This window comes from Antechinus flavipes, chromosome 5, assembly GCF_016432865.1.
Source record: "Antechinus flavipes isolate AdamAnt ecotype Samford, QLD, Australia chromosome 5, AdamAnt_v2, whole genome shotgun sequence".
In the NCBI taxonomy this organism is placed as follows: domain Eukaryota; kingdom Metazoa; phylum Chordata; class Mammalia; order Dasyuromorphia; family Dasyuridae; genus Antechinus; species Antechinus flavipes.
Window position 1 is genome coordinate 25,574,237 of NC_067402.1, and position 72,089 is coordinate 25,646,325.

The 72,089-nt window shown below is 39.4% G+C and overlaps 5 protein-coding genes and 1 pseudogene across 5 annotated transcripts; 5 read left to right on the forward strand and 1 right to left on the reverse strand.

Annotated features, from left to right (window-relative positions):
- The first annotated feature begins 3,852 nt into the window (after positions 1–3,852).
- Positions 3,853–5,208, forward strand: LOC127538137 (E3 ubiquitin-protein ligase TRIM11-like). Its single transcript, XM_051961716.1, has one exon. It carries the CDS (start codon positions 3,853–3,855, stop codon positions 5,206–5,208), a length of 1,356 nt encoding a protein of 451 aa, XP_051817676.1.
- A 10,216-nt stretch (positions 5,209–15,424) lies between these two features.
- Positions 15,425–16,834, forward strand: LOC127538509 (E3 ubiquitin-protein ligase TRIM11-like). Its single transcript, XM_051962322.1, has one exon. It carries the CDS (start codon positions 15,425–15,427, stop codon positions 16,832–16,834), a length of 1,410 nt encoding a protein of 469 aa, XP_051818282.1.
- Positions 16,835–23,146: 6,312 nt separating this feature from the next.
- LOC127564811 (tripartite motif-containing protein 64-like) lies at positions 23,147–32,998 on the forward strand (annotated as a pseudogene).
- Positions 32,999–36,506: 3,508 nt separating this feature from the next.
- Positions 36,507–37,910, reverse strand: LOC127538510 (tripartite motif-containing protein 43-like). The gene has a single exon (XM_051962323.1). It carries the CDS (start codon positions 37,908–37,910, stop codon positions 36,507–36,509), a length of 1,404 nt encoding a protein of 467 aa, XP_051818283.1.
- Positions 37,911–43,367: 5,457 nt separating this feature from the next.
- Positions 43,368–44,762, forward strand: LOC127538511 (tripartite motif-containing protein 43-like). Its single transcript, XM_051962324.1, has one exon. It carries the CDS (start codon positions 43,368–43,370, stop codon positions 44,760–44,762), a length of 1,395 nt encoding a protein of 464 aa, XP_051818284.1.
- An 18,957-nt stretch (positions 44,763–63,719) lies between these two features.
- Positions 63,720–65,114, forward strand: LOC127538512 (tripartite motif-containing protein 43-like). Its single transcript, XM_051962325.1, has one exon. The coding sequence runs from the start codon at positions 63,720–63,722 to the stop codon at positions 65,112–65,114; it is 1,395 nt and encodes a 464-aa protein (XP_051818285.1).
- Positions 65,115–72,089: the final 6,975 nt, after the last annotated feature.

Genomic DNA, 72,089 nt, shown 5'->3' on the forward strand with positions numbered 1-72,089 from the left:
TGTTTCTTTGGAGTTCTATATTTAGAGTTCAGATTTTTCATTCAGGTCTGGTATTTTCATCATAAATAAATGACATTCACCTATATTATTGAATGCCCTCTTCTTCCCTAAAAGGCAACACTGAATTCAGTTGGATGGTTTATTCTTTGCTATAATCCAAGTTTCTTTGCCTTTCTGAATATCAGACTCTAGGCCCTTAAATCCTTTAAGGTGGAAGCTGCTAGGTACTGGGTAATCCTGTTTGTGATTCTGATGTTTGAATTGTTTCTTTCTGAGTGCTTACAATATTTTCCCATTGGTCCATGATATTTCTTGAAGTTTTCATTTGGGGATCTTTTTCAAGAGGTGATTGGTGAATTCTTTCAAAGGCTATTTTATATTCTGATTTTAGAACAAAAGGGCAATTTTCCTTTATGATTTCTTGAAAGATAATATCTAGTGGCAGCCCTCTTTGTAGTGTCTAGAAACTGGAAACTGAGTGGATGTCCATCAATTGGAGAATGGCTTAATAAATTGTGGTATATGAAAATTATGGAATATTATTGTTCTGTAAGAAATGACCAGCAGGATGATTTCACAAAGGCCTGGAGAGACTTACATGAACTGATGCTGAATGAAATGAGCAGGACCAGGAGATCATTATATACTTCAACAACAATACTATGTGATGATCAATTCTGATGGACATGGCCCTCTTTGGCGAGGAGATGAACCAAATCAGTTCCAATAGAGAGCAGTGATGAATTGAACCAGCTCCACCCAGCAAATGACTATGGGAGATGACTGAACCAATACATAGAATTCCCAATCCCTCTATTTTTGTCTGCCTGCATTTTTTATTTCCTTCACAGGTTAATTGTACACTATTTCAAAGCCCAATTATTTTTGTACAGCAAAAGAACTGTATGGACATGTATATGTATATTGTATTTAACTTATACTTTAAGAGGTTTAACATGTATTGGTCAACCTGCCATCTGGGGGAGGGAGTGAGGGGAAGGAAGGGAAAAATCAGAATAAAGGGTTTTGCAATTGTCAATGCTGAAAAATTGCCCATGCATATATCTTATAAATAAAAAGCTATAATAAAAAAAATTAACCATGCATATGCTCTGTCAATAAAAATTTATGAAAAAAGAAATGGATGAATATTTCCAAAAATATAAATTTCCAAAACATATAAATTATCCAGATTAATAAAATGGGTAATAAAATCCTTAAACAATCCCATTTAAAAAAATAAATTAAATAAGACATAAATGAGCTCCCTAAGGAAAAAAACAAACTGTGAATTTAAAAGTGAATGCTACAAAAATAATTAAAGAAAAATTAATTCCAATGCTGTGTAAACTATTTAGAAAAACAGATGAAGAAGGAATCCTAGCATATTTTCTTTATGGCATAAATGTGTTGCAGATGCCTTAACCAGGAAGAACCAAGACAGAGAAAGAAAATTGTAAGATAATTTTGCTAGCGAATAGTGACCATTAAAGAACCATTAAAAAGGTTCTTTGGAAGGACAAGGAAGGACACTGGTAAGGTCCATCCTTAGTATTTTGGAGAGGGCTGGGATATTTATTCCAAAAAGAAAAACAAGGAGAGTTGATTTTTCTGGACTCGAATTTCTAATTTCTTACATGAATAATATAGAAAATGAAGAAATCAATAAATTGAACATGCAACAAAAAACCTAGAAAAAAGAACAAATTAAAGACCCCCCAGGTACATGCAAAATTAAGAATTCTGAATAAGAAATTAATAAAATTGGAAGTCGAAAAAAGCTGCAACCAAAGAAAAACCCAAAAGTTGTTTTATGAATAAAAGCAAGTAAAATAGATACATGTAGGCTAGTTTGGTTAGGAAAATGAAAGGAAAAAGAAACCAAATTACCAATATAAAAATGAATAGGGTAAACATCACCAATGAAGACTAAGTTAAAGCAATCATTAAGAGTTCTTATGTCCAACTATATGGAAATAAGCCTGACAATGTCAGAGAAATGGATGAATATTTCCCAAAATATAAATTGTCCAGATTAATGAAATGGGTAATAAAATCATTTTATAAATCCACTTTGGGAAAAAAAATAAATTGAATAAGACATAAATAAGCTTTCTAAGGAAAAAACAAACTGAATTTAAAAATAATTAAATAAAATCTAATTCCAATGCTACTTAAACTATTTAGAAAAATAGATGAAGAAGGAGTCTCAGCAAATTCTCCTTGTGACACAAGTGTACCTAAACCAGAAAAAACTAAAAAAGAGAAAGAAAATTATAGGATAATTTTGTTAGTGAATACTGATGCAAAAATTTTTAAATAAAATATTAGCAGAGATTCCACTAAGTTAGTACTAAGATAATACAGTAGAATCCAGTGAGAATTATACTAAGAATGGAGGAATGGCTCAATATCAGAAAAACGACTAGCATAATTGACAACATCAATAACAAAACTTACGGAAATCACATTTCAATAGAGAAAATAGCTTTTGACAAAATACGGCATCCATTCCTGATTTTAAAAACACCAACAGAGCTTAGGAATAGATGGAGTTTTTTCTTAAAATGGTAAGTAGCATGTACTTGAAACCACCAGTAAGCATTATATGTAATGGTGATGAGCATTGTCAACTACATCAGTGGTGAAGCTTGGATGCCCATTAGCACCATTATTATTCTATATTGTACTAGAAATGTTACCTTTAGCAATAAGAGAAGAAAAAGAAATGGAGGAATAAGAATAGGCAGTGAGGAAACAAAGCCATCAATCTCTTATCAGGCGATATGATGCTACACTTGGAGAATCCTACTTCAGACAACTAACAACTTTAGTCAAGTCATAGGACATAAAATAAATACCCATAAATCACTGGCATTTCTACATATTGCCAACAAAGCCCAGCAGTAAAAGATAGAAAGAAAAATCCCAATTGAAAATTGGAGAAAAACACTTTTCACACAATTAAAAGTAGATCTAAAGAGTTGGAAGAAAATGAACTCTTTAGATCTAAAGAATTGGAAGAAAATGAAGTGCTCATGAGTAGGCCGAACTAATAGAATTAAAATCACAATTCCACTTAATTTGGTCTACTTGTTTAGTACTATACTAAACAAATTGCCCAAAACTCACCTTATAGTTATTAAAGGTCATAAAATTCTTCCAAAAGAACAAAAAAATCAAGAATTTCAATGGAATTCATGGAAAAAATGCACAGGAAGGTAGCATAGCCGTCGCAGATCTAAAACAATGTTATAAAGTGGCAGTCATCAAAAAGATTTGGAACTTCCTAAGAAATTGACTAGTTTATCAGTATGATGGGGATATTCTTAAGGGGATGTTCTTCATGTGGTAGTTGAGCTGGATGACTAGAGGTGCTTCAAAATATCAAATTCTGTTCCTCTCAATAAGGGCAGTGAAAGGGGAAAAGGAAGAAGAGTCTCCTTAACTGCTGGGGATTGACTGAGTGTAGAAGGGGAAAGGAAAGAAGCCATTTTCTGTCTGGAGAGAGTCTCTGAAAAATGAAATTTGAAAATCCATTGAGAAAAATCTCCACAATTGTTTGACATTCCTTCTGAAAGATAGGTCTCTGGTGAAACCTGTCCATTCAAAGGAAGCAACCAGAGGTGTGAACTCAGGGCCTTCAAGGCTGCCCCCATTAAGAAGAGTTAACAGGTTGCTCTGCAGGATGGCAGGCCAGGGGAATTCACACCTTTGCTCAGAGGGCCTCAGAAGGGGAGGGGCCACTACCTCTTATAAAAGGAGAACATCCTTGTGCTCAGAAGCACCACTTTCATTGGAAGGGAAGTCTCTTCCTCTGGCTGCTGCAGACTAGAAGCAATTGGAGAGAAAATGGCTTCCACTGGGGAACTTCTGAAGGAACTGCAGAATGAGATCACCTGCAGCATCTGCAGGGGCTACTTCTGTGAACCTGTCACCATTGAGTGTGGGCACAATTTTTGTCAAGCTTGTCTCTCCTCCAGCTGGAGAGTTGAAGCTTTAGCTTTCTCCTGTCCTGAATGCCGGCGAGTTTCCCACCACAGAGAGATCCCAATAGTGAACAGGCGCCTAGCAGAGTTGACTGAGGTGGGCAAAGAGCTCAGTTCCAAGCTTATGCAGAGCACTGAAGGACAGAGCCAGTGTGTCACTCACAAGAAACCCTTCAAGCTATTCTGTGAAGAGGATCAGACAGCACTGTGTGTGACATGTTGTGAAACCCCAGAGCATGGGGCTCACAAGATCTCCCCCGTACAAGAGGCTGCTCACAAATATAAGAGGGAGCTCCAGCACATTCGGAGTCTCCTGGGGAACCATTTGGAGGAAGACGAACAACTTCTTGCTCAAGAGGAGAAACCTGCTGTTGACTGGAGCAGTTTGTTTTCAAGTGAATGCTACAAAATACTCAATTTACGTTTGAAGGAGAAGAACCTAGAGTTACCTGAAAGGATAAGCCAAGAGCACAAGGCCAACCAGGACAGACTATCCCAGCACATGCAAACCCTTCAGGACCTCATGCTAGAGCTGCAGGCTCTAGCTCACCAACCCAATGTGGATCTGCTACAGGATTCCAAGCAACTACTGAGAAGGGCCGAGGCTGTTTTGTCTCAAAGGGCCAGGGCTGTCACCCCAGAACTGAGAGAATATCCCATCCCTGGTCTGATCGAGATACTCAACAGATTCAGAGTGGATCTCACCCTGGATCCCACATCAGCTGATTCCTGTGTTTCCATTTCTGGGGATCTTAAGAGTGCCAAGGCTGAAGAGGACTGGCAGGTGGAGACCAAGCCTCCTGAGCACTTTCCTCTTCATTATGTCTTTGCTGAACAGGCCTTCAGCTCAGGCAGCCAGTACTGGGAGGTGGATGTGACTCAACTTCCTCAGTGGGTCCTGGGGATTTATACTCCCTACTTGAAAAGTAGGAGAAGGAGGGGGAAGAAAGGGACCTGTACCTCTCTGTTCTTGCTTCAGTGTGTCAAGAAGGAAGAAGATTACTATTTGAGAACCTATCCTGGGCCATTGAACCATCGAATGAAAAGCTCTTTACCACGGGTTGGGGTGTACCTGAAATATTCCCCTGGCACTCTGGGCTTTTACAATGTTCTCCAGCATTCTCTTATTTATAAATTCTATTCTATCCCCTTCACAGCCCCTGTCAAGCCCATCTTTTCCCCTGGCCCCCACTTCCAGGAACAAAGCCTGGTCCCATGACTGTCTGTTCAGTGGACTCTCATCTTTGTGCTTGCTGCCATTCATCTCAATGAACATTCTACAAGGACGAGTTCTCAACCCATCACCATGCTCCCTGACCATTCCCTGAAAGAGAATAAGCATCACCTACTCCATGATGAAGAAGGGACATCCTGCTCACTAACTGGACAATAGTCTTCCCCCCAGCAAGCTGAAGGAGATCATTCCACAGTGTTCTGTACTCCATGGATCTTCCTGTTTATGAGTTTTCACAATCAATCAATTCTGTTTCAGCAGTTAATAAAAACCTTACGTGAAGGGTATAGTTTTCATACCTTTATGTTTTATTCTGTTCCTAGGATTTAACAAAAGCCTTTGGGCACCATAGATTTTAATTTTTCAAGTCCTATTCCTCTTGGATTACAATAAACAATTTTATTTCTTTTAACAATAACGGTGAAATAAATGCTAATGTTTACTGTGCTCCTGTGTATTTTTTGTTTTTGTTCATTCGTTCCCTTTGTGCCCAACTGTTTCCCCATTGGAAGTCTTCTTGGCAAAGATAGTGTAATGTTTTCCTGCTGACCATTTCCTTTTCCAACTGTTTTTAGAGATGAGGTAACTGAGGCAGAGCAAAGCGACTGGCTCAAAGTCATACAGCTTATAAGTATCTGAGACCAGATATGATCACAGGTAGTTGACCCTTGAAAAAACTTGTATTCCAATTTCTCCTCTTCCCCCCTCAATCCCTCTTCTAGATGGCATTTATAATATAACATAATATGTATCATATAAAAATATCTCGCTACACATGAAAAAATCAGATGAAAAGGTAAAAAATAAATGAATAAATAAAAAGAAAGTAAAATTCAAGCAAACCACAACAAATACAGTAAAATGCTATGATGAAATCCACCCTCACTTCCCACAGTCCTCTCTGTGGGTTATAGATCACTCCCCTCAAAACAAGATCTTCAGAACAGGCCTGAATAATTTCATTGTTGAAAAGAGCCATGTCCAACAGAATTGGATCATCTCATAATCTTTTGGTTGCCATGTACAATGATCTCCTGGTTCTGCTCACTTCATTTGGCATCCGTTCATGTAAGTCTCTCCAGGCTTCTCTGAAATCTTCCTGCTGATTGTTTCTTATACAACAATAATATGCCATGACAATGATATACCTACCATCCCTTATTCAGCCATTTTCCAACTGATGGGCAGTCACTCAGTTTCCAGTTTCTTTTTTTATTATAGCTTTTTATTTACAAGATATATGCATGGGTAATTTTTCAGCATTGACAATTGCAAAAATAAATGAGAAAGAAGTAAAAGAGGTAAATAGAATACTAGAAAAGTTAGATATGAGAGATCTTTGGAGAAAACTAATTGGAGACAGAAAGGAGTACACTTTCTTCTTAGCAGTTCGTGGAACCCATATAGAAATTGAACACATATTAGGACATAAAAACCTCAAATTCAAATTCAGAAAGGCAGAAGTAGTAAATGTATCCTTTTCCGGTCATGATGCAATGAAAATTACATTCAATAAAAAACCAGGGGAAAATGGACCAAAAATAATTGGAAACTAAATAATCACTTCATTTAGCATCAGTTCATGTAAGTCTCTCCAGGCCTCTCTGAAATCTTCCTGCTGATTGTTTCTTACACAACAATAATGTGCCATGATATTGATATACCATCATTTATTCAGCCATTTTCCAACTGATGGGCAGTCACTTTCCAGTTTCTTGCCATTACTAAAAGGGGTGCCACAAACATTTTTTCACCTGTAGGTCCCTTTCCCTCTTTTAAGATCTCTTTGGGATATAAACCCTGTAGAAACATTGCTAGATCAAAGGGTATGCACAGTTTGGTAACTTTTTGAGCATAGTTCCAAATTGCTCTTCAGAATGACTAGATCTGTTCACAATTCCACCAATTATATATTAGTGTCCCAGTTTTCCCACATCCCCTCCAACATTCTTGATTGTCTTTTCCTTTCGTCTTAGCCAATGTGAAAGATGTGTAGTGGTACCTCAGAATTGTCTTAATTTGCCTTTCTCTGATCAATAGTGACTTAGAGCACCTTTTCATAACTAGAAATGTTGTTAATATCTTCATCTGAAAATTGTCTGCTCATGTCCTTTGACCATTTATCAATTGGAAAATGGCTTGAATTCTTATAAATTTAAGTCAATTTTCTATATACTTTAGAAATGAGGCCTGTATCAGAAGCCTTAAATGTAAATGTGTTTTCCCAACTTATTTATTCTCTTCTAATCTTGTCTGCATTTCTTTTGTTTTTGCAAAAAAGCTTTTCAACTTAATATAATCAAAATTATCTATTTGGTGTTCAATTATGAGTTGCGGTTCTTTTTTAGTTGCAAATTCTTTCCTTCTGAGAGGTAAAGTACACTATGTTCTCATTTGCTTATGATATCATTCTTTGTGTCTAGATCAAGAATCCATTTTGCCTCATCTTGGTATATGATGTTAGGTGTATGTCAATTCCTACTTTCTGCTATTATGAGTTCAAATGTTGGAGTTCTTGTTCTTCTCAAAACACAGCCGGTTTAGCTTAGAGCCCTCCGGATGTCTCCAAATCCAAAGGTTCTGTCCTTCAGCCTCTGCCTCTGCTTTCTTCAGCCTCCGACCAACACAGAGATGGAATGAATCTCTTGTCTCCTTCACTTGGGGCTCGGCTAGCTTTCTGGTGAGTCTTTCAGACCAGCTTGGTCTCAGTGGGGGGCGTGCAGGAGCCCAGCCACCAGCTACTGTGGTGTGAGATGAAGATGAATCTGGTTGTCCACTGAACTCTCCACTTGTAGCTTTATCCTCTAAAAACTCTTCGTCTGCCACCAGCCAGCCAAGTGGAATAAATGTATTCTGTCTTGCCTTGCTGCAGAGGGAGGAATTGTGGGATACGAGAGAGAGGGATTATGGGTTTTCTCCCATAGTGCTCTCTGGCCCAAAGAGCTTCAAGGGAGGTGTGAACTCATTGAACTCCAATGAGTAAAGGTGTAAACACAAGCCTTGTATTAATTAGTTCTACTTAGTACCTTGTTTCAGGTTCTGCCCAAAATCTTCTTGTAAGATTAGATCAACTCTAATTAGTTAGCAGTTTGTAAGGATTCCAACATTCTGCCATACCAGTTTCCAATTTTCCCAGCAGTTTTTGTCTAATAGTGAACTTTCATCCCCAAAGCTAGTGTGTTTATGTCTGTCAAATACTAGTGATTTCTAATAATCATCAACTATTTTGTCCTGTGAACCCAACTTAGTAAAATGCTGCACTATTCTATTCCTTAGCCAGTACCAAATGGTTTTGATGACTGCTGCTTTATAATATACTTTTAGGTCTGGCAACCTAAGTTTAGTTCTTAGCTAGGCCACCTTTATTTGCATTTTTCTCATTAATCCTCTTGAAATTCTTGCTGTTTTGTTCTTCCAGATGAAGTTTGTTACTATTTTTTCTAGATTTGTAAAACAAATTTTGGGGAGTTTGATTGCTATGGCATGAAATAAGTAGGTTAATTTATATATTATTGTTATTTTTTATTATATTTCCTTGGCCTTCCCAAGAGGACTTGATATCTTTTCCAGTTGCTTAGATCTGACTTTATTTGTGTGGAAAGTGTTTTGCAATTGTGTTTACATAGTTCCTGACTTTCCCTTGGCAGACTGATTCCTAAATATTTTATGTCATTGATGGTTATTTTCAATGGAATTTCTCTGTGTATCTATTGATGCTGGACTTCATTGGTAACATATACAAATGCTGATGGTTTGTGTCGATTCATTTTGTATCTTGCAACTTTGTTAATATTGTGAATTGTTTCTAGCAGGTATTTAGTTGATTCTCTAGGGTTCTCTAAGTATACAATCATATCATCCGCAAAGAATGCTAATTTGGTTTCATCATTACCTACTCTCACTTCTTTGATGTCTTTTTCTTTTCTTATTTTCAAAGTTAACATTTCTAATACAATGTTGAATAGTAATGGTGATAATGGGCAGCTTTTTTTCACCCTTGATCTTAATGGGAATGTTTCTAGTTTGTCCCCATTACACACTATGCTTGTTGATGTTTTTAAATAGATGCTATTGATCATTTTTTTTATAATAACTTTATATTGACAGAATCCATGCCAGAGTAATTTTTTTACAACATTATCCCTTGCACTCGCTTCTGTTCCAATTTTCCCCTCCCTCCCTCCACCCCCTCCCCTAGATGGCAAGCAGTCCTATATATGTTAGATATGTTGCAGTATATCCTAGACACAATATATGTTTGCAGAACCGAACAGTTCTCTTGTTGCACAGGGAGAATTGGATTCAGAAGGTAAAAATAACCTGGGAAGGAAAACAAAAATGCAAATAGTTCACATTCGTTTCCCAGTGTTCTTTCTTTGGGTGGAGCTGCTTCTGTCCATCATTTATCAATTGAAACTCAGTTAGGTCTCTTTGTCAAAGAAATCCACTTCCATCAGAATACATCTTCATACAATATCGTTGTCGAAGTGTATAATGACCTCCTGGTTCTGCTCATTTCACTTAGCATCAGTTCATGTAAGTCTCTCTAAGCCTCTCTGTATTCATCCTGCTGGTCATTTCGTACAGAACAATAATATTCCATCACATTCATATACCACAATTTACCCAGCCATTCTCCAATTGATGGGCATCCATTCAATTTCCTGTTTCTAGCCACTACAAACAGGGCTGCCACAAACATTTTGGCACATACAGGTCCCTTTCCCTTCTTTAGTATCTCTTTGGGGTATAAGTCCAGTAGTAGCACTGCTGGTTCAAATGGTATGCACAGTTTGATAACTTTTGGGGCATAATTCCAGATTGCTCTGCAGAATGGTTGGATTCGTTCACAACTCCACCAATAATGATGCTATTGATCATTTTAAGGAAAAGTTGGAGCCAAGATGGCAGAGAGCAGACATGGCTTTCTTTGACCTCCTCTGATCATCTCTCAAACTAAAAGCAGATTAAGACTCTGAACTCATTTTGGAGTGACAGAAGCCATAAACATTTAAAATATAATACATTTCCAGAAGAAGATAATTTGGAAGAACTGTAGAACAGGTTTATTTCAATTGACCTCTATTTTCTTCAAACAGCCCTCCTCCATTACAGCCCCACCTTTGTTATATCTTTCCCCTATTACTTCTGGTTTTTTTCTATCAATTTTCCCTTCCCTTTTCCCTTTCCCCTCCCACTTCCCTGTAAAGCAAGAGAAGTTTCTCTGTGAAACCAAATATATCTGATATTGTCTCTTTGAGCCAAATATGATGGAGGTAAGATTCACACAATATTTACCCCCCTTCCTTCTTTCCCTCAATTATAATAGTTTTTCTTTGTCCCTTCATGAGATGTAACTTCCTTTATTTTACCTTCATTTTCCCCTTTTTCCAGTATAATCCCCTTTCTACCTCTAGTTTTATTTTTTCATACTACCATAATAAAATTAAATTATATCTGTACTCTCTAAGCATACCCCTTACTGAGACAGTTCTCAAGAGTTCTTTCCTTTTTAACTTTTTATGTTTCTTTGGAGTTCAGATTTTTCATTCAGGTCTGGTCTTTTCATCATAAATCCTGTTTGTGACTCTAATATTTGAATTGTTTCTTTCTGAGTGCCTACAATATTTTCCCATTTGTCTGATAGTTCTGAAATTTAGCCATGATATTTCTTGAAGTTTTCATTTGGGGATCTTTTTCAAGAGGTGATTGGTGAATTCTTTCAAAGGCTATTTTATATTCTGATTTTAGAACATCAGGGCAATTTTCCTTTATGATTTCTTGAAAGATAATATCTAGTGGCAGCCCTCTTTGTAGTGTCTAGAAACTGGAAACTGAGTGGATGTCCCTCAATTGGAGAATGGCTCAATAAATTGTGGTATATGAAAATTATGGAATATTATTGTTCTGTAAGAAATTACCAGCAGGATGATTTCAGAAAGGCCTGGAGAGACTTACATGAACTGATGCTGAATGAAATGAGCAGGACCAGGAGATCATTATATACTTCAACAATAATGCTATGTGATGGTCAATTCTGATGGACATGGCCCTCTTTGATGAGGAGATGAACCAAATCAGTTCCCATAGAGAGCAGTAATGAATTGAACCAGCTCCACCCAGCAAATGAACTCTGGGAGATGACTATGAACCACTACGTACAATTCCCAATCGCTCTATTTTTGTCTGCCTGCATTTTTTATTTCCTTCATAGGTTAATTGTACACTATTTCAAAGTCTGATTCTTTTTGTACAGCAAAAGAACTGTATGGACATTTATAGATATATTGTATTTAACTTATACTTTAACATGTTTAACATGTATTGGTCAACCTGCCATCTGGGGGAGGGAGTACGGAGAAGGAAGGGAAAAATTGGAACAAAGGGTTTTGCAATTGTCAATGCTGAACAATTGCACATGCATATATCTTATAAATAAAAAGCTATAATAAAAAAATTACCCATGCATATGTTCTGTCAATAAAAATTTATGAAAAAAAGAAATGGATGAATATTTCCAAAAATACAAATTTCCAAAACATATAAATTGTCCAGATTAATAAAATGGGTAATAAAATCCTTAAACAATCCCATTTAAAAAAAATAAATTGAATAAGACATAAATGAGCTCCCTAAGGAAAAAAAAAACAAACAGTGGATTTAAAAGTGAATTATACACAAATAATTAAAGAAAAATTAATTCCAATGCTATGTAAACTATTTAGAAAAACAGATGAAGAAGGAATCCTAGCAAATTTTCTTTATGGCATAAATGTTTTACAGGTGCCTTAACCAGGAAGAACCAAGACAGAAAGAAAATTATAAGATAATTTTCATAGTGAATAGTGACCATTAAAGAACCATTAAAAAGGTTCTTTGGAAGGACAAGGAAGGACATTGGTAAGGTCCATCCTTAGTACTTTGGAGAGAGGTGGGATATTTATAGGTCCTATTGAGGAAAGATATTGGATTTCAAAAAGAAAAACAAGGAGAGTTGATTCTTCTGGACTCCGAATCATCAAATGGCAACCACTAGGTCAACCTGAAATCACCTTAGACCTGAACCTGACATTCAGTACTGGATGCTGCTTCTGCCACCTAAGCTCATTCATCTTCTCTCTTCAGTCCAGACCCCGTTGAGTAGGGCCCACACTACGCCCTTTGTCAGCTTGAAGCAGTTCCAGAAGATGAGACCTTTGTCCCTTTGCCACAGATGAGTCTGGATCTGGACTGCTTGAGGTGGCCCCTTGTAGAAAACTTGAGGTAATAGCTCTATACCAACACCTAATAGTCTGGTACCAACACCTAATCAGACATACTTCCCTTCTCGTTCCCTCTATTATATCTTTGTATTGTTACTCTTTCTACTTTAGCCTATGTTTTATATGTATACATATTTTTAGAAAATTTCTCGAGGTGCTTAAGGAATAAATATAAGAAGACTCAGCTTTATTATACAGAAAGGGACGTTAGGAACGTTTCTCCTTCTCTGAGAATTGCCATGTATGCCATGTCAGCTAGTGGGGTCAGCCCAGGAGGTAAAAAGGGGCTTGGCCTCTGAGGCAGGAGATTGTGTCTTACAGGTGTTTCTTGAGATGACCAGGGACCTGTCCTCTTGATAGAGCTCTTCTTAGGACACAGCACTAATTCCAGGTGTCTCCCTTCTGCACATCCACCCACACAGTGCTGAATGGATTAGGCACAGGGTAAACCCAGGGGAAAGCAAATATAAATAATCAGCTTTGAATCCAGAGTGAGAGGCAGAGAAAGAGAGACTAAGAGACATACCAATAAAGAAAGGCTGTGTTGCAATTCAAGATTGCCTCATCTTCATGTGAATTTGGGAATATCCTGAAGACTGGTATGTATGGCCTGGCAGTCTAGAATAGTGTACATGGACGATCCAGCAGAGGAGACAACGTATCAAAAAATTTGGGATACAGAAAAAAGAGTTCATAAGGGAAATTTTTATTTCTAATTTCTTACATGAATAATATAGAAAATGAAGAGATCAATGACTTGAACATGCAACAAAAAACCTAGAAAAAAGAACAAATTAAGGACCCCCAGGCACATGCAAAACTAGGAATTCTGAATAAGAAATTAATAAAATTGAGAGTCAAAGAAATCTGCAACTAAAGAAAAACAAAAAAGCTGTTTTATGAATAAAAGCAAGCAAAAGAGATATATGTAGGCTAGTTTGGTTAGGAAAATGAAAGGAAAAAGAAACCAAATTACCAATATAAAAAGGAATTGGGTAAACATCACCAATGAAGACTAAGTTAAAGCAATCATTAAGAGTTCTTCTGTCCAACTATATGGAAATAAGCCTGACAATGTGAGAGAAATGGATGAATATTTCCTGAAATATAAATTGTCCCGATTAATGAAATGGGTAATAAAATCCTTTAAAAATTCCACTTTGGAAAAAAAATGGAATAAGACATAAATAAGCTCCCTAACAAAAAAAAACTGAATTTAAAAATAATTAAAGAAAATCTAATTCCAATGCTACATAAACTATTTAGAAAAATAGATGAAGAAGGAGTCCTAGCAAATTCTCCTTGTGACACAAATGTGGTGCAGGTACCTAAACCAGAAAGAACTAAAAAAGAGAAAGAAAGTTATAGAATAATTTTGCTAGTGAATACTGATGCAAAAAAATTTAAATAAAATATTAGCAGAGATTCCACTAAGTTATCATTAAGATAATACAGTAGAATCCAGTGAGATTTATACTAAGAATGGAGGGATGGCTCAATATCAGAAAGATGAATAGCATAATTGACAATATCAATAAAAAAACTTACAGAAATCACATTTCAATAGAGAAAAATATCTTTTGACAAAATACAGCATCGATTCCTGATTTTAAAAACACCAATCAAGCTTAGCAATAGATGGAGTTTTTTCTTAAGATGGTAAATTGCATCTACCTGAAACCACCAGTAAGCATTATATGTAATGGTGATGAGCATTGTCAACTACATCAGTGGTGAAGCTCGGATGTCCATTAGCACCATTATTATTCTATATTGTACTAGAAATGTTACCTTTAGCAATAAGAGAAGAAAAAGTAATGGAGGAATAAGAGTAGGCAATGAGGAAACAAAGCCATCACTCTTATCGGGCGATATGATCCTACACTTGGAGAATCCTACTTCAGACAACTAACAACTTTAGTCAAGTCATAGGACATAAAATAAATACCCATAAATCACTGGCATTTCTACATATTGCCAACAAAGCCCAGCAGTAAAAGATAGAAAGAAAAATCCCAATTGAAAATTGGAGAAAAACACTTTTCACACAATTAAAAGTAGATCTAAAGAGTTGGAAGAAAATGAACTCTTTAGATCTAAAGAATTGGAAGAAAATGAAGTGCTCATGAGTAGGCCGAACTAATAGAATTAAAATCACAATTCCACTTAATTTAGTCTACTTGTTTAGTACTATACTAAACAAATTGCCCAAAACTCACCTTATAGTTATTAAAGGTCATAAAATTCTTCCAAAAGAACAAAAAAATCAAGAATTTCAATGGAATTCATGGAAAAAATGCACAGGAAGGTAGCATAGCCGTCGCAGATCTAAAACAATGTTATAAAGTGGCAGTCATCAAAAAGATTTGGAACTTCCTAAGAAATTGACTAGTTGATCAGTATGATGGGGATATTCTTAAGGGGATGTTCTTCATGTGGTAGTTGAGCTGGATGACTAGAGGTGCTTCAAAATATCAAATTCTGTTCCTCTCAATAAGGGCAGTGAAAGGGGAAAAGGAAGAAGAGTCTCCTTAACTGCTGGGGATGGACTGAGTGTAGAAGGGGAAAGGAAAGAAGCCATTTTCTGTCTGGAGAGAGTCTCTGAAAAATGAAATTTGAAAATCCATTGAGAAAAATCTCCACAATTGTTTGACATTCCTTCTGAAAGATAGGTCTCTGGTGAAACCTGTCCATTCAAAGGAAGCAACCAGAGGTGTGAACTCAGGGCCTTCAAGGCTGCCCCCATTAAGAAGAGTTAACAGGTTGCTCTGCAGGATGGCAGGCCAGGGGAATTCACACCTTTGCTCAGAGGGCCTCAGAAGGGGAGGGGCCACTACCTCTTATAAAAGGAGAACATCCTTGTGCTCAGAAGCACCACTTTCATTGGAAGGGAAGTCTCTTCCTCTGGCTGCTGCAGACTAGAAGCAATTGGAGAGAAAATGGCTTCCACTGGGGAACTTCTGAAGGAACTGCAGAATGAGATCACCTGCAGCATCTGCAGGGGCTACTTCTGTGAACCTGTCACCATTGAGTGTGGGCACAATTTTTGTCAAGCTTGTCTCTCCTCCAGCTGGAGAGTTGAAGCTTTAGCTTTCTCCTGTCCTGAATGCCGGCGAGTTTCCCACCACAGAGAGATCCCAATAGTGAACAGGCGCCTAGCAGAGTTGACTGAGGTGGGCAAAGAGCTCAGTTCCAAGCTTATGCAGAGCACTGAAGGACAGAGCCAGTGTGTCACTCACAAGAAACCCTTCAAGCTATTCTGTGAAGAGGATCAGACAGCACTGTGTGTGACATGTTGTGAAACCCCAGAGCATGGGGCTCACAAGATCTCCCCCATACAAGAGGCTGCTCACAAATATAAGAGGGAGCTCCAGCACATTCGGAGTCTCCTGGGGAACCATTTGGAGGAAGACGAACAACTTCTTGCTCAAGAGGAGAAACCTGCTGTTGACTGGAGCAGTTTGTTTTCAAGTGAATGCTACAAAATACTCAATTTACGTTTGAAGGAGAAGAACCTAGAGTTACCTGAAAGGATAAGCCAAGAGCACAAGGCCAACCAGGACAGACTATCCCAGCACATGCAAACCCTTCAGGACCTCATGCTAGAGCTGCAGGCTCTAGCTCACCAACCCAATGTGGATCTGCTACAGGATTCCAAGCAACTACTGAGAAGGGCCGAGGCTGTTTTGTCTCAAAGGGCCAGGGCTGTCACCCCAGAACTGAGAGAATATCCCATCCCTGGTCTGATCGAGATACTCAACAGATTCAGAGTGGATCTCACCCTGGATCCCACATCAGCTGATTCCTGTGTTTCCATTTCTGGGGATCTTAAGAGTGCCAAGGCTGAAGAGGACTGGCAGGTGGAGACCAAGCCTCCTGAGCACTTTCCTCTTCATTATGTCTTTGCTGAACAGGCCTTCAGCTCAGGCAGCCAGTACTGGGAGGTGGATGTGACTCAACTTCCTCAGTGGGTCCTGGGGATCTATACTCCCTACTTGAAAAGTAGGAGAAGGAGGGGGAAGAAAGGGACCTGTACCTCTCTGTTCTTGCTTCAGTGTGTCAAGAAGGAAGAAGATTACTATTTGAGAACCTATCCTGGGCCATTGAACCATCGAATGAAAAGCTCTTTACCACGGGTTGGGATGTACCTGAAATATTCCCCTGGCACTCTGGGCTTTTACAATGTTCTCCAGCGTTCTCTTATTTATAAATTCTATTCTATCCCCTTCACAGCCCCTGTCAAGCCCATCTTTTCCCCTGGCCCCCCACTTCCAGGAACAAAGCCTGGTCCCATGACTGTCTGTTCAGTGGACTCTCATCTTTGTGCTTGCTGCCATTCATCTCAATGAACATTCTACAAGGACGAGTTCTCAACCCATCACCATGCTCCCTGACCATTCCCTGAAAGAGAATAAGCATCACCTACTCCATGATGAAGAAGGGACATCCTGCTCACTAACTGGACAATAGTCTTCCCCCCAGCAAGCTGAAGGAGATCATTCCACAGTGTTCTGTACTCCATGGATCTTCCTGTTTATGAGTTTTCACAATCAATCAATTCTGTTTCAGCAGTTAATAAAAACCTTACGTGAAGGGTATAGTTTTCATACCTTTATGTTTTATTCTGTTCCTAGGATTTAACAAAAGCCTTTGGGCACCATAGATTTTAATTTTTCAAGTCCTATTCCCCTTGGATTACAATAAACAATGAGAGAAGAGAGGTACTAGACTGATTACCAAAGTGAAGGCCTATGGATCAATTGTTCTGACTTCATTGTTGTATACTTGTGAAACCTGAACAGTATAACAGCCCCATGGCAGGAAAATGACTCACTTCCATTTGAATTGCCTTAGGAAGATCCTGAAGATCATCTGGCAGGATAAGACATTAGATCTTGAGGTTCTTTTCACAAATTCTGTTTTTCAACAAGTTGGTATCTTTTTCATGTCTATTTTTTAGGGAATTATATGCTTTTTTCCATTTCTTCAAATCTATTTTATATGGAGTTATATGCTTTTCCCATTTCATCAAATCTATTTTAAAGGCATTTTCTTTAGAAAATTAGTTTTTCCTTTTCCATACCCTCTTGCAAAGATCTCATTTCCTTTCCCCATTTTTCTTCTAACTCTCTTTTTGAAAATTGTTTTTAAAATCTTAGAAGAAAGCCTTGTGAAATGGGGACCAATTCATATCTCCCTTTGGGGCTTTATCTGGAGTCAATTTAGCTTTAGGAAACTCAGGATTTGAGGTCTGTTCTATCTTTCCATAAAAGCTGTCTATGGTGAGAGTTCTTTATGTGATTTTAAAAATTATTATTATTTTTTTAAGGTTGAGGTCTGCTGTTAATGCAAAGGAATGACAGCTGATTTAGTTTGCCCTGGGGGCCGTTCTGCTGATTGGCTTTCAGTGCTGGTAATTGTGCCAGGTCACAGCAGGGCTTACAATTTACAACTTGCCTTTTGTAGCAAATCTGCCAAACCACCTGCTTGCAATGCAGACAGAGTAGTCTAAGAAGATTTTCTGGTGCAGGACACAAGAAACTCTGGCTCCCCACCCCAGCTATATGCTGCATTCTCCTTGTGCTCAGGTCTGGGCTCACAAATTGTCCCCCCTGTCCATTTGAAACAGACCTATTCTGAAGTTATTCCAGGGTATCTTCTTCTGGAAACTCCAGATATTTGTGGGTTTGTCACTTCAAAAACAAGTTTTGAGTTTCAATCTACGTTTAAAAGAAGGTCAGAGAAGGTCACAGAAACTCACATCTGTTCTCTGCCATCTTGGCTCTGTCCATGTTGCTAAAATTCTTTATCATACAAAACTGTCATGATTTTAAACTGTACTTTAGAGAGCCCCACTCTGTTGGGCTGGCCATATTGTTCAAATGCCAAATACACACTTGCCAAAAAGATGGTTTTATGGAGAACTCTTACAAGACAAGCATACACAATGTGGCCAGAAAAAGTGATACAAGAACACCTTCAAAATCTCTCTTAAGGATTTTAGAATTGATTGTATGGCATGGGAGGTACTAGCACAGGAGTGCCTAGCATTATGTTCCCTCATCAGGGAAGGTACTGTGCTCTATGAGCAAAACAGAATTGAATTAGCTCAGAAGAACTTGAGATGTACAAAGTTAGAGAGTTCACTCCAAATGTTCATAGGGGTTATTTGTGTCTGACCTATGGCAGAGAATTTTGAACTTGTATTGATTGGTCTGATCAGCTATAGTTAACTCTAACAGTGATGTCACTTTGGTTCTCTCCTAAGGACAAAGAACAACAACCAATTAGGTATTGTGACTGTCTCAAAGCATGAGCCCTCTGATCTCAGAGGTGAGATGAATGAGACAGGAGACTAATAGAGTGTGAAAAGAGCTCCAATTTATTATGCCATACAGCCTTGTTCATATACATTTTTGCAAGCATGATCAGCGTGTGAACAGTAGGTGATCCCCAGTCATCATTCAGAGAAGCAGCTCGTGGGTTTTGCATATGTATGGTATCTGCCAATGGGAGAAGAGCCAATCAAGCAATTCAGCAACTCACTCACAGGTGAGAGGCCCTGTTCAGGCATCCCTGCTTATATAGCCACTGGCTGTGACCGTCCAGCTTATCTGTTTCCATGATCACAAATCATTTGTCCTTGCTCAATAAGGGCATTTTTGCAACATGGCAGAAAATTTACTGTGCACCAAAGGTTGAGGTGGCCTTGGTACTCCCTCTCTTTAGAATCCCATAACCTAAAATTTCCCCTTTTGATGTTTTAGTTAAAAAGTACTTTTTTGAGCTACAACCTCTGAAAGGATAGTGGAGAAAGATCGATAAAAGCATCCTAATATTTCAGGGCAACAACAAAGCTATAGCAACATAACAACACACAGGGCAATCCATGATTCTGATTTTAACCATCATGAAGAGGTATGATCAAACCAATATATGATGTTATCAGCAGTTTTATATGGATTCAAATCTTCATGAGAAGCTTTTTCAATATCAGATGCTAATTTATATAAACTTTCTATATCACCTTCAATTGTGTTACTGAGAAATAAATCATTCACATGCCTCTTGATACTGTCCTAGTCATAATCTTGACCTGTATGATTATATAGCAAAGTGATTATACAAACCTTTGTATATCTGTAGTCACATTGTAATTGAGCCTGGACTTTCAATAACTCCACTTCTGCTCCTATTTCCAATGATACTTTCCTTAAATCTTTTATCATCTGGTACAATGCTTATTGGGAAAAACCCACCGAGATATTCCTAGATATATCTATATGTGTGTGTGTGTGTGTGTGTGTGTGTGTGTGTGTGTGTGTATAGCTTGTACTGTACTGTGTCCATTAGATATGGACATTGCAAGAGAGACTGATGAAACTATAAGTGAAGCCAACATAGTGATAACTAATATATCTCTTTTTTTTCTAATGGGATTAAGGTCTGTTTCCTTTTTTTCTATTATGGTATTGAACATATGATCAGTCTTAGTATGATACCATTTCGGTCAAAGGATATGAACCAACAATTTTCAGATGATGAAATTGAAACTATTACCACTCATATGAAAGAGTGTTCCAAATCACTATTGATCAGAGAAATGCAAATTAAGACAACTCTGAGATACCACTACACACCTGTCAGATTGGCTAAGATGACAGGAAAAAATAATGATGAATGTTGGAGGGGATGTGGGAAAACTGGGACACTGATGCATTGTTGGTGGAGTTGTGAACGAATCCAACCATTCTAGAGAGCAATTTGGAATTATGCCCAAAAAGTTATCAAACTGTGCAGTGCTACTACTGGGCTTATACCCCAAAGAGATACTAAACAAGGGAAAGGGACCTGTATGTGCCAAAATGTTTGTGGCAGCCCTGTTTGTAGTAGCTAGAAGCTGGAAATTGAATGGATGCCCATCAATTGGAGAATGGCTGGGTAAATTGTGGTATATGAATGTTATGGAATATTATTGCTCTGTAAGGAATGACCAGCAGGATGAATACAGAGAGGCTTGGAGAGACTTACATGAACTGATGCTAAGTGAAATGAGCAGAACCAGGAGATCATTATACACTTCGACAACGATATTGTATGAGGATGTATTCTGATGGAAGTGGATATATCAGTTGATAAATGATGGACAGAAGCAGCTACACCCAAAGAAAGAACACTGGGAAACAAATGTGAACTATTTGCATTTTTGCTTTTCTTCCCGGGTTATTTTTACCTTCTGAATCCAATTCTCCCTGTGCAACAAGAGAACTGTTCAGTTCTGCAAATATATATTGTATCTAGTATATACTGCAACATATTTAACATATATAGGACTGCTTGCCATCTAGGGGAGGGGGAGGAGGGAGGGAGGGGAAAAATCAGAACAGAAGCGAGTGCAAGGAATAATGTTGTAAAAAAATTACCCTGGCATGGATTCTGTCAATATAAAGTTATTATAAAATAAAATAAAATAAAATATAAAAAAGTATGCTACCATTTCTCACTTTTGACAGGAAGCATTGATACATGAGCTCTAGTGATCACAAATACAGTCTGATTTTCAATTTCAGGATCTAAGCAATCACTAACTGTACAATTCCAGCAAGTAACATTGTAAAAATCTAATGTTTCTTTGTTAACAGTTACAAAGTATACAGCACAAATGTTATGTTTGGGTGCATCTGTGAAGATAGCTGGTCCTTTAAGTGGAAACTTATAAGCCTTTTCTTAAAAAAATCCATGGCCAATTATGTAATAGCCAGGTTATCTTTAATGAAGACCCGCGTGTAAAATTTGGAGCTTTGGCCAATAAAATTTGCCACTCTGGGATGGTTTCATGAGATACATTAATTTGTGCATTGGTTGTGCTAAAAGATTCACCCACTCTTTTGTACCACCTCCTTAATGAAGGACTGCTGTGGGTGCCTCTTGTGTAGCAAAAACTGATATTTCCAAGGGTTTTTGAATAACTCTTTAAACCACATTGGATAATGCTAGTTCAACCTCTCTCAAAGCCTCTTGAGCTTCATTTTGTAAGCTGGTGTGGTGAGTTTAAAGCAATGATTCCCCTTAAAATGTTATATAATGGTTGTATTAGATAGATAGTTAAGCCTAACACTGTACTTATCCATTGGATATCTCTTTTTGTAATCTTGTCATAGAGGGTGTACAAAGCTGCATCATGGGTGATGCTGATGGTGTGACTGCCCCTCCCTCTTCTCCTTCTCCCTCCACCCATGAAAGCTTAATCAGGGGTGGGGGAGGAGGTCAGTGGATTGGCTCCTGCTGTGAATCACCACATTCCTTAATTTCATCAGCATTGCATTTAACTCCTTTCTTGTCTAATTCTTCATATTTTCAACTTGTTTTCAGGAACCTTCCCCTCCTTTTCTTTCCTCTTTTCCCTTATTCTAATACTTATATAATTCCATTATCATTGTAATATTCAATTAATTGCTCTCTTACTAATTTCCACTTGTCTGGCTCTATTTATTCTTGCCTAAAGAATTAAGGAGATATGTATTTTAATGTTTTGAAGAGTTCAATGATCTGCTTGCATGTTGCAATATATTGTTTTTGTCAGTCTAACTGTTTTTTATACACTTTCCTTGAGGTGGAGAAGGCTCCTTTCTAAATATTTATCCCATTTCATTTGAAACACTAGTTTATCCCTTAACAAAGTCTCCTTCTTATCTATTTTTGTACTCAATGTAATGTCTGGGTCACGGAGACATTTCCACTGAACTCAGGATCATGTCAATCTGGATGGCTGAGTGTAAATCCTTAGCTCCACATTTGGCACCAAAATGTAGTGTTCTGGTTGGTTTTCCGGAGGTCTTTGGACCAGCCTTTGTTTCAGAAGAGTAATCACCATGAGAACAGCCAGAGATAAAGCCTAAAAACATTTATTGCCTCCTCCACAGTCTTGTCTCCTTGTCTGGGACCAGGGCTAGGTTTCTGGAGGTCCTCCAGAATGCGTCTTGGTTTCTGTGGGGGAGGCAGGAGGAGTACCACCGAAGTCTCTGTCTTGAAGTCTCGTTGAGTCAGGGAGTTTGTACTCCAGCCTCTAGTCCTCTGCCTTCCTCAACCTGTTCTAGTCAGCTCTAGGTCAGACTCTGGTTCTTAAATTCTCTATTACAATTAAATCATTCCAGTATGCTGAGTATAAAGCAATCATTATATCACTAGGGAACCATTATTTGTTGTAAGGTGAAATCAATCATACTGAACTAGAGAACAATTACCACCTATGCTAAATTAGATAACTACTGTATTATCACTTGCACTGAGTTAGCACCTTGTAAGAATGTGATTTCAAGTACAGAGTTCTGACCCATTACAGGGTCAGGGAGGAGGAAGGGGGTGAACCTGCTTATAGAGCCTTCTGCCTATAAATCCAAGATAATCTGTGCACGAATCAGGTTTAAAAGTCCAGTGAGGTAAATTTTCATGTTTTCAAAGTATTCCTCCTTAGAGACAAAGGTGCATCTTCACTTTGACTAAACCCATTGATCCAAAGGAGCCAGCCAGAGATGTGAACTCGGGGCCCTCAAGGCTGCCTCTTATAAAAGCAGATCATTCTTCTGCTCAGTAGCACTTCCTTCTTTATAAGGGAAGTCTCCTATTCTGGTTGCTGCAGACTGGAAGCAATTGGAGAGAGAATGGCTGCCATTGGGGATCTTCTGAAGGACCTGCAGTGTGAGGTCAGCTGTACCATCTGCAGGGGCTACTTCAGTGCGCCTGTCACCATCATGTGTGGCCACAGTTTTTGTCGAGCTTCTCTCTCCTCCAGCTGGAGAGTTGGAGCCCCAGCTTTCTCCTGCCCTGAATGCAGATGAGTTTCCCAAGAGAGGGAGATCCCATTAGTGAACAGGCACCTAGCAGAGTTGACTGAGCTGGGCAAAGAGTTCAATTCTAAGCTTAAGCACTGAAAGACAGAGCCAGTGTGTCATTCACAAGGAACCCTTCAAGCTATTCTATGAGGAGGACCAGACTACACTGTGTGTGATATGTTGTGAAACTCCAGAGCATGGAGCTCACAACATCTCCCCCATACAAGAGGCTGCTCACAAATACAGGAGGGAGCTCTAGCACATTCAGTGTCATGTGGAAAAGCATTTGAAGGAAGATGAGTAACTTCTTGTTCAAGAGGAGAGACCTGCTATGGACTGGTACTGGATGATCACAGAACAATATTGCCAAACTCACTTCGTCTTGATGGAGGAAGAATCTCGATTTCTTGAAAGCCTGAAGCAAGAGGAAAAGGCCAGCCAGGACAGACTATCCCAGCATATGCTAAGCCTACAGGATCTCATGCAAGAGCTGCAGGAAGTGGGCCAGCAAGCCAATCTGAATCTGTTGCAGATTACCAAACAGCTACTGGGGAGGAGCAAGGCTGTGCTGGACCAAAGGGCCAAGCCTGTCACCCCAGAACTGAGAGAATATCCCATCCCTGGTCTGATCGAGATGCTCAACAGATTCAGAGTGGACCTCACTTGGATCCTAGATCAGCCACTTCTTTTGTGACTATTTCTGAGAATCTCAAGAGTGCCAAGACTGGAGCAGGCTGGCAGTTGGAGAGGAAGCGTCCTAAAGATAATGTTTATCATTATGTCTTTGCTGAGCAGGCCTTCATCTCAGGCAGCCAATAATGGGAGGTCGATGTGACTCAACTTCCTCAGTGGATCCTGGGGATCTACACCCCCTACTTGAGGAGGAAAAGGGTCAAGAATGTGGACTCCTGTGCCTCTGTGTTCCTACTTCCGTGTGTCAAGAAGCAAGAATATTACTATTTGCAAACATATCCTGTGCCATTGGACCATCGAATGAAAGGTCCTCTACCTTGGATTGCGATGTACTTGGAATATTCTTCTGGCACTCTAGGTTTTTACAATGTTATCCAGAGTTCTCTTATTTATAAATTTCATTCTATTCCCTTCACAGCCCATGTCAAGCCCATCTTTTCCCCTGACCCCTCACTTCCAGGAACAAAGCCTGGTCCCATGACTGTTGGGGGCTGGGATAGGGATTAGGACTTAGTAACCGCCAAAAGAGCACAGATTTGCTAAACTCAGGATCACCTTTTAAGGATGAAGCTATATCAGACATCCTGATTGGTGCTGTAAAAACCAAAAAGGCTATAAATACAATGTACTTCCTGGAGCACGCTCTCTTTGACCTGATGTAGCTGTGTAAGAATAAACTCCGTTTGACCTCTGGTAACTCGGCTCAGTGTCTAGTTCTTCCTCGGAAGCCGGTGACGACCGAAGACCCAGAAGATGGGTAAGTAGAGGGCAGAGACTCCGCTCGTGAAAGGAGTCACATTACAAGTGGCGCCTGAACAGGGACAGAGGGTCCAGGGACTTTCACGAGCGCAGAGAGACTGCCTCGGCAGAAATTCTGCCTTCACTGAGCTGCCTCTGCTGGGAGCAGGGATGATGGGGGGAAGTAGTAGTATTTCCCAAGTGTTGCCAGAAGAAAAAGCGGTGTTAACAAAACGCCTCTATAAATTATGTGCACAGAAAGGTTGCAAACTTCCCATAAAGACATGTCGGGAATTTATAGAGAAGGTTTGGGACGTCTGCTCATGGGTCCAACAATCAGGCATAAAAATAGGAAGATGGCATCTAGTGGGTCAGCAAATGGCCGCATATGACTATACACACCCAGAGATCATTGAGATCCCTCCTGTCCAGTCCCCGTCAGAGATCATTGAGATCCCTTCCGTTAAGTCTATCTACCCCCCGCTTCCCAAAGAAGGGACTCCCCCCATAGAAAGCAATCTCGCATACCCCGTCTTCCCCGCCCCCGAACCTAAACTCCCTGTAAAAAATGAAAAAGAAACTCAGAATGCCCTTAGCGCCTCAGACGTTGGTGAATTAGAAAGCGAGGCTGCAGGGTATATTCCACCTCCTTATAACTTGCCCTTTCTTACTGCCCCGATAATTAATTACCCAAAGCGGTGAGACCCTTGAAGAATAAAAATTCTGAGACGGATATTTTCTGGCATGCTGGAGGATATCCTCTGAGTATCTGTTATGTGTTATATGTTTGTTTAATGTTGTAACTGTATAGTCTGTGTGATGTGTGTTCTATGTTCTGTGTGATTTGTCTGTTTTATTGGTTGGAAAAATTTTTAAATGGAGCTCCATGTTTGTCTGTGTGTGTCTGTGTTAAAAGTTAGCAAACTTGTAAGAGATAAGGATTCAGCCTCTGTGTTGCAGGCTTAGAAAATATCAAGAAGTTTGAAAAATCTTTCTCTCTCTCTCTGTCTCTGGCTGACTGCAGCAGCGTGTGAGAAAAAGGGAGAAAAGGGAAAGGAAGAAAAAAAAGAAATGAAAAAATAGATTGAAAGGGATTTGGAATTTCGGAAAGTTAAAATATGTATATAGAAGACCAGTGTGCTAACATTTAAAGGAAAGAAGTTTGAATGGAATATCTACGCATTCTCTGTGAAGGCAGAGAAAAGTACTGAATGCTTGGAAATTTACAGAAACCCTTTGGATTCTGAAATGGGAAAAGGTGAAACTAACTTCTCTCTGGGGGTGGAGGTCCTGGAAACAGCCCCTAGTCTGTTTTTGCTGATTTAAAAGCTTTGTTAAGTGTTAAGAACAATGATTAAGGAAAATTTGCTTGTGATTTAAACTTTTTTTTAGGAAAAGCCTACTAGAGTAAAGAGCAATAAAATTCAAGCTTAGCCTGGCCTGCGCAATAAAAAGCTCTGGAGATAAGATGCTAATAGCTGTTAGAACGAATGTGGTAAAAATAAATAAATAAATAAATAAAAAATTAAAAAATTAAAAAAAAAATAAAAAATAAAAAAAGGAAAAGATCTGCTCGATGGTGGGACGCCCGATTCTCGCGAGAACGTAAATAAACTTTGCTTTGCTTCTAGAGATCTATCCAGTTGTTTTATTAATGGTTTCTGACCCACACAGTTTTGGGGGCTCGTTCCAGGATTACACTACTTGCGGTGAGTAGGTGAACCTTTGGGGTGCTGGCGGGGTGGCGCCCTGCCCTAATTTAGGCAGCCCGCCAGCGTCCAGGGCTTCTCCTTATTCCCCAAGGAAAGTGGGCCCGAAGTGGAGAAACTCAGAGCAAAGCAAAGGGAGAAACTCTGCGGTAAAAATCCCGACCGGTCGGTGGAGGACAGATATCAGTCAAGCAATTTGCTGCGCAGCAACCCAGAAAAGGTAAGCCCCCTGTGAGGCCCTGAGTCTTAAACTCGGAGGGGTCTCTGGACAGGAGCCTGTGAGGCCTGGAGTCTTAAACTCTGGGTCTCTGGACAGGTAGGCTTGGCTAGACCTTATAGGGTGACTGGAGTCAATTGGTGACAATTGGCGTGTTTGGGTGTTTTTGGAATTTAGATTCCGTCCAAATTCAGTGGGTGTGGCCCAGTCCCAGCCAGCCCTCGCGGAGAGAAATGAGAAAAATGATCAGAGAATACCGGTAGATAGTCCCTTGGGAAACAAATTAAGTAATTGGAACAAACTGCCAAAATATAAAGGAAAAAGCAAGAAAAAGATGATAAGGTATTGCTGCTTTGTCTGGGGTGACAAAGACATTGGTGGAGGCACTATTTGGCCTAAATTTGGCTCCCTTGAAGATTGGGTGTGCCAAATACTGAATTTGTGTGTTAATAACAAAGAACCTGTTAATCCAGAGGAGGTTCTATATGCAGGACTATGGCTTTCCGGGGCTTCTATAATGTTGAGTAAGAGTCCAAGTGTAAAGGAAGCGAAGGAGGAAACTTTAAAGACCCAGCAATGGGACCCATTGTTATCTCTCCCTCCTCCATACTTATCCCCACCCCCAGAAGAAGCCATGGTTTTAGGAAAGGGGAGGTGAGGACTTAATCCCATCAGCTCCTCCTGGGCCCCTCAGGGCACGGGAGGATTTAATTCCATTGACCCCACCTGGACTCCGAAAAGAGTCATTCTCCTCTTTAAGGAAGGAATTAGATCAAATTCAAAGAGATATCCGAAATTATCCTTTGCCGGGAACTAAAACCCCAAGTCCTAAATTATATCCCTTAAGAGAGGTTCCTTCGGCCCAAGGAGGTATAGGATTTGTGAATGCTCCCCTGAGCACTGCAGAAGTCAGGGCCTTTAAGAAGGAAATGAGGTCCTTAATAGAAGACCCCACTGGGCTAGCAGAACAGTTTGATCAATTCCTGGGCCCTAATCTTTTTACTTGGGGAGAATTTATGTCAATTTTGAATGTTCTCTCCTCACTAGAGGAGAGGGGACTAATTAGAGGTGCAGCTATGAAGGAGTGGATCAGGAGAAACCCTCCAGCTGCAGGAGTAGTTTGAGCTAACCAGAAATACGGTTAGCAGATCCCAATTGGGATCATAATCACCCTATACATCGGGGAAGTATGTGGGATTGAGAGAGTGTGGCTTCTTTCCTTTCCCATGGATCCTGACTGCAGCAGGGCCACGTGGGACCAAGGGAAAGAAACTGCTATTTGGTGAAAAATATAGGTTATTAAAACAAAATGCTGGTAGTTTACCTTACGGGAAGTTGGGGTTGTATCTCCCTACTTAGATGGTGTGTGTTCTAGAGGTATTGGGTAATTTGTAACTGAGTTATGCCCTAAAATTTGTCATCTCTGTTGGGCAATTATAAGTTTTATGAAATTTGGTTCAGTTATTTGAGAATCTTGGAAGTTTTAAGTTTTAAAGACAAGAGACAAGAAAGATTGATTTGCAAAAGCAATCAATAATTTAAATGGAGCATTTAGTATTGGTTTGGGAATGTTTAACTTATGTCAGAGAAGGTTTAAGCAAATAAGCTTTGGAAGGAGAGAGATGGGACAGGAAGAGATAGTGGGAGAGAAAAAGAGAGGAAAATAGCTCTCCAAAAATGGGGAAAGAAAAAAAAAATTCCCTCGTGAATCTGCCATTTGCCATGGGAGAAGGAGATATAGCCCATGAGGTTGGGGCCTATCTTGAGCTGGCAGATTGGATCCTGGGGAAATGGCACCCTAAAAAAGGTTAATTGAGATAAGTTAGGGTTGGGAAGCATGGTGGAGTGGGGGAAGAATGGCCACATGGAGAAGGGACCCTGTCAGGTGATCTAATCCCCCTTCTCCATTAAGTATGGTGACTACAACACCTTGCTGGTTTGGCTATCAATTGCTTCTACTGTTTAAAGGAACAGCCTACATTTTTATGGTGTTAATAACTGAATGTTTTATTTTTTTCTTCAAGTCTGCTCTAAGAAGTTTGTTGGAACAGTAAGTTATCTGAAAGTGATTTATTTCTACTAAGATTCCATCTGTTTTAAGCAAATTATTTAATGCTTATTTACGTGCATGGTAGTCTCCTTGTTTAGTTAGAGCAGGATTTTAATTTGATCTGATAATTTGATAGTGTTATTTCCAAAAATTCTTTATTTTTAGAATGAAGAGAGTATTGTTATATCTGGAAGATTTAAAAGTTTCTTTTATGTGGAAACGGATGCACAACATGCGATTTAAAATTGTTTTTCTTTGTATTCGAGTATTTTAAAGGCAAATGATCTGAACTATCTACTTAGATAAGAAAGATAACTGTATAAGATGTAAACCCTTTATTATGATTCTTGAGAACTAGATTCATCTGAAGCCCTTGATTATTAATTGCTGTAGAAGATAAAATCCTTTGGCACTGCAGCTAATATTTGCTGGGAGTTTTGAATTCAGGTGTGACTGCATAGGTCAAAAGGTGAAATGGTTAAAACTTAAGGACAGTTACCTGAAGTAAAACTGCATTAAATAGATATTTTAATTCCCGGCCAGAGTTTGGTTGCTGCTATTAATCTTTTAACCTTTTTACTTCCTGGGGCTAGAGTTTCTTTATCTAAAGGTTTACTTCACTCAAGTACTTGGGGCCACTCCCACCCTGCCTTTTGAGAAAGCTGGGAATCTCATTGTCCTGATTAGGCTAAAGTTTAGGCCTAGAGCCTTTTACATTGTGTATTGATGGAGGGCAGGGCTATCTCTGGAACCCCTGTCCTAGGCCCCTGATTTACTTATCAAAGATTTATATTGTTAGATGCGTTTTTCATGTTTTGCATGATCATGGGGAGGCTATAGAGTAAGTCTCCACACATCAAGTAAAAACTCTATTAAATCAGAGGGCTGAGAAATAGCTCACAGATTTTAGAATGTTGATAATCTTAATCCTGCCTCCTGTCCCCAGGAACAGAACCACCCCTGCAGAGGAATATTGTTGTTTAGTGTTAAATCGATTTTCAAATGAAAGTAAGAGGATTCACAAGACTCCCCAATGCCTGGGGGAGTAAATTGGTTTGTAGATGGATCCTCTAGAGAGTAGATGGGAAAAGGAAAATGGGTTTGCTATTGTGGATGGAGATAGGACTTCCACTGTTACCAGAGGCAGTCTGCCTGCCTGCCTATTGGCCGGCTCAAACTTATGAATTGTTTGCCTTAAATCAAGCCTTGAAGTTATTGAGGGACCAAGATGGGGATGTATATATATATATATATATACACACACACACTGATTCGAAATATGCAATTTGGGATATTTTTCTATGTATTGGGTATTTTTAAGGCCAAATGATTTGTATGTATAATGTTCACTCATGTAACATCTACCCAGATATGATAATTGTTCTAAGTTGTGAACTTACTGAGACAAAATTTCTTTCTGTTATTACTACAAGGTTATGATAAATAATTGTTTAAGAGTTATCAGAAATTTGATTAATGACATCTGTTATTGGAGGTAAAAGTTTTGGCTTAGAGTTAATTAGCTGTTTGGGAGTTTTAAAGCTCCACCCTGTGACAATTACTGGGACAATTGATTAGCAGTTAAAATTCGATTATGTTCTTGCATTTTTCCTTTTGTAACTGATCTGATCAGAGCAATGGTCAATAGAACTGTTAATGTAATTCAATTATGTCATGCCTTGCTATTTTCAGTCTGGTCATATGTAATCATTATATCCTAAATGCTTGGGCAAATGAGTATTTCGCCGGGTCATCTGTCTGTTACTGGATATTTGTGTCTTATTTCTTTAAGGTTTCTACATGATAAGAGGACAATTAACAGGGGTCTGTGAGACCTCACTGATGTTGCAACTTGGGACTGCACCCGTTTGCTTGGCTTGTAAAGCAAACTCATTTCTTCACATAGACAACAATTTATTTTGGCCTCCTCATGTTTTGCAGCAACCTGATGAACTGAGTCTTTCTATCTGAGACTGATCTAATCTTTATGCTAGATTTGTGTTTTTGCTCTAGATTTTGGTCAAATTACAGAGATTGGCTTGCTTCTGGAACCTGGATCAGCTTTGATCAGCTTTGATTGTCAGTATGATGCACCCACTCTGCAAGGAATGAGAGCCTCCTATCACTTTACAGCCTGAAGCAGCAGTTTGTACATGAGACCATGGACTGGACCCTGCATCGAGTGTACTTTGGACTGATATAAGGGACTTTGGGAATGGTTCATGACTGACTGTTAAACCTTGCCTGGATCATCTATTACTGTGTGCTTAAGATTTGGGATGGGATTTGTTAACACTGTGTAACTGTTGCTGTTATGTTTGAGGGCTTGTTAGGAAATGCTACTGTATTAGTCTGTTATGTATAGGGATCTTGATTTGCTCTTGGAATTTATATGGGGAATGGTCATTTGATAATTCCTTTCCGTGAAAAAAAAAAGAGGGGGGGAGGTAGAGATAGAACATTGGGGAACCTGATAGAACATTGGGGAACCTGGTATATTTTTTCAAAATACCTGAAAGAATGGGAACGCCTAGCTCCTATTCACTTTGCATGCTCCTCTGGGCTGACCACTTTTATCCGTTCCACCTCCTTTTAAGCAAACAAGATTACTGTGTGCTCGTGTCACTTTTTCCTCACCTCACGGTACACCCAGCCGACGAGCTCTTACAATTTTGGGACTCAGGGACTGACGCTAGAATCAGACCAAAAAGAGAGCCTTTAACAGCAATCATACTTGCTGTTGTCATTGGCCTTGGCCAAACTGGTACGGGAACAGGGATTGCCTCTTTAGTCACATCCAATCACCAATACGCACAGTTAAGTGCAGTCATTGATAAAGACCTCACAGAACTCCAATCAGGCCTTGAAAATTTAAAAGACTCTGTGTCCTCCCTAGCAGAAGTAGTACTGCAAAATAGAAGGGGTTTAGATCTGTTGTTCTTACAGCAGGGCGGCCTTTGCGCTGCACTAAAAGAAGAATGTTGTTTCTTTGTAAATAAGCTGGGCCTGGTAGAGAATAGCATTCAAAGGGTCAAGGACAACTTAGAAAAATGCAAGAGAGAGAGAGCGCAACAAGAATCCTGGTACCAAAACTGGTTTTCTGCTTCCCCCTGGCTGACAACATTGCTTCCTAGTCTCCTAGGCCCACTCATTGGCTTTTTACTTTTGGTTTCCTTTGGACCATGGTTGTTCAACAAACTAACCAACTTTGTTAAGTCTCAGGTTGACTCCGCGATACAGAAAAATGTTCAGGTTGTTTATCTGCACACCACACAACCTGAGCCCCTTTGTTTTACTGAAGCTGATCTTAACACTCCATGGTATCAGAAACTTTGCCTTACATAAGTTAACTATCCCCCGGCGCCTGTTTGTCTCTGCATAACTACCTCCCTTTGATCATGCATAACCGAAAGGCTATGACCCTCAGGTCTGGCTGACGGAACTTGAGCCACAACTGTAAGACCACCACCGCGCCATGACGGGCAACTTCAGGGCATTCCCACCCACCTGAGACAGGGCCCTGGAGTGGCAGGGACCCACAGGTCAGGCGTGGCCTGCCCTGACGACCTAAGACAGTGCTCCGTGGCCGGAATCCTCGAGCTCACGCAGAAGGGATCCAGGGCATAAGCCATTTGTTTAAGAAACGCTTGCTGTAAAAGCAAAGCATGCATGGTGGTATAATTGGAGGCTGAGACAGGGGAAAGTATTATCTTTACAAAAGGCTTCACTTCCGAAACCAAGGCATCTGCGCTTTCAGCACTGGCTTAAACAAAAAAGGGGGAATTGTTGGGGTCTGGGATAGGGATTAGGACTTAGTAACCGCCAAAAGAGCACAGATTTGCTAAACTCAGGATCACCTTTTAAGGATGAAGCTATATCAGACATCCTGATTGGTGCTGTAAAAACCAAAAAGGCTATAAATACAATGTACTTCCTGGAGCACGCTCTCTTTGACCTGATGTAGCTGTGTAAGAATAAATTCCGTTTGACCTCTGGTAACTCGGCTCAGTGTCTAGTTCTTCCTCAGAAGCCGGTGATGACCAAAGACCCAGAAGATGGGTAAGTGGAGGGCAGAGACTCCGCTCATGAAAGGAGTCACGTTACACATGACAGTCTGTTCAGTGGATTCTCATATTTGTGTTTGCTGCCATTCATCTTAGTGAACATTCTACAAGAAGGAGTTCTCAACCCACCACCATGCTCCCTGACCATTCCCTGCAAGAGAATAAGCATCATCTACTCCATGATGAAGAAGGGATTTCCTGCTCATTAACTAGACAATAGTCTTCCCTTCAGCAAGCTGAACAAGATCATTCCACAGTATTCTGTACTCCATGGACATGCCTGTTTATGAATTTTCACAACTAATCAATTCTGTTTCAGCAGTTAATGAAAACGTCATGTGAAGGGTATGGTTCCTAGGATTTAACGACATCCTTTTGGCACCATAGATTTTAATTTTTCAAGTCCTATTCCCCTTGGACTACAATAAACAAATTTTCTTTTAACAATAATGGTGAAATAAATGGTAACATTGTGCTCCTGTGTATTTTTTGCTTTCATTCATTCATTCCCTTTTTGCCCAACTGTTTCCCCATTTGACGTCTTCTTGGCAAAGATAGTGTAATGTTTTCCTGCTGACCATTTCCTTCTCCAACTGTTTTTAGAGATGAGGTAACTGAGGCAGAGAAAAGTGACTGGCTCAAAGTCATAAAGCTTATAAATATCTGAGACCAGATATGGTCATAGGTAGTTGACTCTTCTCTCTTCCAGTTCAGGGCTTTCATCCAGTGTGCTTCCTAGCTGTCCCCTTATGCAAATTAGATATTTAATATTTAATTCCAAGGGGACTATGAAATCACTTTTTGTTAGAGTTTTTTATTTTCAAAACATATGTGAGAATAAATTTTTCAATGTTGACCCTTAAAAAAACTTGCATTCCAATTTCTTCCATTCCACCCCTCCCAACCCCTCCTCTAGATGGTAGGCAACACAATATATGTTAAACATGACAAAATATATGTTAAATCCATAATAGGCATATATTTTTAGAAAAATATCTTGCTACTCAAGAAAAGTCAGATGAAAAAGTAAAAGATAAAAAAGAAAGTAAAATTCAAGCAAACCACAACAAATACAGTAAAATGCTATGATGTAATCCACCTTCAGTTCCCACAGTCCTCTCTCTGGGTTATACATATCTTTCCTCAACACAAGATCTTCAGAACAGGCCGACTAATTTCATTGACTGTTTTGTCCTATGAACCCAACTTATTAAAATGCTCTACTACTCTATTCCTTAGCCAGTACCAAATGGTTTTGATGACTGCTGCTTTATAATATATTTTAGGTCTGGCACAGATAGACCATTTTCTTTTGCATTTTTTCATTAATTCCCATGAAATTCTTGACCTTTTGTTCTTCCAGACGAAGTTTGTTACTATTTTTTCTAGATTTGTAAAACAATGTTTGGGGAGTTTGATTTCTATGGTATGAAATAAGTAGGTCAATTTAGGTATTATTGTTATTTTTATTATATTTCTTGGCTTTCCCAAGAGCACTTGATATCTTTTCCAATTAATTATATCTGACTTTATTTGTGTGGAAAGTGTTTTGTAATTGTATTTACATAGTTCCTGACTTTTCATTGGCAGATTCCTAAATTTTTTATGTTATTGACAGTTATTTTAAATGGAATTTCTCTGTGTATTTCTTTCTGCTAAACTTTGTTGGTAATATATAAAAATGCTGATGGTTTGTGTCGATTCACTTTGTATCTTGCAACTTTGTTAATATTGTGAATGTTTCTAGCAGGTTTTTAGTTGATTCTCTAGGGTTCTCTAAGTGTACAATAATATCATCTGCAAAGAGTGATAATTTGGTTTCCTCATTACCTACTCTCATTCCTTTGATCTCTTTTTCTTCTCTTATTTCCAAAGTTAACATTTCTAACACAATGCTGAATAGTAATGGTGATAGTGGGCAGCTTTTTATTTTTTTTCACCCTTAATTTTAATGGGAAAGTTTCTAGTTTGTCCCCATTACACACTATACTTGCTGATCTTTTTAAATAGATACTATTGATCATTTTAAAGAAAAGTTGTAGCCAAAATGGCAGAGAGCGGACATGGCTTTCTTTGACCTTTTCTGATCAGAGTCTTAATCTGCTTTTATTTTGAGAGATGAACTCTTTTGGAGTGGCAGAGTCCACAAACATTTAAAGTATAATGCATTTCCAGAAGAAGACACTTTGGAAGAACTTTAGAACAGGTTTGTTTCAATCGGGCAGGGGGAGAATCTGTGGAGATTAGAGAGCAGCCTAAGGAGCCTGGAGCAAGGGGCTGGGATGGGGAGCCAAGCTTTATAGTGTCCACCCACCTGGGACTTTTTGTTAAGACAGGTAAAATACTCTTTCCCGGTTCCAAGTAGAGACTTGAAATGTCTCTAACCCCTAGTCCCATTCTTTTTCTAATATCTCATTGGGGCCTCCAAAATGTAATGCCAGAGAAACTGAACAAGACAGAGATTAGAGAACAATTTAATAGTTTATTAAATGGAGAGAATTACTGGGACCAAATGATCCATGTTTGGTCCCAGGACTGAATGAGACTATTGTCTCAAAGAATCCAGCCCTGAATATCAGACAACAAGACTGATTTATAGGATAACAAGAACAATGACACCATGGGGGAGGTACTTGGATGGGGATGACTTAATGAGGGGAGGCACCTAGGATGACATAATGTGGGAGGTACTGGAGAGGCTCCTGATAGTCTAATGACATTGAAAATGGATAAAGACCTTTATCCCATTAAACATTAATAGGGAATAAGTGTAGCCTAAGGTCTAAGATATAAGACCTTTATCCTATCAAACATTAAAAGGGAATTGTTATAACCTGAGGCAGAGTAACTAAGTAGGACAATTAGGGAAACTGGGTCAGAACATTAAAAGGGAACTGTGGCACAAAAATATCCAGACCCAGAAACTTAGTCACATGTGGACCTGTTACTTTACCTTATTTGCCCTAGTTACTTCATGTGAAAAATGAACTGGCGAAGGAAATGACAAACTATTTCAGTGTATTTGACAAGAAAAATCCAAATGTAGTGGAAAAAGATATGATTTTGCTGTTGTTGTTGTTGGTTTGTTTTTGTTTTGTTTTGTTCTTGTGGAGGCAATTGGGGTAAGTGACTTGCCCAAGGTCACACATTTAGAAAGTGTTAAGTGTCTGACTCCAGATTTGAACTCGGAGCCTCTTGATTTCAGGGCTTGTACTCTATCCAATGCAGCACTTATTTGCCTCCAGACATGAATGAAAAGAATGAACAATAAAAACATGCAAAAGTTCAGTAAATGATAATATTTATTTCATTTTATATTAAATAAGGCAAAAAGAAAGATTTACTTTAATTCAAAGTATAGAGACATGGAAAAGATATGATCTGTGGACTTCATAGGATTGTGATAAATTCTAGAAACAAAATAAAATATTAAAATTATGGAAACCATAATCCTCACATGAGGTTTCTGATGAAACAGAATTAATTGATTGTGAAATCTCATAAACAGGCAAATGCATGGAAAATAAGAGTACAGAACACTGTGGAATGATCCCTTTCAGCTCACTGGGTGGAAGTCTAATCTCCAACAGGTGAGCAGGAAGTCCCTTCTTGATCATGAAGCAGTTGAAATTTATCCTCTTCAAGGAAGGTTGGAAATGGAGTGAACAAAGTGAGGGAGCCTGGTGGTGTGTTGAGAACTCCTCCCTGGGAGAAATGTTCATTGAGAGGAATAGCAGCAAGCACAAAGATGAGAGTCCACTGGACAGAGAATCATGGGACCAGGCTTTGTTCCTGGAAGTGGGGGGCCAGGGGAAAAGATGGGTATGACAGGGGCTTTAAAGGGAATAGAATGGAATTTGTAAATAAGAGAACTCTGGAGAACATTGTAAAAAGCCAGAGTGCCAAGGGAATATTCCAAGTACACCCCAACCCGAGGTAGAGGGCTTTTCATTTGATGGTTCAGTGGCCCAGGATAGGTCTGTAAATAGTAATTTCCTTCCTTCTTGACACATCGAAGCAGGAACACAGAGGCACAGGAGGCCACATTCCTTGCCCTTTTCCTTTTCAAGTGTGGGGTGTAGATCCCCAGGATCCACTGAGGAAGTTGAGTCACATCTACCTCCCAGTACAGGGTACCTGATCTGAAGACCTGCTTAGCAAAGGCATAATGGTGAGTAGAGTCCTCAGTAGTCTTGCTCTCCACTTGCCAGCTTCCTCCAGCCTTTAAATGCTTGAGATCCTCAGAAATTGTCACACAGGAAGTGGCTGATCTGGGATCTAAAGTGAGGTCCACTCTGAACCTGTTGAGCATCTCTATCAGGCTATGGATGGGATATTCTCTCATTTCTGGGGTGATAGCCTTGGTCTGTTGGGCCAACACAGCCTCGCTCCTTCCCAGCAGCTCCTTGGCATCCTGTAGCAGATCCAGATTGGCTTGGTGGCCCACTTCTTGCAGCTCTTGCCTGAGGTCCTGTAGGCTTTGCATATACTGGTATAGTCTGTCCTGGCTGGCCTTCTGCTCTTGCCTTATCCTTTTAAAACATAGGTTCTCTTCCTCCATTAGCAAGCAGTGCAGTCTGTGGAATTCTCCTCTGATTATCTCATGCCAGTCCATAGCAGGTCTCTCTTCCTGAGCAAGAAGTTGTTCAGCTTCTTCCAAATGTTTCCCCAAGCGAATCTGAAGGTGCTGGAGCTCCCCCCTGTATTTGTGAGCAGCCTCTTCTTTGGGGAAGATTTTGTGTCCCCCATGCTCTGGGGTTTCACAACATGTCACCCACAGTGCAGTCTGGTCCTCTTCACAGAATAGCTTGAAGGGTTCCTTGTGAGTGACACACTGGTTCTGTCCTTCAGTGATCTGCGTAAGGTTGGAGCTGAGCTCTTTGCCCAGCTCAGTCAATTCTGCTAGGTGCCTGTTCACTAATGGGATCTCCCTGTCCTGGGAAACTTGCCTGCATTGGGGACAGGAGAAATCTGGGGCTCCAACTCTCCAGCTGGAGGAGAGACAAGCTCGACAAAAACTGTGCCCGCATCTGATAGTTACAGGCTCATAGAAGTAGCCCCTGCAGATGCTACAGGTGATCTCACTCTGCAGTTCCTTCAGAAATTTCACAGTAGCAGCCATTCTTCTCTCTCTAATTGCTTCTAATCTGCAGCAGCCAGACTTCCCTTACAATGAAAGCAGTGCTTCTGAGCAAAGATGCTCTGCTTTTATAGGAGGCCCTACCTTCTGAGGCCCTCCCACGAAGGTGTGAATTCCTGCAGAGCAACCTGTTAACTCTTCTTGGTGGGGACAGCCTTGAGGGCCCTGAGTTCCCACCTCTGGCTGTCTGCTTTGAATGGACAGGTTGCACCATAGAGATTAGTCTTTGAGAAGGAATGTCAAAAGATGTGGAGTTTTTGGTCAATGGATTTTCAAATCTCCTTTTTGCACAGATCCTCTGCAGACAGGAGTCTATTGTCAGCTTCTTTCCTTTTCTCTTCTATACCCAGTCAGTTAGTAAGAGTTATGGTGACTCATCTGCACCTTTCCCTTTCAATCTCATTACTGTATATGAGATTTGCAGGCAACCTCCTTAGTCCACGTCAAAATCTCTCATTATAGGAAGTCAAGTGACTTGCCCACTGTCATGGATAAAGGGGTATCTGAAGTCAATCTCTCCAATTGTCTATACCCAAGCATCTTTACTTGCCCCACTGGGTGCTACAGGGGTTCTGTGGACATCACCAAAGAGATGAGGAAGTCCCAAGAAAGGGTCATCAGAGCTCACCCTGACCCTGAGTCAAATGGAAACCACAATACAAAATTTCTGGGTAATTAGTAATCAATATATTAATCAGACTATTTATCAATCAACAAATTGATAGTCTGTATTTTGTCTTGGTAGGCAGACATCAAAAATGTCCTTGAAATGCCTTAAAGCCTCTCTGAGAAGGAACACTACTGAAAAGTGAAAATCTACTCTGATCAGTGGATATTAACTAAGGAGTTGAAGTTTCAGCTCCTACTGAGAATGGCTCTTTGTCAACAGGCTTCGTAGACTAAGGCATGAGGGCAGAAGAAACCATTTAGATCAGGCACCCTCCAATTAGGTTTCTCCTTCATGAACTGGATTGTCCTACTCCTTGATAACAGGGATCAAGGACAAGGAATTTCTCACTGAGGTAAAGCCTTGTCCATTCTGCATTCTCTCTGTAAACAGAAATTGGGTCTCGCAGTTAATTAGGGTCCTGCCTACCCAACTTAGGAATCTGTACATTGAGTGCTAGGAACTAATCTCATCATTCATCTGTGGCCCTCAGAGATTGACTGACCTGTTCAGGAGTTTGATCTTGGCAGAAATGAAAGGAGAAAGGTCTTGGGGAGGGTATCACAAAAGTAGCAGTCATTAATAGAATAGTATAATTTGCATTTCTCTCATCTGGAATATTCTGATTTTTCTTTATATTTATTAAGTCACTGATTTATAGGAAATATTCCCCTGGAGGTTTTATAGTTCAGTACAACAAGATTTGCAATGCTCTTTGTATACATTACCTTTTTGGACTTTTACTATAATTCTATGGTGTAAATGGCACAGATAGGTCTTGATTCCATTTGACAGATAAAGAAATAAAGACTCAGAAAAGTTAAGAAGTTTGAGAATTGGGATTGAAACCTTGTTTTTCCTAGACAATGAGATGTTAAGTGACTTTTCTAAGGGAATACCTCCAAATATGATCCAGAGAAGGAATTGAACCACGTTCTTCCAGACACTGAGCCCAAGTTTCTGTCTACTGAATCTCTCAGATAGTGCAACTTGGTCCATTATGGTTAGAGAACTGGACCTAGAAACCTGAAAAAGGCTCAAATATCTGCCTTTGTCATCTTGGGCAAGTCACCCCACTTTCTGATCCCTCAAAAGATAAAGGCAATACACTTAGATTGGATTAAATTCATCTAAGAGTATTGTTTCAGTGACTTATGCTTTGTTCTAGCATTCTGAAATATTTCATACAGGAATGATTAATTTTTGATTTTTAATAATTTTAAAGGGAATTGTGGATGAGTATTTGCAAAGATATAGATTGCCTAGATTAAGAAAAGTATAAATAAAGTATACAAATATTTCCATTTTAGAAATAGAAATTGAACAAGCTATTAATGACCTCTTTAAGGAAAAAATCTCCAGAGCCAGTTGAATATACAAGTGAATTCTACCAAACATTTTAAGAACAATTAATCCTTGTTTCAGGCCCAATAGAAGACTCTGTTGCATTTTGGACATAGGTTTTGGGTCTTGTTCTCCCATCTTGTCCTCTTACTCTATATCTTTGGCTACATTGAGCTTTCCGTTGTCCTACTTTACCTCATTGAAAGCACTGACGAGTCTCTCTGGAAGTTCCTTGCAGAGAGGGTCCCTGTCTTTACATGTTCTGCATCATAGCCTGGGTATAAAAGTCATTTGTACTCACTGTGGCACAGAGTCTTATGATCTCTTCTAAAAGAACATCCTTATGTAGTCCTAGAATAATTCTTCTATACACTTCATTAGCATTTTCTCTAGCAAGTTGCTTTAACATTATTCCTGTTGCTGCATTTTCACCAATTATTCATTTGACAGCTCTCTGCAGATTTTCCACAAAATCAGTGAAGGGTTCATTTGGACCTTGTGCTATTTTCGTGAAGGATTCCCCTCGATTTTCTTTTCATGGCAGGGTCCCCCAATGCTTTGATAGCAGCAGCAACAATTTGCTCATATGCTATTAAATGGTAATTAATCTGTGCTAAAGCATCTGCACACTGACCTCTACCTGTTAGTTGGTCAAAGGTGATTGGTCTTTTAACTCCAGTTTGCCTATTTCCTAGGGCTTTTATCCTATATAGTTCACTATACTCTGAAAGCTGCAACAAGTTTTGTTCATGTTCTCAGCCTGTCCTTGGTATAGATTTCCAGTCACTAGGGGTTAAAATGCCATAAGCCATATTTTCTAATACCATCTTAACATAAGATTATATGGCTTTGTAAAGAGTGCAACTCTTTTTCAATCTTTGATAAATTCTAGATCAAAAGGAGTGTATCTACTCCTTTCTTGACCTGAAGAGTCAAACTCTTGAATAACAGGATATGCATTTATTTTTAAATCAGATATATCCTGCTTTTCTTCTTTAGCTTCTAAAGCTTTAGCTTTAATCCTTTTGTAATCTTGTCATATGGGATGGACAAAGCTACTTCATGAGTGGGGCTGATGGTGTCACTGCCCCTCCTCCTCCTCCTTTTCCCTCTGCCCATGAAGGGTTAATTGAGGGGGGGAGGGTCATGAGATGGGGAATTCCCTAATGGCTCAAGCTGTGAAGCACCACACTTCTTAATTTCATCAACCTTATACTTAATTCCTTAATTGTCTAATTCTTCATGATTTTCGACTGTTTTTTTTTCAGTAACCTCTTCCTTCTGTTCTTTCTTTTTCCTTATTCTAATACTTATGTAATTCCTTAAAGCCAATTGTATTTAAGTGTATGTATAGGATGTTTCTTCAGGAATTGAATCAGGATCATTATCACTGCAATATTCAATTAATTGCTCACCTACTGTTTTTCACTTGTCTGCCTCTAATTATTCTTCTTTAGAGAGCCAAGGAGATGTGTATTTTAAAGTTTTGGAGAGTTCAATGATCTCTTTCCAACTTACAGTCAAACCTTGGCTTTTTATCAGACTAACTATGTTTTTACAGACTTTCCTTGAGGTGGAGAAGGCTTTTTTCTAAACATTTGTACCATTTCAGATGAAACACTAATTTAGCCCTTAAGAAAGTTTCCTTCTTGTCTGTTTTTGTCCTCACCATAATTTCTGGGTCACAAGGACTTTTCCACTGAACTCAGGATCGTGTCAGTCTGGATGGCTGAATGTAGATCCTTAGCTCCATGGTTGGCACCAAAATGTAATGTTCTGATTGGTTTTCTGGAGGTCTTTGGACCACCTTCATTTCAGCAGAATAATCACCATGAGAATGGGCAGAGATAAAGTCCAAAAACCGTTATTGCCTCCTTCAAAATTTTGTCTCCTTGATTGGGACCAGGGCTAGCTTTCTAGAGGTCCTCTACAATGTGTCTTGGTTTCTGTGGGGGAGGTATGAGGACCACCATCACAGCCTCTGTCTTGAAGTCTCCCTGAGTCAGGGAGCTTGTGCTCTAGCCTCCCATTCTCTGCCTTCACCAAACCTGTTCTAGTCCCCTCTAGGTCTGACTTTGGCCTCTTAAATACTTTATTACAATTAAATCATTCCAGTATACTGAGTATAAAGCAATCATTATATCATGAGGAAACCATTATTTGTTGTAAGGTGAAGTCACTCATACTGAACTAGAGAACTATTAATCACCATGTTAAAGTAGGTAACCATTGTCTTATCAATTGTACTGAGTTAGCACCTTGTAAGAATCCTTGTTTCAACTACATACTTCTGGCCCATTACAGGATAAGGAAGGGGGAAGGAATGAGCCTTCCTATAGACTCTTCTGTCTATGGATCCAAGATAATCTGTGCACAAATCAGATTTAAAAGTCCATTGAGCTAAATTTTCATGTTTTCAAAGAATTCCTCTGTGGTGTTCTTCTTTAATATATGAAGGTTCTCTCTGGGAGCAGGTTCCTTGGGGAGGTTTTCTGGAGCCAGCCTTACTTTCAGTTAAAAGGAATAATCACTCCAAATACAGCCAGCTGATAAAAGTTCAAACATTTATTTGTTATCTGTTTCCTTGGGCCCGGTTAGCTTAAAGGCCTATCTCTCTGCTTGGTTTCAAGAGCTCTTGCAGATTGTCCCTTGCTTCTGCCTCTGCTTTCTTCAGCCTCCAGCCAGCACAAAGGTGGAAAATGGAATGGATCTGACTCCTCTAGCTCAACTCCAAATGTTTCCAGCCAGCACCAAGGTGAAAGTTGGAATGAATCAGTCTCTACCTCCAAGAGTGGGCTTGTGGCCTTCCTCCCAGAGTGCTCCTCTCCAACCCCTGGCAATGTTCCAAAGTAATTAACTTGAAGCTCTAAGAGTTTCTATATATATGATCTCCCAAATGTTGACTTCTCCTTCTGGAGGCAGGGATCAGGGAGGTGTAAATTCACAAAGTTAAAAAGTTGACTTTGTGAATCTCCCATACTTGTGAACTCCAATGAGTACTTAAATACTTCTTGATTAAATGAGCTCTGTAAAGGTGTGAACACAAGCATTGTATCAATTCCATTGAGTTAACACTAGGATTCTAATGTCTCCCTTGAGTTATCACCTTGTTTCAAATTGAGTTAACACTAGGATGCCAACATTCCTCCTTAGAGAAAAAGGTGCATCTTCACTTTGACTAAACCCATTCATCCAAAGGAGCCAGCCAGAAGTGTGAATTCAGGGCCCTCAAAGCTGCCCCCACCAGGAAGAGTTACCAGGTTGTTCTTCAGGATGTCAAACCAGAGGAGTTCACACCTTTGGTGGGAGGGCCTAAGGGGTGGGGCCTACATCCTATAAAGGGAGAGCATTCTTCTGCTCGGTACCACTACCTTCTTTGTAAGGGAAGAAGCTCTGATTGCTATAGACCAGAAGCAATTGCAGAGAAAATGGCTGCTACTGTGAAATTTCTGAAGGACCTGCAGAGTGAGATCACATGTAGCATCTGCAGGGGCTACTTTTGTGAGCCTGTCACCACTGGGTGCGGGCACAGTTTTTGTCAAGCTTGTCTCTCCTCCAGCTGGAGACTTTCAGCCCCAGATTTCTCCTGCCCTGAATGCAGGCAAGTTTCCCAGGATGGGGAGATCCCATTAGTGAACATGCGCCTAGCAGAGTTGACTGAGTTTGGCAAAGAGCTCAGCTCCAAGATTTTGCAGAGCACTGAAGGACAGAGTCAGTGTGTCACTCACAAGAAACTCTTCAAGCTATTCTGTGATGAGGACCAGACAGCACTGTGTGTGACATGTTGTGAAACCCCAGAGCATGGGGCTCACACCATCTTCCCTGTACAAGAGGCTGCTCATAAATACAGGAAGGAGCTCGAGCACATTCGGAGTGATTTGGGGAAATATCTGGAGGAAGATGAGCAACTTCTTGCTCAAGTGAAGAGACCTGCTGTTGACTGGTACTGGCTGATCAGGGGAGAATTCCACAAACTGCACCTCTTGCTGATGGAAGAAGAGAACAGATGTCTTGAAAGGATAAGGCAAGAGGAGAAGGCCAGCCAGGACAGACTATTACAGCACATGCAAAGCTTACAGAACCTCATGCAAGAACTGCAGGAAGTGGGCCAGCAAGCCAATCTGGATCTGCTGCAGGATGCCAGGCAGCTGCTGGAGAGGAGCGAGGCTGTGTTGGCCCAAAGGCTCAAGGTTGTCACCCCAGAACTGACAGAATATCCCATCCCTGGCCTGATCGAGATGCTCAACAGATTCAGAGTGGACCTCACTTTGGATCCTCAATCAGCTGACTCCTGTGTTTCGGTTTCTGGGGATCTCAAGAGTGTCAAGGCTGAAGAGGACTGGCTAGAGGAGACTGAGGACTCTTCTTGCCATGGTGTGCTTGCTGTGCAAGCCTTCAGATCAGGCAGTCAATACTGGGAGGTGGATGTGACTCAACTACCTCAGTGGATACTGGGGATCTACACCCCCTACTTGAGGAGGAAAAGGACCAGGAACATGGACTCCTATAACTTTGCTTTCTTGCTTCACTGTGTCAAGGAGGAAGGAGATTACTACTTACAGACCTATCCTGGGCCATTGGACTATCGAATGAAAGGCCCTCTACCTCGGGTGGGGGTGTACTTGGATTATTCCTCAGGCACTCTGGCCTTTTACAATGTTCTCCAGAGTTCTCTTATTTATAAATTCCATTCTATTCCCTTCACAGCCCCTGTCACACCCATCTTCTCCCCTGGCCCCCCACTTCCAGGAACAAAGCTTGGCTCCATGACTCTCTGTCCAGTGGACTCTCACCTTTGTGCGTGCTGCTGTTCCTCTCAATGAACATTTCTCCAAGAAGTTCTCAACTCCTCTCTGACTGTGTTCACTTTATTTCCAGCCTTCTTTGAAAGGGAATATGTATTACCTTCTTCATGATCAACAAGAATCTCCCGGCTTACTAACAGGAAACTAGACTTTCCACCCTGAAAGCTGAGGGGTTCAGTCTATACTCTTTGTATTCGGGTATTTTTTACAATGTCAATCTTTTCTCAACTATTTAAAAATCATACCTGAGCAATCTGGTCCTGTAGTCTACTGTTTCATTTCTTCTTAGAATTCATCACTACAATGTCCATAGATTTCAACATTTTCCAATAATATTCCTTTTGATTGCATTAAACTTTCCATTTTGCCTTATTTAATATAAAACAAATAAAAGGTCTAGTATTTATTTGGCTTATGGGTATTTTTGGTGTTGTTCATTAATTTTATTCATGTCTGATTGACCACATTTGAGATTTTTCTTGTTAGAGAAATTGGTTTGCCCTTTCCTTCTCTAATAATTTTGTAGATTTTATAGATGAAGGACGTAAAGCAAGGAGGGTAACCTGACTTACTCAGAGTCACCCAGCTTTAAGTATCTAAGCCTAGATATAAATTCAGGAAGATGAGTCTTACTAGCTGCAGATCAGCCACCACAGAAGTGTCCCTTAAGAACATCAAAAATGAATTACTTAATTCATTTCAAATCAGTTGCCAAACATTCTCCATGTCTTCTGTTAAATTTTCCCCATTGCTTCTGCACTTTGTATCACTTAAATTGGGAATCCTTGTTGGATATATGCTCTGTATATACTTGGAATATTTTATATGGGTTTGGGATTTGATACTGAAGGGCACTTAATATCCTGCAGAGTTTGTCTCTTCTAGACAAAGGGAAAATCAAATCTTTTTGTTCTTCTAGACCATATTGCCTTTCCTGAGGGATGCAGTGGACAGAAAGTTAACCTCAGTCTGGAAGATCTAAAGTTAAGTCCTTTCCTGGGTGGATTGCCTTAAAAAAGTCACTTCACCTCTCAGTGTCTAAGGAAACACTTAAAGACACTCAGTCTCAGAGGAGCCCATTACTATTGATAGAGACACTTCTAAATTACTTGTCCTGATTTTGCATAGTGCTTTGAAGGTTTGAAAATGACTTTTCATTTGTTACTATATTGGATTCTGATTGCAACCTTCTGAGTTAGGTTCTCTTCCAATTCCCATTTCACAGAGGAGGATATTGAGGTTAAGCGAGATTAAGTGAGTTTGCTGGGGATCTTCTAGATTGTAAGTGCTTGGGAGAAGATTAAACTAAGGTCCTTTTCACTTGAAAGCAAACCCTCTAAACACAGCAATTGGTCTTTTAAAAGTCTGCTTCAATATAACATCTGTGATCAGATGAGATTGAACTAGTTCTCTGAGATCACTTCCAACTTGTCATTTCAAGCCTGTGATTATTGTGTCATATTAGGTTCCTTCTTGCATTTTGAAGTGCATTGAAAGAATATTGATAAAGCAGATTGGCTTATGTCCACCTCTGTCTAAGATAGATTCCTTTCATGAAAAACAACAAATAAATGAATAAATGATGAAGGATTTAGCATTTTGGACTTGAAATAATTAAGACCTGATTTCAATCCAAATGCTCACACTTCCTAATGGCATTTCATTAGCTAATCTCTGTAATGTTCTGTTTACTTTCTGGAGGTCTTGGGACCAGCCTTCATTTCAGCAGAGTAATCACCACGAGAATAGCCAGGGATAAAGTCCAAAAGTCTTTATTGTCTCCTCCACAGTCTGTCTCCTTGCCTGGGGCTTGCCTAGCTTTCTGAAAGCCCTTCAGATAGGCTTTGCTCTTAGTAGGGGAAGCAGGAGGACAGGCCGGCCAACACAAAGCTGATGAAGATGGAATGTCTCTCTGAGTCCCAGAGCTTGAGCTCCAGCCTCCAGTCCTGTGTCTTCTCTGAGTCCCTTCCATCCCTCCTCTAGATATGACTCTGACCTCTTAAATATCCTAGTACAACTAAATCCATTCATTTTACTGATTATAAGCCAACCACAATATCACCAGGGAACCATTATTTTTTGTAAGAATAATTCAATCATACTGAACTAGAGAACTATTAATCACCATGCTAAATTAGATAACCACCATCTCATCACTTCCAGTGAGTTAACACCTTGTTGTATTAATCTTTGTTTCAAGTACACTTCCTCAGAGTTTTGGCCCATTACATCTCCTGCTTTCTTTTATTTTAGAACATAGGTGGTGTGTGGAACAGAGAGATAAGGTGAAGGAATTACAGGAATGTGTGAATTCTTTTTCTGTATTTTATTTTCATCATTTCTGTCTTCATTATCTGAATCAGTGCAATATGTACAGGCCTATATTTACTTGAGACTTGGCCAGCTATAGACATATTTACTTAACCTGAGCTAATGACAATTATCAGTATTTGGCTTTTATTGATATATAGACTTAATTTAAATACTGTCCACTTGATTACCTAAAGCCTAAAGGCTTGATTTTCTGTTTCCTAGAAATCAAGTGATTTCAGGGAAACAGAAATCTTCCATTCCAATCTCTCTAGATAGCAACAACCAATTAGATGCCACCATTCCTGCTTAATGATCTCTTACTTGTCATGTTATCTCTTGTAACAAAAGCTATAGAAGCTGTGTATCTTTACTAATTCATCAGCCCTCCTACCCTGAGGTTTCACTTTCCCATATCTCTTGGTGGGATTGTGCATTCTCATGAGAACTTAATAAACAATCTTTTTGCTTTCTACTTTGATCTCTGATTAGTGATTTTGGTTAGGGGGTCTTTCATGTCCCACACAGTGGTCACACCCTTATTGACTTCTCAGGGAGGGGAAACCCCCAAAAAGGAGGTAATCATGCCTTCCCTGACATCTCAGGAAGGGAGATGAAAATGCCAAAGGAAAATGTTGAGTCAAACCAGATTAGTGGGTTTTTGAAGGGTCTCACTTGAAACTGGTATCCATAAATCTGTCAATATAGGAGGTATTACACAAGCACATAGCCGTATAGCAAAGGGTACTAGTGATGTAACAAACAACATAAATCAACATGAGGAATTATACATGTCCATAAGTCCTAGAAATAGCCCCAAACCCATGTATTGTCCTTTATTTCATGTGTCAGGGAACCCAATGATTCCTGCAAATTTTGAAATCCTGCAATAGTCTCATCATGTGTCAGGGAATCCAATGATTCTTGCAGATTTTGTAGTCCTGCAACAGTCTTATTATGTGTTAGGGAATCCAATAATTCCTGATGGTTTTTAAGTCCTGCAAGAGTATTATCAATAATTTTTCATCTCAGGGAATCCAATGATTCTTGTGGGTTTTGAAGTTCTGCAACAGTCTTATTATCAGCCATGCTCTTTCAGTGTCAGGTGTTCCTTAGGTCTTCTCTGTTTTTTCAAGGATTTTCTCTTTTTCTGTCTCTCTCTGATGCACAAGGCTAATAAGGTTTGGTGGCACCCATCTGATTCTTTTTCCATCTGTAGAGATACAAGCAAACCCTCTCCCCCAAGCATTTAACCTGTGAGGGATGTAGAAGACCCTTACCCAAAATGACTACTCAGAGATAACTCAGTAGAAAGCAGAAAAATTATTTATTAATAAATTCTCATGAGAATTAGCAATTCCACTGCCAGGAGGGAAAGAGAGAAAGCTCACACTAGAAAGGCTAAAATTTTAGGAAAGATATACAATTTTTATAGGTTTGGTTACAATGGATTACATCATAGATTGGGTAGCATTGAGAAATAGGTGTCCCCAAGATAAGGTCAAAATGGGTTCATGACCTAGGCATAAATAATGAGATTGTAAATAAATTGGAAAAGCATAGGATAGTTTACCTGTCAGACCTGTGGAAGAGGAAGGAATTTATGACCAAAGAAAAACTAGAGATCATTATTGATCACAAAATAGAAAATTTTGTTTATATCAAATTGAAAAATTTTTGTACAAACAAAACTAATGCAGACAAGGTTAGAAGGGAAACAATAAACTGGGAAAACATTTTTACAGTCAAAGGTTCTGATAAAAGCCTCATTTCCAAAATACATAGAGAATTGACTCTAATTTATAAGAAATCAAGCCATTCTCCAATTGATAAATGGTCAAAGGATATGAACAGACAATTCTCAGATGAAGAAATTAAAACTATTTATAGACATATGAAAATATGCTCCAAATCATTATTACTCAGAGAAATGCAAATTAAGACAACTCTGAGATACCACTACATACCTGTCAGATTGGCTAGTATGACAGGGAAAGATAATGTGGAATGTTGGAGGGGATGTGGGAAAACAGGGACACTGATACATTGTTGGAATTGTGAAGACATCCACCCATTCTGGAGAGCAATTTGGAACTATGCTCAAAAAGTTATCAAACTGTGCATACCCTTTGATCCAGCAGTGTTTCTACTGGTCTTATACCCCAAAGAGATACTAAAGAAGGGAAAGGGACCTGTATGTGCCAAAATGTTTGTGGCAGCCCTGTTTGTAGAACAGGCTAGAAGTTGTTCACAACTAAGAAGTTGTGGCTAGAAGTTGGAAAATGAATGGATGCCCATCAATTGGAGATTGTTTGGGTAAATTGTGGTATATGAACATTATGGACTATTTTTGTTCTGTAAGAAATGACTAGCAGGATGAATACAGAGAGGACTGGCCAGACTTACATGAACTGATGCTGAATGAAATGAGCAGAACCAGGAGATCATTATGTACCTCAACAACGATACTGTATGAGGATGTATTCTGATGGAAGTGGATCTCTTTGATAAAGAGATCTAATTCAGTTTCAATTGATCAAGGATGGACAGAAGCAGCTACGCCCAAGGAAAGAACACTGGGAAATGAATGTAAACTTCTTGCATTTTTGTTTTTCTTCTCGGGTTATTTATACCTTCTGAATCCAGTTATCCCTGTGCAACAAGAGAACTGTTCGGTTCTGCACACATATATTGTATCTAGGATATACTGTAACCTATTTAACATGTAAAGGACTGCTTGCCATCTGAGGGAGGGGGTGGAGGGAAGGAGGGGAAAAATCGGAACAGAAGTGAGTGCAAGGGATAATGTTGTAAAAAATTACCCTGGCATGAGTTCTGTCAATAAAAAGTTATTTTAAAAAAATTAAAAAAAAAAAGAGAAACAGGTGCCCTCTTGCCGAATTGAATGTTAAACATTGGTGGCAAAGGCAGATTAGAATGAAAAGTTTTGTTTCCCTGATTCAGAGAGGAATCATCAGTCAGACCTTCAAACTTCAGATTACTCAGCTTACAGTATTTAATAATCTCAGTTTTGATAACATTGAACAAGGATAAATGTCATCATTTCTGGTTAAGTAAATATATCTAATTTTAAGTAAATATTGGCTTGCACACAATGTACTTATGCAGGTCACAGAGACATAGAAATAATAAAAAATACAGAAAAAGAATTTAAACATTCCTGTAAGTTCTTTACTTTATCTCTCCATCCCACACAACTCCCCCCTTCTAATATGTAAATGATTTTTATCATATTTCTATGAAGAACTTACACATTGTTCAAAATCAGTTATCATATTTATACATTGCTTATCAAGTTCACCATCAAGATCATCCCTCTTTAATATATTCCAGCCTTTTTTCCTGGAGAATCATCATTTTAATAAAATCTTCTGTATGCAATATTTTGGTAGGGACCATTGAACTATTCTGGTTACTAAATGTAATTATGCAGGATAGTCATAGTGGCAATAGGGTAATATCACTGATAGCAATAAATTCATACCATAACAATTGCTTCCCTGAACTGTCTTGGAAACAGTTATCATAAAACAGATTGGCATTTTACAGACATAAGAATACAAAGATAAATCAAAGATGACAATCTAGGGAAACTGAGGTACAACATCATACACTCTCTGAATGTTTGAATTATTGAATTACCTCCCCCTGGATACTGGGGAGATCCCAGCACCATAATTTTGGCCAACCCAAATGTGAAGCAAATAAATGAAAATGTAACTAGAATATGCAAGGACTTATGGCAAGGGCAAGTCTCTCCCTGTCAAGCCCAGATTTATTAGCAGTACAAAGGCCCTCATCTAAGCCAGAGAATCCACTCTGTATTCACTGTATTAGGTGGTCTTCAGTCATTTGTGCACTTAACTCAGCTTCTGCTTATGTAGGGAGTAGCAGTGCTCAAGACAGTTGTATTGCCCATTCAGAGGGGCACCCCACTCCAGGAGAGAAGGGTGAGGTTTGGAGTAGCTCCACCTGTCCCTGCCCAGAGGGACAGACAGGGCTGCTACTAGAATATAGATTTCTGAGCAGAGCTATCAGAGGATGCACAGTTAGACCATGAAGGAAGGCAAACCTCGAACTTTAGAGGTTTGATTTCAAAACTGCAATGTTATTGAAAATGCTGAGATACCAATTAAGAAACTGGGGTTACAGGGCTGAAGACTGCCAGTCCCAAGACAGGTGTCTATATCTTGGAGATTTCCTAAAAACAAAATAGTCCCCAAAATTGAGTCTGCCAGGGCAATTCCACAGAATAAAGGGTTTCAAAGCGAAAGCATAGTGAAAACAAAAAGGACTGCTTAAGGAGTTCCAATTCAATCTGAACTTGTGAGATAGAGGGTGGGGCAGAAGAATCTAAGGCAAAGTGAACAGAAAACTAAGGGTTCCCACTCTTTTAGGTATTATGAGAAAAATCCACCATGTCCCTTTATTTCTTCCTCTCTTTTTATTTTTCTCATGGAAAGGAATCATCAAAAAAAAAATTAGTCAAATAACCTTCCTACTTATAATCCCAAGAGTGAATTAAAGTTCCTATACATAACAGACTAGTACAGGAGGAGTTTCCTCAAAATAAAAAATCTCTCAGACAATTACAGATTCTGAAGTGAACATACATAGATATTATAAACATATTATAACTTCCTTAACAGCAACAGTTACCAATTTTAACAATTTCCATCCCAAATCTTAAACACACAGTAATAAGTTGTAATTTTAACAATAATTCATCAACCACTTTCCCACTTCTGCCATATCAGTCCAAATTACATTAGGACCGTGGGAGATGGTCTCAATCTAAGCTGCTTTGGGCTGAGAAATGGGCAAAGGCTCTCGATCCAAGCAGGGTTGTGGGTGTGATGTCAATCTAAGCTTCAGATGGGCTGATCCATGTCTCCGAAGAGATCTGTAATTTGACCAAAATCTAGAACAAAAAAACAAATCTAACAGATAAAGATTAGAGCAATCTGGAACTGTAACAACATGTGGGGAGACCAGTATAGATTGGCCAGCAGTTTCTCTGTGAAGGAACAAGTTTGCTTTACAGGACAGGCAGATGGCTATAGTCCCAATAAATTGCAGTTAGGTTTCACAGACCATTGCTAATTATCCTCTTATCATTTAGAAACATTTTAAAAACAACTCACAAATATCCATTAACAGACAGATGACCAGGCTAAATACGGATTTGCCTAAGTATTTAGGATACAATGATTACATATAATCATATTGGAAACAACAAGGTATGACATATTTGAATTGCATTAACAGTTCTTATTAACTGTTGTTCTGATCATAGAAATCAGGCACAGGAGGGAAAAACAATGCAGGGACATGACTATAACATGACATAAGGAGTTACACTCATACTTCAGCACATCAGAGAGTGGAGCGTTAAAACTCCCAAACAGCATTAATTATAAGCCCAAAGAATTTTATCTCCAAAGTTTCAGATAAATCCCAAACAGTTATTTACCATGACCTTATATTGGTAACAGTAAGAAGTTTATTCCAGAAAATTCACACAATTCTTACATACCCAAGTAGATGTTGAATCTTGAATAAGTTGAATATTATACCAATTATTTTGCTTTTAAAATACCCAATACACAGAAAAATCCCAAACTACATATTGTTCACAACAAAAAACATTTTCAAAAGGACAGAGGCAAAAACTATTATTCTTGGAGTCCTTTTCAGATAATCGGCATCAATACAGTTAATTAAAACTTCCTATTTTCACATAAAAGAATCTGAAAAGTTCTTGAAAACATCAATTAAACTTTTTGGAAATATCTCTTTCAAACTATAGATCATAATTCTGATCATATTCTTTAATATTCATAATTATTATGTATCTAAAGAAATAAATATTCAATCAATTAACATCTTGCAAGAGCAGCATGTCCCTTTAAATCACCATTTGTTTTCTTTAGCCCAAAGCCGCTGCAGCTTTCCACTGAAGCTCTGCTACTTTCCCCCTTCCCCCTCCCCCTCCCCCTCCCCCCCAGCAAAAAACACATCTTGTCTCACAGCCATCTCTCTGTGACTACCCTTTCCAAGCAGTTCCTTCTTTTTCCCACTGATTTCTTCTTGAAATCATTTGCTCCTACTATTCAGTCCTTAAATCACTTTCATTCCCCTGTCTCATCTCTCTCTCTCTTCTCCCAAGGCCTACTTGTTCAAACCTTCTTCGAAATACTTCTGACTAGATGTTCTATTTAAACTATTAATTGCTTTTGTAAATCAATCTCTTTTCCCTTGTCTTTAAATCACCTTTTTATAAAAAAAAACTTTAAACTTCAAGATTTACAATTAATTTTGAACCAAATTTCATAAAATTTATAATATAGTTTACAAATACCCAATACTTCTAGAAAGCAAGCAACATATCATTTAAGTAGGGAGATACAAACACAACTCTCCCTCCCCCTCCCCAAGGTAAGCTACTGGCATTTTGTTTAATAACCTATATTTTTAATTTGAAGTCCATAATAAAAAAAAAAGAAAAGTTTTTCTCTTCAGTTGTAAAGGCCACAATATTCAAACAATTCTTAAGATTTTGTTCTCTTAATAAATCTAACATGTACAAGCAATTGTAAAATTATTTGCCCTCATTTCAATTTTATTTCAATTTCAAAATTATAGTACCTCTTTAAAATATAGTAAGTTCCCCAAACTCTTAATCAAATGTTACAGACAAACCCACTTTACCCTTCTTAAACTTTCTGTTCTCTAATTCCATGAAGGCAAACTTACTAATAATGATTTTTCTTTCTTCCCCTGGCACAAAAAAAATTTTTTTTAAAGTATGCCTAGTTTTCCCACAGATCCAATAGGTCAGAGAGCCCCCATGTTGAACTACTTAGGTCTCTTACTCTATTTTTATTCCTCCCTTCCAATATCTGCCGTTTTTTATTTCCAATCTTAAGTTTCCAATCTTCACACAATTTAAAGTTATTTTAAAATTAACCAGTACTTTAGTTTGTGAAATTTCCTAAAATCTACCTAGATATTCCATTCAAACTTCTTTTCTTTAGTAAGCCAGGAAAGAGTTAAGCACCAATCCTTGCTTTACCTTGAACATTTTTTTTTCTGACTGAGTTGTGATTACGGGCTCCTTGTTAACAGGAGTGATAGCCACTGTTCTTCTATTTTCTCAAAACTTTCCAAACTTTCAATCTATGTTTTTATTTTTTTCCTTCTCTCCCCCTTCTTGCAAAGCCACTGCTAGAGACAGAGGAAGAGAAAGAGAAAAAAGATTTTCTTTTCTTGAGAAGCCCAAAATTAGTTCCCAAATTACATTCTGAAGCCCTCAGAAAGAATTACTCCTCTGAATGAACTCCAATTCCCACAATTCAGTCTGATATTTTTAACACAGAGGCTGAATTCTTATCTCTTAGGAGCTTACTAGCTTTTAAACACAGAATAAAAAGCAATGCAAAGCAGACATACACACACAAACAAACATAAAATTCTATTTTCACTTTTTACATACAGATTTAAGTCTGATATACCCGAATAGTGCTGGGATATACATCCTCCCAGTTTTCTTCTGTTTTATATTTGGGAAGTTCATCCCAGTGTTGAATTCCCTAGCTAACGTTCTGATACAAGTTTTTGGACTGCTTCTATACCACCCCGGACCCAATCCAGGTGTCAGCGGAGGTCCTTCGTTACCCTCACACCCGCACAGCCATCCGAGAGCCTCCTTAGGAAAAGTCCGTTATCGTTGGGGTCAACAGCAGTCCACACCAAAAATAAATTTAGGAGGGCTAATCCCTTAGGGTCTACCTTGACCCAGCCAATAGACCCCCAGACTTCCCAAGAGCATTATCTTGAGAACAAATGTTTCCTTTCAGACTGCTGCTGGCCATCAGGACTCTACTTCCTTCAATCTTCAATTCTGCCTTCCACTGAGTATCCCTGCCTCGTTTCGTTGTCTAAGAGGTGAGGAAGGCTGCTCACCCAGAGCCAGAGACCATGGAGAAAACTACTCCGTGGGTGCCTGTCCCTGTTCGGGGTACACATAACCATCTCCCCCAAAGACCCCATCCCGGGCGAGTCCTCAACTGTGAGGGATGTAGAAGACCTTACCCAAAATGACTACTCAGAGATCACTCAGTAGAAAGCGGAAAAGTTATTTATTAATAAATTCTCATGAGAATGAGCAATTCCACTACCAGGAGGGAAAGAGAGAAAGCTCGCACTAGAAGGGCTAAAGATTTAGAAAAGATATGCAGTTTTTATAGGTTTGGTTACAAAGGATTATATCATAGGTTGGGGAGCATTGAGAAATAGGTGCTGACTCCCCTAATTGAATGTTAAACGTTGGTGGCAAAGGCAGATTAGAACGGAATGTTTTGTTTCCCTGATTCAGAGAGGAATCATCAGTCAGACCTTCAAACTTCAGATTACTCAGCTGACGCCATTTAATAATCTCAATTTTGATAACATTGAACAAGGATAAATGTCATCATTTCTGGTTAAGTAAGTATATCTATTGCAATATAGGCTTGAATATGAATTTTCTCTAAAATTCTAAAATAAGTAAATATTGGCTTGCATACAATGTACTTATGCAGGTCACAGAGACATAGAAATAATAAAAAGTACAGAAAAAGAATTTAAATGTTCCTGTAAGTTCTTTACTTTATCTCTCCATTCCACACAAACCTACCTGGTCCCTTTCATTTACCGCTTTCTAGATTTCTCCTCATCACCTGGCAATTACATTAAAGGTGCTTGCACTGGACACTGTCCTTCCATGGGGTTAAAAAGCCTGTATACTGCCCAATTTTAATCCATTTCTCCCATCAGATTGTTTCTTGGCTGATTGATCATATCAGAGTATTGAAGTTTTTTTTTTAATAAATTTTATTGATAGAATATATGGCTGGGTAATTTTTCACAACATTATCAATTGCACTCACTTCTGTTCCAATTTTTCCCTTCCCTCCCTCCACCCCTTCTCCTAGATGGCAAGCAGTCTTATATATGACAAATATGTTACAGTATATCCTAGATAGAATATATGCACAACTGAACAGTTCTCTTGTTGCACAGGGAGAATTGGATCCAGAAGGTAAAAATAACCTGGGAAGAAAAACAAAAAATGTATACAGTTTATACTTATTTCTCAGTGTTCCTTCTCTGGGTGCAGCTGCTTCTGTCCATCATTGATCAATTGGAACTGAGTTAGATCTTCTCTTTGTCGAAGAAATCCACTTCCTTCAGAATACATTCTCATACAGTATTATTGTTGAAGTGTATAATGATCTCCTGGTTCTCCTCATTTCACTTAGCATCAGTTCATGTTAAGTCTCTCCAAGCCTCTCTGTATTCATCCTGCTGGTCAATTCTTAGAGAACACTAATATTCCATAACATTTTTATACTACAATTTACCCAACCATTCTCCAGATGGGCATTCCTTCATTTTCCAACTTCTAGCCACTACAAACAGGGCTGCCACAAACATTTTGGCACATACAGATCCATTTCCCTTCTTTAGTATTTCTTTGAGATATGAGCCCAGTAGTAGCACTGCTGGATCAAAAGGTATGCACAATTTGATAACTTTTGCCCCAAGTGTTTTTCTCCTGGGGTCCTAGAGCTGGACCCCAATTCCAGTTTCCCTGAATCAATCTACATTCTGATGCCCAATGGAAGCCTCTGTTGCATTTTGAATGTGGGGTTTTGAGTCTGCTTCTCCCACCCTGTTCTCCCATGCTGTCTTTTTGGGCAACATTGAGCTTTCAGATGCCCTGCTTTACCACATTGAAGGTATTGAGAAGTCTCTCTCGGGAAGTCCCTGGCCAAGAGGGAGCCTGTCTTCCCAAGTTTGGCTCTTGGGAAGTCTGCATCATATCCTGGGTATAAAAGGCATTTGTGCCCACTGTGGCATAGCATTTTATGATCTCCTTTAAAGGGGCATCTTTCTGTAGTCCTAGAATAATTCTTTTACAAACCTCATTAGCATTTTCTTTAGCGAGTTGTCATCATAATTTCTGTTGCAACTCTTTCAGCAATAGTTCATATAGCAGCTGTCTGCAAAAGTCCCACGAAATCAGGAAAGGGTTCATTGGGACCTTGGGCTATTTTCATGAAGGCTTCCCTTCTATCTTGTCTTTCTGGGACAGTGTCCCATGCTTTGATAGCAGCAGAAACAATTTTTGCATATGCTGTCAAAGGGTAATTAATCTGCTCTAAAGTGTCTGCATAAGGAACTAAACCTGGTAATTGGTCAGAGGTGACTGGAATAGTAACTCCAGGTTGCCTATTTCCTTGGACTTGCATTCTACAGAGTTCACTATACACAGAAAGCCACAAAAGTTTTGTCCAGGTTCTAAATATATCTTTGCTATAGATTTCCATTCATTAGGAGTTAAACTTTCAAAAGCCAAATTCTCTCATACCATGTAAGACAATGTAGACCTGTAAAGAATGAAAGCCTTTTTCAGATCTTTGATACTTTCCAGATTAAAAGGAGTGTCTCTCCTTTTTTTCTTGATCTGAAAAGTCAAACTCTTCAATCACAAGATATGCTTCTATTTTCAAATCAGATGTATCTTGCCCTTCCTCTTTAGTTTTAAGTAGCACCTTTTGTAATCATGTCATAGGGGTGGACAAAGCTGGTGCGTGGGTGGTGCTGATGGTGTCACTGCCCCCATGGAGGAGTAATTTAGGGGGGAGAGTCAGGAGATGGAGAATGCCCTAATGGTCCTTGCTTGGGTGTACCTGAACTGTGAAAGTGAAAAACACCATATTCTTTAAGCTTATTTTTATGGCACTTCAGATTCAGTTCTCCATGCCTTTCAGCTGCTTTGTCAGTACCATCCCCCTGCTCCTCTTTCTCCTCATACTTCCTTGTCTGGCTATTCTCCTTAAAACTTTCTTTTTTTTTAGAATTTGTAGGAAGCTTTAAAGTCATTGCATTATATTGTACATAGGAATGTTTCTTCAGGAATTGAATCAGGACCTATAGCTTCATAATGTTCAATTAGTTGCTCTCCCAGTAATTCCCACATATGTGAGTCTAATTTTTCTTCCTTGGATAGCCAAGGTGACGTGTGCTTTAATGTATTTAAGAGTACAGTGATCAGTTTCCAAATTACCAACAAAACTTGCTTCTTTATTAACCTAACTATGCATTCTGCGTATTTCCGTTGGGGTAAGAGAGACTCTTAAACTTGTATTTACCCCATTTTAGCTAAAAAACGAAAGTGACTAGTTCAGCCCTTACCAAAGTTTCTTGCTTCTCTATTTTTATCCTCACACTATTGTGGGGTCATAGGGACTTCTCCACTGAACTTATGATTGTGTCAGTTGAACTGCTGTATATAGGTCCCAGTTTCCACATTCTAGGGTTAAAATGTAATGTTCTGGCTAGTTTTCTGGAAGTCCTCTGGAAGGGTCTTGGTCTCATCAGGACAGTCACCAAGAAGACTGACAAGAATAGAATCCAAAGTCTTCATTGTCTGTGACACAGTTTGTGTCTGTAATAGTCTGACCCAGTCTCCTCCAGCAGATTGACAGTCTAACAGTCTCAACCAGTCTCTGTCTGAGTCTACTTTATCCCCAGGTTAAATACCTTATTACAATTACATCACTGCAGCATATTGAACTTGAGTGGTTATATCACTATATCCTACTAGATATATGTGAACGAGGGAATCGTTATCTCATCAATTCCACTGAGTTAACACCTTGTTTCAAATATACTTCTGGCCTTCTACAGGTGAGAGTGAAGACAGGCCTTCAACAGCAACCCTGCCTAAAAAGCCAGAGTACTCAATTGTAATCCTAACTGTGGTAGAATGACTCTTCCTCATAGATTGATGTGGACTTTATTTACTACAAAAGGAGTACAAACTCCTCTTTCACCTTCAAAAGTCCATCTCATAGGGGTAGCACTAATTTCAGTTGCTAGTTAGCCTCCTATGCCAGATATGTAGGTATCTGCCTTAATCTTTGGCGAGTGACTGGGCCAGCTGGCACCTTTAATGTATGTATGATGTGCACCACTGTCTACCAGCCTTTCCAGTGGTATGCCATCTATATAGATAGTGAGCATAGGTCAGTCAGCTGTAACAGCTGCAGTCCAGAACTTCTGGATTCTGCTGCTTGGAGCCAGAATCTGGACAACTATCACCAGATTGCCTATCAGAAGTCTGTATCAGTAAATTTCATGCTACTACTTCTCCTAGGTGATAAGTCACACATTGTATATCTGTATTAGTGACTGGGATATTATCTACCCATTTCCCAGTTTTGCACACCAGTGTATGGATGGACACTGTTTTGTAAGCACTCTAAGGAGACAAAACGGTCAAGCTTAATGTGCCTGGAGTCAAGGAGTCTAGAGACCGGACAGGGACATCTCCAGGGGATATCTCAGTAGTCTTAGGTGCATACAGCTCTGTTCTCCCAAATTTTTGTCCCTTTCCCATATTAGATTAGTTGTTAGCTTATTGATCATGTTGGAGTACTGAGCTTCTAAAGACTCTTTGGGTCTAACATCTGCTGCCACGATGCCCCAAGTATTTTTTGCCTGAGGCCCTGGAGCTTCCCATTTCCCTGAGTCAATCAACATTCTGATGCACAATGTTGCATTTTGGACATATGCTTTTGGGTCTGGTTCTCCCACCTGGTCTTTTATGCCAACAATGAGCTTTGAGAAGCCCTACTTTACCACATTGAAAACATTGACAAGTCTTTCTGGAAGTGGCTTGCCAAAAGGTACACTGTCTTTCCATGTTCAGATCTTCAAAAGTCTGTATCCTAACCTAGAGTATCATAAGACATAATACATAAAAAGTGTTTGTGCCCACTGTGGGAGAGCGTCTTATGATCTCCTCTAAGGTAACATCTTTTTTTAGTCCTAGTATAATTCTTCTACAAATCCCATTAACATTTTCTTCAACAAGTTGTCATCATAATTTCTGTTGCTACATTTTCACCAATAGTTCCTATGATAGCTGTCTGTAGACTTCCCATAAAATCAGCAAAGAGTTTATTTGGACCTTGGGTTATTTTTGTGAAGGCTTCCATTCTACCTTTTCTTCCTTGGACAGTGCCCCATGCTTTGGTGCAGCAGCAATTTGTCCAAATGCTGTCAAAGGGTAATTAATCTGTGCTGAAGTGTCTGCATAAGGACCTACACCTGTCCAGTGGTCAGAGGTGATTGCTATATTAACTCCAGGTTGCCTGTTTCCTTAGGCTTGTATTCTACATAGTTCATGATACACAGAAAGTCACAAGGTGTGTCCAGGTTCTAAACATGTCCCTGCTATAGACTTTCCAGTCTATAGATTAAAATTTCAAAAGCCAAATTTTCTAATACCATGTTAAAGACCATGTAAGATAATGTAGACCAATAAAGAGTGTAAGCCTTTTTCAGATCTTTGATGAGTTCGAGATGAATGATTTCTTGACCTGAAGAGTCAAATTCTTCAATCACAGGAGATGTTTCTATCCTCAAATCAGATGTATCCTGCCCTTCCTCTTTAGCTTTAAGTATTGTCTTTTTAAAGGTGTCATAGTGGGTGGACAAAGCTGCTATCTGGGTGGTGCTAATGTTGTCACTGCCCTTCCCACACTTCCTTTTCCCTCCACCAATGAAGATGTAATTGAGGGGGAGGGGAGAGTCAGGAGATGGGGAGTGCCCTAATGGCTTTTGCTGGGGTGTAACTGAGCTATGAAAGTGAGAAGTAACACACTATTTAAGTTTATATTTATGGCACTTAAGATCCAGCTCTCCATGAATTTCAGCTGCTTTGTCAGTATCATTCCCCCCTCCTCCTCTTTCTTCTCATACTTCCTTATCTACCTGTTCTCCTTAAAACTTTTCCTTTTTTTTATTTTTAGAACTTGTAGGATGCTTTAAAGCCCATTTAGCAAAGGAGACAAGCACTCTAATACATTTAAAAGTACAGTGATCTGCTTCCAATTTACCAACAAATCTTGCTTCTTCATTACCATAACTATGCATTTTGAATATTTCCCTTGGGGTGAGGAGACTCCTTTCTTAATATTTGCCCCATTTTTGGCTCAAAAACAAAAGTTACTTTTTTTTAGCCATTACCAAAGTCTCCTGCTTATCTGCTTTTATACTTATCCTACTTCTAGGTCACAGGAACTTCTCCACTGAACTCACAATGGTGTCGGTGGAAGAGCTAAGTCCTTAAGTCCATGTTTGGGTTCCAAAATGTAATGTTCAGGCTCCAACATGTAATGTTCTGGCTCGCTTTCTGGAGGTCCTCTGGAAAGGCAAGATAGTCACCAGGAGGTATATATTTATTTTTAAATCAGATATATCCTGCCTTTCTTTTTTTAGCTTTAATTTGTGCCTTTTGTAATCTTGTCATGGGGGTGAAGAAAGCTGCTTCATGGGTAATGTGGATGATGTCACTGCCCCTCCCCCTCCTCCACCCATGAAAGGTTAATTGGGGAGGGGAGGTCAGAAGCACTACATTCCTTAATTTCATAAGCATTGTACTTACCTTCTTTCTTGTCTAATTCTTCACACTTTTCAACTTTTTTTTTCAGAAAGCTCCCCCTCCTGTTTTTTCTTCTTTTTCCTTATTCTAATAGGTATGTAATTCCATTATCATTGTAATATTGAGTTAATTGCTCTCCTACTAGTTTCTACTTGTCTGGCTCTATTTAGTCTTCCTTAGAGAATTTAGGAGATATGTATTTTTAATGTTTTGAAGAGTTCAATAATCTGTTTCCATGTTGCAATCAAACCTTGGTTTTTTTTTTAACATTCTAACAGTTTTCTACACACTTTCCTTGAGGCAGAGAAGGCTGATTTCTAAACATTTATCCCATTTCAGCTGAAACACTAGGTTAGCCCTTACCAAAGTTTCCTTCTTGTCTATTTTTGTACTCACCGTAATTTCTGGGTCACGGGAACTTTTCCACTGAACTCAAGATCTTGCCAGTCTAGACAACTGAGTTTAAATCCTTAGCTCCAAGTTCGGCACCAAAATGTAGTGTTCTGGTTCATTTTCTGGTAGACTTGGGACCAGCATTCGTTTCAGGAGAGTAATTACCCAGAGAAAAACAAGGGATAAAGTGCAAAAATTTTATTGCCTCCTTCACAGTCTTGTCTCTTTGGCTGGGACCAGGACTAGTCTTCTGGAGGTCCTCCAGAATGTGTCTTGGTTTCTGTGGGGGAGGCAGGAGGAACACCACCACAGTCTCTGTCTTGAAGTCTTCTTCAGTCAGGGAGTTTGTACTCCAACTTCCAGTCCTCTGCCTGTTCCAATGCCCTCTAGGTCTGACTCTGGCCCCATAAATTCTCTATTACCATTAAATCATTTCAGTATACTGAGTATAAAGCAATCATTATATCACTAGGGAACCATTATTTGTTGTAAGGTGAAGTCACTCATACTGAACTAGAGAACTATTAATCACCATGTTAAAGTAGGTAACCATTGTCTTATCAATTGTATTGAGTTAGCACCTTGTAGGAATCCTTGTCTCAACTACATACTTCTGGCCCATTACAGGATAAGGAAGGGGGAAGGAATGAGCCTTCCTATAGACTCTTCTGTCTATGGATCCAAGATAATCTGTGCACAAATCAGATTTAAAAGTCCATTGAGCTAAATTTTCATGTTTTCAAAGAATTCCTCTGTGGTGTTCTTCTTCTTTAATATATGAAGGTTCTCTTTGGGAGCAGGTTCCTTGGGGAGGTTTTCTGGAGCCAGCCTTACTTTCAGTTAAAAGTAATAATCACTCCAAATACAGCCAGCTGATAAAAGTTCAAACATTTATTTGTTATCTGTTTCCTTGGGCCCAGTTAGCTTAGAGGCTTATCTCTCTGCTTGGTTTCAAGAGTTCTTGCGATTGTCCCTTGCTTCTGCCTCTGCTTTCTTCAGCCTCCAGCCAGCACAAAGGTGGAAAATGGAATGGATCTGACTCCTCTAGCTCAACTCCAAATGTCTCCAGCCAGCACCAAGGTGAAAGTTGGAATGAATCAGTCTCTACCTCCAAGAGTGGGCTTGTGGCCTTCCTCCCAGAGTGCTCCTCTCCAACCCCTGGCAATGTTCCAAAGTAATTAACTTGAAGCTCTAAGAGTTTCTATATATATGATCTCCCAAATGTTGACTTCTCCTTCTGGAGGCAGGGATCAGGGAGGTGTAAATTCACAAAGTTAAAAAGTTGACTTTGTGAATCTCCCATACTTGTGAACTCCAATGAGTACTTAAATACTTCTTGATTAAATGAGCTCTGTAAAAGTGTGAACACAAGCATTGTATCAATTCCATTGAGTTAACACTAGGATTCTAATGTCTCCCTTGAGTTATCACCTTGTTTCAAATTGAGTTAACACTAGGATGCCAACATTCCTCCTTAGAGAAAAAGGTGCATCTTCACTTTGACTAAACCCATTCATCCAAAGGAGCCAGCCAGAAGTGTGAATTCAGGGCCCTCAAAGCTGCCCCCACCAGGAAGAGTTACCAGGTTGTTCTTCAGGATGGCAAACCAGAGGAGTTCACACCTTTGGTGGGAGGGCCTAAGGGGTGGGGGCCTACATCCTATAAAGGGAGAGCATTCTTCTGCTCGGTACCACTACCTTCTTTGTAAGGGAAGAAATTCTGATTGCTATAGACCAGAAGCAATTGCAGAGAAAATGGCTGCTACTGTGAAATTTCTGAAGGACCTGCAGAGTGAGATCACATGTAGCATCTGCAGGGGCTACTTTTGTGAGCCTGTCACCACTGGGTGTGGGCACAGTTTTTGTCAAGCTTGTCTCTCCTCCAGCTGGAGACTTTCAGCCCCAGATTTCTCCTGCCCTGAATGCAGGCAAGTTTCCCAGGATGGGGAGATCCCATTAGTGAACATGCGCCTAGCAGAGTTGACTGAGTTTGGCAAAGAGCTCAGCTCCAAGATTTTGCAGAGCACTGAAGGACAGAGTCAGTGTGTCACTCACAAGAAACTCTTCAAGCTATTCTGTGATGAGGACCAGACAGCACTGTGTGTGACATGTTGTGAAACCCCAGAGCATGGGACTCACACGATCTTCCCTGTACAAGAGGCTGCTCATAAATACAGGAAGGAGCTCGAGCACATTCGGAGTGATTTGGGGAAACATCTGGAGGAAGATGAGCAACTTCTTGCTCAAGTGAAGAGACCTGCTGTTGACTGGTACTGGCTGATCAGGGGAGAATTCCACAAACTGCACCTCTTGCTGATGGAAGAAGAGAACAGATGTCTTGAAAGGATAAGGCAAGAGGAGAAGGCCAGCCAGGACAGACTATACCAGTATATGCAAAGCCTACAGGACCTCATGCAAGAGCTGCAGGAAGTGGGCCACCAAGCCAATCTGGATCTGCTGCAGGATGCCAGGCAGCTGCTGGAGAGGAGCGAGGCTGTGTTGGCCCAAAGGCTCAAGGCTGTCACCCCAGAACTGACAGAATATCCCATCCCTGGCCTGATCGAGATGCTCAACAGATTCAGAGTGGACCTCACTTTGGATCCTCAATCAGCTGACTCCTGTGTTTCGGTTTCTGGGGATCTCAAGAGTGTCAAGGCTGAAGAGGACTGGTCAGAGGAGACTGAGGACTCTTCTTGCCATGGTGTGCTTGCTGTGCAAGCCTTCAGATCAGGCAGTCAATACTGGGAGGTGGATGTGACTCAACTACCTCAGTGGATACTGGGGATCTACACCCCCTACTTGAGGAGGAAAAGGACCAGGAACATGGACTCCTGTGACTTTGCTTTCTTGCTTCGCTGTGTCAAGAAGGAAGGAGATTACTACTTACGGACCTATCCTGGGCCATTGGACCATCGAATGAAAGGCCCTCTACCTCGGGTGGGGGTGTACTTGGATTATTCCTCAGGCACTCTGGCCTTTTACAATGTTCTCCAGAGTTCTCTTATTTATAAATTCCATTCTATTCCCTTCACAGCCCCTGTCACACCCATCTTTTCCCCTGGCCCTCCACTTCCAGGAACAAAGCCTGGCTCCATGACTCTCTGTCCAGTGGACTCTCACCTTTGTGCGTGCTGCTGTTCCTCTCAATGAACATTTCTCCAAGAAGTTCTCAACTCCTCTCTGACTGTGTTCACTTTATTTCCAGCCTTCTTTAAAAGGGATTATGTATTACCTTCTTCATGATCAACAAGAGTCCCCCGGCTTACTAACAGGAAACTAGACTTTCCACCCTGAAAGCTTAGGGGTTCAGTCCACACTCTTTGTATTCAGGTATTTTTTACAATGTCAATCTTTTCTCAACTATTTAAAAATCATACCTGAGCAATCTGGTCCTGTAGTCTACTGTTTCATTTCTTCTTAGAATTCATCACTACAATGTCCATAGATTTCAACATTTTCCAATAATATTCCTTTTGATTGCATTAAACTTTCCATTTTGCCTTATTTAATATAAAACAAATAAAAGGTCTAGTATTTATTTGGCTTATGGGTATTTTTGGTGTTGTTCATTAATTTTATTCATGTCTGATTGACCACATTTGAGATTTTTCTTGTTAGAGAAATTGGTTTGCCTTTTCCTTCTCTAATAATTTTGTAGATTTTATAGATGAAGGACATAAAGCAAGGAGGGTAACCTGACTTACTCAGAGTCACCCAGCTTTAAGTATCTAAGCCTAGATATAAATTCAGGAAGATGAGTCTTACTAGCTGCAGATCAGCCACCACAGAAGTGTCCCTTAAGAACATCAAAAATGAATTACTTAATTCATTTCAAATCAGTTGCCAAACATTCTCCATGTCTTCTGTTAAATTTTCCCCATTGCTTCTGCACTTTGTATCACTTAAATTGGGAATCCTTGTTGGATATATGCTCTGTATATACTTGGAATATTTTATATGGGTTTGGGATTTGATACTGAAGGGCACTTAATATCCTGCAGAGTTTGTCTCTTCTAGACAAAGGGAAAATCAAATCTTTTTGTTCTTCTAGACCATATTGCCTTTCCTGAGGGATGCAGTGGACAGAAAGTTAACCTCAGTCTGGAAGATCTAAAGTTAAGTCCTTTCCTGGGTGGATTGCCTTAAAAAAGTCACTTCACATCTCAGTGTCCAAGGAAACACTTAAAGACACTCAGTCTCAGAGGAGCCCATTACTATTGATAGAGACACTTCTAAATTACTTGTCCTGATTTTGCATAGTGCTTTGAAGGTTTGAAAATGACTTTTCATTTGTTACTATATTGGATTCTGATTGCAACCTTCTGAGTTAGGTTCTCTTCCAATTCCCATTTCACAGAGGAGGATATTGAGGTTAAGCGAGATTAAGTGAGTTTGCTGGGGATCTTCTAGATTGTAAGTGCTTGGGAGAAGATTAAACTAAGGTCCTTTTCACTTGAAAGCAAACCCTCTAAACACAGCAATTGGTCTTTTAAAAGTCTGCTTCAATATAACATCTGTGATCAGATGAGATTGAACTAGCTCTCTGTGATCACTTCCAACTTGTCATTTCAAGCCTGTGATTATTGTGTCATATTAGGTTCCTTCTTGCATTTTGAAGTGCATTGAAAGAAGATTGATAAAGCAGATTGACTTATTTCCACCTCTGTCTAAGATAGATTCCTTTCATGAAAAACAATAAATAAATGAATAAATGATGAAGGATTTAGCATTTTGGACTTGAAATAATTAAGACCTGATTTCAATCCAAATGCTCACACTTCCTAATGGCATTTCATTAGCTAATCTCTGTAATGTTCTGTTTACTTTCTGGAGGTCTTGGGACCAGCCTTCATTTCAGCAGAGTAATCACCACGAGAATAGCCAGGGATAAAGTCCAAAAGTCTTTATTGTCTCCTCCACAGTCTGTCTCCTTGCCTGGGGCTTGCCTAGCTTTCTGAAAGCCCTTCAGATAGGCTTTGCTCTTAGTAGGGGAAGCAGGAGGACAGGCCGGCCAACACAAAGCTGATGAAGATGGAATGTCTCTCTGAGTCCCAGAGCTTGAGCTCCAGCCTCCAGTCCTGTGTCTTCTCTGAGTCCCTTCCATCCCTCCTCTAGATATGACTCTGACCTCTTAAATATCCTAGTACAACTAAATCCATTCATTTTACTGATTATAAGCCAACCACAATATCACCAGGGAACCATTATTTTTTGTAAGAATAATTCAATCATACTGAACTAGAGAACTATTAATCACCATGCTAAATTAGATAACCACCATCTCATCACTTCCAGTGAGTTAACACCTTGTTGTATTAATCTTTGTTTCAAGTACACTTCCTCAGAGTTTTGGCCCATTACATCTCCTGCTTTCTTTTATTTTAGAACATAGGTGGTGTGTGGAACAGAGAGATAAGGTGAAGGAATTACAGGAATGTGTGAATTCTTTTTCTGTATTTTATTTTCATCATTTCTGTCTTCATTATCTGAATCAGTGCAATATGTACAGGCCTATATTTACTTGAGACTTGGCCAGCTATAGACATATTTACTTAACCTGAGCTAATGACAATTATCAGTATTTGGCTTTTATTGATATATAGACTTAATTTAAATACTGTCTGCTTGATTACCTAAAGCCTGAAGGCCTGGTTTTCTGTTTCCTAGAAATCAGGTGATTTCGGGGAAACAGAAACCTTCCATTCCAACCTCTTTAGAAAGCAACAACCAATTAGATGCTATCCCTCCCTCTTAATGCTCTCTAACTTGTCATGTAATCTCTTGTAACAAAAGCTATAAAAGCTGTGTATCTTTATTAATTCATCAGCCCTCCTACCCTGAGGTTTCACTTTCCCATATCTCTTGGTGGGATTGTGCATTCTCATGAGAACTTAATAAACAATCTTTTTGCTTTCTACTTTGATCTCTGATTAGTGATTTTGGTTAGGGGGTCTTTCATGTCCCACACAGTGGTCACACCCTTATTGACTTCTCAGGGAGGGGAAACCCCCAAAAAGGAGGTAATCATGCCTTCCCTGACATCTCAGGAAGGGAGATGAAAATGCCAAAGGAAAATGTTGAGTCAAACCAGATTAGTGGGTTTTTGAAGGGTCTCACTTGAAACTGGTATCCATAAATCTGTCAATATAGAAGGTATTACACAAGCACATAGCCGTATAGCAAAGGGTACTAGTGATGTAACAAACAACATAAATCAACATGAGGAATTATACATGTCCATAAGTCCTAGAAATAGCCCCAAACCCATGTATTGTCCTTTATTTCATGTGTCAGGGAACCCAATGATTCCTGCAAATTTTGAAATCCTGCAATAGTCTCATCATGTGTCAGGGAATCCAATGATTCTTGCAGATTTTGTAGTCCTGCAACAGTCTCATTATGTGTTAGGGAATCCAATAATTCCTGATGGTTTTTAAGTCCTGCAAGAGTATTATCAATAATTTTTCATCTCAGGGAATCCAATGATTCTTGTGGGTTTTGAAGTTCTGCAACAGTCTTATTATCAGCCATGCTCTTTCAGTGTCAGATGTTCCTTAGGTCTTCTCTGTTTTTTCAAGGATTTTCTCTTTTTCTGTCTCTCTCTGATGCACAAGGCTAATAAGGGTTGGTGGCACCCATCTGATTCTTTTTCCATCTGTAGAGATACAAGCAAACCCTCTCCCCCAAGCATTTAACCTGTGAGGGATGTAGAAGACCCTTACCCAAAATGACTACTCAGAGATAACTCAGTAGAAAGCAGAAAAATTATTTATTAATAAATTCTCATGAGAATTAGCAATTCCACTGCCAGGAGGGAAAGAAAGCTCACACTAGAAAGGCTAAAATTTTAGGAAAGATATACAATTTTTATAGGTTTGGTTACAATGGATTACATCATAGATTGGGGAGCATTGAGAAATAGGTGTCCCCAAGATAAGGTCAAAATGGGTTCATGACCTAGGCATAAATAATGAGATTGTAAATAAATTGGAAAAGCATAGGATAGTTTACCTGTCAGACCTGTGGAAGAGGAAGGGATTTATGACCAAAGAAAAACTAGAGATCATTATTGATCACAAAATAGAAAATTTTGTTTATATCAAATTGAAAAATTTTTGTACAAACAAAACTAATGCAGACAAGGTTAGAAGGGAAACAATAAACTGGGAAAACATTTTTACAGTCAAAGGTTCTGATAAAAGCCTCATTTCCAAAATACATAGAGAATTGACTCTAATTTATAAGAAATCAAGCCATTCTCCCATTGATAAATGGTCAAAGGATATGAACAGACAATTCTCAGATGAAGAAATTAAAACTATTTATAGACATATGAAAATATGCTCCAAATCATTATTACTCAGAGAAATGCAAATTAAGACAACTCTGAGATATCACTACATACCTGTCAGATTGGCTAGTATGACAGGGAAAGATAATGTGGAATGTTGGAGGGGATGTGGGAAAACAGGGACACTGATACATTGTTGGAATTGTGAAGACATCCAGCCATTCTGGAGAGCAATTTGGAACTATGCTCAAAAAGTTATCAAACTGTGCATACCCTTTGATCCAGCAGTGTTTCTACTGGTCTTATACCCCAAAGAGATACTAAAGAAGGGAAAGGGACCTGTATGTGCCAAAATGTTTGTGGCAGCCCTGTTTGTAATGGCTAGAAGTTGGAAAATGGATGGATGCCCATCAATTGGAGATTATTTGGGTAAATTGTGGTATATGAACATTATGGAATATTTTTGTTCTGTAAGAAATGACCAGCAGGATGAATACAGAGAGGACTGGCCAGACTTACATGAACTGATGCTGAATGAAATGAGTAGAACCAGGAGATCATTATGTACCTCAACAACGATACTGTATGAGGATGTATTCTGATGGAAGTGGATCTCTTTGATAAAGAGATCTAATTCAGTTTCAATTGATCAAGGATGGACAGAAGCAACTACACCCAAGGAAAGAACACTGGGAAATGAATGTAAACTGCTTGCATTTTTGTTTTTCTTCTCGGGTTATTTATACCTTCTGAATCCAGTTCTCCCTGTGCAACAAGAGAACTGTTCGGTTCTGCACACATATATTGTATCTAGGATATACTGTAACCTATTTAACATGTAAAGGACTGCTTGCCATCTGGGGGAGGGGGTGGAGGGAAGGAGGGGAAAAATCGGAACAGAAGTGAATGCAAGGGATAATGCTGTAAAAAATTACCCTGGCATGGGTTCAGTCAATAAAAAGTTATTTTAAAAAAATAAAAAAAAAAAAGAGAGAAATAGGTGCCCTCTCGCCGAATTGAATGTTAAACATTGGTGGCAAAGGCAGATTAGAATGAAAAGTTTTGTTTCCCTGATTCCAAGAGGAATCATCAATCAGACCTTCAAACTTCAGATTACTCAGCTGACAGCATTTAATAATCTCAGTTTTGATAACATTGAACAAGGATAAATGTCATCATTTCTGGTTAAGTAAATATATCTAATTTTAAGTAAATATTGGCTTGCACACAATGTACTTATGCAGGTCACAGAGACATAGAAATAATAAAAAATACAGAAAAAGAATTTAAACATTCCTGTAAGTTCTTTACTTTATCTCTCCATCCCACACAACTCCCCCCTTCTAATATGTAAATGATTTTATCATATTTCTATGAAGAACTTACACATTGTTCAAAATCAGTTATCATATTTATACATTGCTTATCAAGTTCACCATCAAGATCATCCCTCTTTAATATATTCCAGCCTTTTTTCCTGGAGAATCATCATTTTAATAAAATCTTCTGTATGCAATATTTTGGTAGGGACCATTGAACTATTCTGGTTACTAAATGTAATTATGCAGGACAGTCATAGTAGCAACAGGGTAATACCACTGATTGCAAAAAATTCATACCATAATAATTGCTTCCCTGAACTGTCTTGGAAACAGTTATCATAAAACAGATTGGCATTTTACAGACATAAGAATACAAAGATAAATCAAAGATGACAATCTAGGGAAACTGAGGTACAACATCATACACTCTCTGAATATTTTAATTATTGAATTACCTCCCCCTGGATACTGGGGAGATCTCAGCACCATAATTTTGGCCAACCCAAATGTGAAGCAAATAAATGAAAATGTAACTAGAATATGCAAGGACTTATGGCAAGGGCAAGTCTCTCCCTGACAAGCCCAGAATTATTAGCAGTACAAAGGCCCTCATCTAAGCCAGAGAATCCACTCTGTATTCACTGTATTAGGTGGTCTTCAGTCATTTGTGCACTTAACTCAGCTTCTGCTTATGTAGGGAGTAGCAGTGCTCAAGACAGTTGTATTGCCCATTCAGAGGGGCACCCCACTCCAGGAGAGAAGGGTGAGGTTTGGAGTAGCTCCACCTGTCCCTGCCCAGAGGGACAGACAGGGCTGCTACTAGAATATAGATTTCTGAGCAGAGCTATCAGAGGATGCACAGTTAGACCATGAAGGCAGGCAAACCTCGAACTTTAGAGGTTTGATTTCAAAACTGCAATGTTATTGAAAATGCTGAGATACCAATTAAGAAACTGGGGTTACAGGGCTGAAGACTGCCAGTCCCAAGACAGGTGTCTATATCTTGGAGATTTCCTAAAAACAAAATAGTCCCCAAAATTGAGTCTGCCAGGGCAATTCCACAGAATAAAGGGTTTCAAAGCGAAAGCATAGTGAAAACAAAAAGGACTGCTTAAGGAGTTCCAATTCAATCTGAACTTGTGAGATAGAGGGTGGGGCAGAAGAATCTAAGGCAAAGTGAACAGAAAACTAAGGGTTCCCACTCTTTTAGGTATTTTGACAAAAATCCACCATGTCCCTTTACTTCTTCCTCTCTTTTTATTTTTCTCATGGAAAGGAATCATCAAAAAAAAATTAGTCAAATAACCTTCCTACTTATAATCCCAAGAGTGAATTAAAGTTCCTATACATAACAGACTAGTACAGGAGGAGTTTCCTCAAAAAAAAAAAAAATCTCTCAGACAATTACAGATTCTGAAGTGAACATACATAGATATTATAAACATATTATAACTTCCTTAACAGCAACAGTTACCAATTTTAACAATTTCCATCCCAAATCTTAAACACACA

Excerpts from the sequence above, each read along its gene's own strand:
- LOC127538511 (XM_051962324.1), top strand. The coding sequence starts at position 43,368 with ATGGCTGCTACTGTGAAATTTCTGAAGGACCTGCAGAGTGAGATCACA.
- LOC127538510 (XM_051962323.1), bottom strand. The coding sequence starts at position 37,910 with ATGGCTGCTACTGTGAAATTTCTGAAGGAACTGCAGAGTGAGATCACC.
- LOC127538512 (XM_051962325.1), top strand. The coding sequence starts at position 63,720 with ATGGCTGCTACTGTGAAATTTCTGAAGGACCTGCAGAGTGAGATCACA.
- LOC127538137 (XM_051961716.1), top strand. The coding sequence starts at position 3,853 with ATGGCTTCCACTGGGGAACTTCTGAAGGAACTGCAGAATGAGATCACC.
- LOC127538509 (XM_051962322.1), top strand. The coding sequence starts at position 15,425 with ATGGCTTCCACTGGGGAACTTCTGAAGGAACTGCAGAATGAGATCACC.